The sequence below is a fragment of the Medicago truncatula genome, chromosome 6 (genome assembly GCF_003473485.1).
Source record: "Medicago truncatula cultivar Jemalong A17 chromosome 6, MtrunA17r5.0-ANR, whole genome shotgun sequence".
In the NCBI taxonomy this organism is placed as follows: domain Eukaryota; kingdom Viridiplantae; phylum Streptophyta; class Magnoliopsida; order Fabales; family Fabaceae; genus Medicago; species Medicago truncatula.
Genome location: NC_053047.1, coordinates 2,002,862 through 2,073,789, shown reverse-complemented (window position 1 = coordinate 2,073,789; position 70,928 = coordinate 2,002,862). Strand labels below are relative to the sequence as shown.

General features: G+C 30.8%; 7 protein-coding genes and 1 long non-coding RNA gene across 8 annotated transcripts; 1 reads left to right on the top strand and 7 right to left on the bottom strand.

The window, feature by feature from the left end:
- Positions 1-19,804: 19,804 nt before the first annotated feature.
- On the bottom strand, positions 19,805-22,398 carry LOC25495229 (gibberellin-regulated protein 14). The gene is made up of 4 exons (XM_013595416.3): positions 22,250-22,398; positions 22,021-22,053; positions 20,667-21,129; positions 19,805-20,222 (listed from the first exon to the last, which is right to left on the bottom strand). The coding sequence occupies exons 1-4, from the start codon at positions 22,313-22,315 to the stop codon at positions 20,038-20,040; spliced, it is 747 nt and encodes a 248-aa protein (XP_013450870.1). The 5' UTR covers positions 22,316-22,398; the 3' UTR covers positions 19,805-20,037.
- LOC120576143 (uncharacterized) lies at positions 20,730-21,454 on the top strand. Its single transcript, XR_005642240.1, has 3 exons — positions 20,730-20,852; positions 20,958-20,990; positions 21,033-21,454. It is a non-coding gene; the product is annotated as an uncharacterized lncRNA (long non-coding RNA).
- A 5,256-nt stretch (positions 22,399-27,654) lies between the features above and the next one.
- LOC25495228 (uncharacterized) lies at positions 27,655-32,194 on the bottom strand. Its single transcript, XM_013595415.3, has 4 exons — positions 31,795-32,194; positions 30,096-30,149; positions 29,369-29,428; positions 27,655-28,055 (listed from the first exon to the last, which is right to left on the bottom strand). The coding sequence occupies exons 1-4, from the start codon at positions 32,110-32,112 to the stop codon at positions 27,900-27,902; spliced, it is 588 nt and encodes a 195-aa protein (XP_013450869.1). The 5' UTR covers positions 32,113-32,194; the 3' UTR covers positions 27,655-27,899.
- A 5,849-nt stretch (positions 32,195-38,043) lies between these two features.
- Positions 38,044-41,194, bottom strand: LOC112422664 (uncharacterized protein Mb2253c-like). The gene is made up of 7 exons (XM_024785990.2): positions 40,973-41,194; positions 40,440-40,484; positions 39,671-39,763; positions 39,434-39,577; positions 39,036-39,143; positions 38,711-38,762; positions 38,044-38,367 (listed from the first exon to the last, which is right to left on the bottom strand). Exons 2-7 carry the CDS (start codon positions 40,482-40,484, stop codon positions 38,336-38,338), a joined length of 474 nt encoding a protein of 157 aa, XP_024641758.1. The 5' UTR covers positions 40,973-41,194; the 3' UTR covers positions 38,044-38,335.
- A 1,141-nt stretch (positions 41,195-42,335) lies between these two features.
- LOC112422515 (uncharacterized protein Mb2253c-like) lies at positions 42,336-44,606 on the bottom strand. Its single transcript, XM_039826786.1, has 6 exons — positions 44,470-44,606; positions 43,670-43,762; positions 43,492-43,635; positions 43,242-43,349; positions 42,862-42,913; positions 42,336-42,626 (listed from the first exon to the last, which is right to left on the bottom strand). The coding sequence occupies exons 1-6, from the start codon at positions 44,491-44,493 to the stop codon at positions 42,601-42,603; spliced, it is 447 nt and encodes a 148-aa protein (XP_039682720.1). The 5' UTR covers positions 44,494-44,606; the 3' UTR covers positions 42,336-42,600.
- Positions 44,607-46,229: 1,623 nt separating this feature from the next.
- LOC112422663 (uncharacterized protein Mb2253c-like) lies at positions 46,230-49,930 on the bottom strand. Its single transcript, XM_024785989.2, has 7 exons — positions 49,810-49,930; positions 49,497-49,538; positions 48,158-48,250; positions 47,923-48,066; positions 47,493-47,600; positions 46,868-46,919; positions 46,230-46,533 (listed from the first exon to the last, which is right to left on the bottom strand). Exons 2-7 carry the CDS (start codon positions 49,536-49,538, stop codon positions 46,502-46,504), a joined length of 471 nt encoding a protein of 156 aa, XP_024641757.2. The 5' UTR covers positions 49,810-49,930; the 3' UTR covers positions 46,230-46,501.
- Positions 49,931-56,559: 6,629 nt separating this feature from the next.
- Positions 56,560-59,901, bottom strand: LOC112422444 (uncharacterized protein Mb2253c). Its single transcript, XM_024785323.2, has 7 exons — positions 59,753-59,901; positions 59,395-59,445; positions 57,705-57,797; positions 57,477-57,620; positions 57,270-57,377; positions 57,041-57,092; positions 56,560-56,818 (listed from the first exon to the last, which is right to left on the bottom strand). The coding sequence occupies exons 2-7, from the start codon at positions 59,443-59,445 to the stop codon at positions 56,787-56,789; spliced, it is 480 nt and encodes a 159-aa protein (XP_024641091.1). The 5' UTR covers positions 59,753-59,901; the 3' UTR covers positions 56,560-56,786.
- Positions 59,902-61,417: 1,516 nt separating this feature from the next.
- LOC112422879 (uncharacterized) lies at positions 61,418-67,382 on the bottom strand. The gene is made up of 8 exons (XM_024786636.1): positions 67,172-67,382; positions 65,313-66,108; positions 64,911-65,104; positions 63,560-63,676; positions 63,328-63,471; positions 62,862-62,969; positions 62,365-62,416; positions 61,418-61,782 (listed from the first exon to the last, which is right to left on the bottom strand). Exons 2-8 carry the CDS (start codon positions 66,070-66,072, stop codon positions 61,751-61,753), a joined length of 1,407 nt encoding a protein of 468 aa, XP_024642404.1. The 5' UTR covers positions 66,073-66,108; positions 67,172-67,382; the 3' UTR covers positions 61,418-61,750.
- Positions 67,383-70,928: the final 3,546 nt, after the last annotated feature.

Sequence of the window (70,928 nt, the reverse complement as noted above, 5' to 3'; positions counted from 1 at the left end):
ATGTGACTATAGCTTGATGGATTTAACATATTATATGTTCTTATATTGTCTTTGTTTGTTAGCAAAGGTGAGGTAAATGTAGGAGTAAAATTTCTAAATGTAAAAAAGGAGTGAAGGTAGGTAAAATATCAATGTACATTCCATGTAGAGTAATGAAAAGAAATAATAATGTGTTGAAATAATGCAATCGAAGGTATGTAAATAACTCATTTTCCGTGTAGAGTTTAAAAATTGGTGATGTGATATATTTTCAAAGATGTGATATATGATTTGTTTATGTGAATGTATCAACCTCAATGAAATTGTAATAAATTTTTAAAAAGAACTTCATTTAAAACATATCATATCATCATATTTTAGCCTAAATATTTCATCGAGGGACCACATTTCTCAAAGAGGAGAATTTCGTAAAATAGTAAAAATAGAGAGACCAAAACTAAAATTAAACCTAATATTTAATCTATTATACAAAACAAAACTACTTATAATTTATGAAATAACTTTCCAGTATGGATGTTTTAAGGGGATCAAACAAAAATAGAAAGGCAAATTATGTACAGTGAAAAACACACTAGGTATAATTTTACGTAAAAAGTTCATGCAATTAAGATTTGGTTATCGTCCGATCAAGATCCAACACTTATAATTTAAGTAGGGTTTTTTAAAATTATTAATGAAAATTAAATATGTCGCTTTTAGACCATCCTATCAAGATTGGATGGCTGCAAACATTGCGATGGCATAGAATGGTCGATCAATTGGAATCCATTTACGTGAAAGACATACCACTATTTTGAGATCTTCATTATACGGAAAAACCTGCACATCAAGATATATTATATTAAAAATAAAGGTATTATAACACGTAGTTAAAAAATATTTGGTATGTTCAAGTGAAAATTAGAACAATAATTATACCTTAGTGGCCACCATAAGAAAAATGCCTAGAAGAAGAATGGATTTGGAAGCCATTTTTTGGAGCATGGACAAGAAAGTGTGAAAGAAGAGTCAAGAGCAATCTAGTGAATGTTACTTGAAGCAATTACTAGACCTTGTATTGTATTATATAGACGTTAAGGTTGAGGGAGAGAAGAAAAAAGGTTACCTACATTAAATTAACAAGAGTAAATTGTTTAGGTGTATGTATACAGCTTCTACCTACGTGCCTTTTAACATAGTTTCTCACGAGAGTATGTGTAGCCACAAATCTATATACTATATGCTATTAGAATTGGACCATACATTAGATCCATGTTAGAACTTTATGACCCATACGTCGTGTCCTTTGACAAAGACACCTAACTAATATGGCTCTATTTCGATCAAGGTATGAATGGCCTAGTTAAAGAGGTTGTGATCATCTAGTTCAATTTGGTTTAAGACAAAATATGCAAACCCTGATATGGTAGAAACCTATGCTTAAAACACTTATTTTGGCTTTATATAGTTTTGAGTTATTAGTGTTAACAATATAGTGTTTCAGAGAAAATAACAAAGGAAAGCGGCTAGGGTTTTCAATAATAACAATGGCATAACAAAAAGTTATTTGATGAGTATCAACAACTTATTTGATGATGTTATATGATTTTTTTTTTTTTTTTGTAAAGTTGAACTACATTAATTTTACCTTCAACTTATAGACACTACACATTGATTTTAGTGACTACATCCAGATACGACAATTTAAATTTTGTATATGATGCATGGATAAGCAGTGCTGTTATGATTCTTGAAAAAAAAAAAAGTAGTGTGGGGTGTGATAATACGCAATTTTTTGTTTTTTTTAAGTACGCAATATTTTTTTTAAATCAAATTGGATAAAGTTAAGATACGTTAATGAAAATTTTATTTTAGGGGTTATTTTTTTGAGGTAATGAATGAAGGTCAGGATTAATCAAGTAAATGATTCCTACAAATAATCAAAATTTTGTTTTTAATATACAAAATAAAATCATACTTTTTAGACCTTGTGACATTTTCTTTTAGCATTTTATAGACAAAAAATGTTTGATGGATATTTTTTACAAGGACTAAAAATGCTGATGGAAAGTTTTTCAAGGACTAAAAGTGGCGACGGAAAATTTCACATGGACTTTTTTTTCATGAGGGAAATCAGTTCCCTTAAAGACAAATCACCCAAGCCCTATGTTTAAATGTTGTATTTCAAAATCATTTTCACGGTGAATTATAAACTATTGTCACTGGAAAAAAAAAAAAGAAGGTGATAAACCAAAATAAGATAAGATCCAATTGGATCGGATACCGAGTTTTAAAAAAAAAAAAAAAAGATAACATCCAATATGAGTCCCATTAGCTTGTCTATTAGATTTTTTATTTTTGACTGGACGCTCATTACTAGTTCGTGTAGAAGGAATCAGGTTGTATATATACTTTAGAAAAAGAAGAAGGAATCTAGCTGAAATGATTTTGTACCTAGATACTTTGGTTCTATATGGAGGGGCGCATAAGTAATCTTTGTGACTGCACTTTAAAAACGATTTTTTTTGTTGTGTGGGGTCATGAAACAATTTTTGTTTTATACCTGCTATGGAAGGTCATTTAGAGAGGACCATTGACGAACCCTTAAAATTGGGGACGGGGTTCCCATTAAGATTTGGAAGAAATAAAGATGTGAAAATATTTCTTAAAAGTAAGGCTTATTCATATCCGCTTCGGTTTTATGTATCAATTTCGTTTTTAGATCTGGTTTGTCCTGTCTCCTGGCCTCTTCGTAATGCGCAATGGTTTCGTGGTGGTGCAAGTTCTAGTTTCATAGTGATAAGCATGTTGTTTGTGTTGATTCGAGCATAGTTCACGTGTCGGAGGATTCATATGTTTGGTTAGAAATGGATGTGTTGGCTTGTTGTCGTTGAAATCACAGTGAGTTGTTGATTGTGGATTTGTTATCGTGTTGACCATCAGGTTCATCGTCCACCATTTATGAAAAGGGTTGAGTTCGTATAAATTCATCCTTCTTGCTCATGTATGCTCCTACATCACTATTTTTTGCAATTTGACTTCGGATTTGTACGTGGGTTCATTACATTGTGTTGATGGTGTGTGTTTGTGCGCTTGTTGTTTTTTGTCCATATGCAGGTTCACCCTTTGAGTTGATTTTGTGTTTTATGTTTTTTGTGTTCACTTTGTCAGGTTTACATGCCCTAATCGATCGTACCTGTCTATTTAATCTAAGGTTAACATTTGGTCCTCCATTTACTCCCTTTTGTCTAATTTTTATTTTTTTAGAGGTGTAGTCGTGATGACTTTTCTCACCAAGTATAGACTCATACACGAATTTAGTAAGACTTTTCTCCTTTTATCTGTTTTCCCATTGCTATCTTTGTCTTATATTTGAGAAAGGCATATATGAAATGCTTTTCTTTTGATACAGTGCTGGATCAAAGTGTTGTCGCTGAAATTTTAATGTTACTATTATGGGAACCAAGGTTGTGTGGAACACTTCATCATAAAGATACTTTTGTAGGAGTCAAAATCTTCTCCATTTATTTCCCTCTCCATTTCCTCCATTTAGAGAGATAAAGACACATAAAAAGTAAAAAATAATTAATGATGGTGGAACCCACCTAATGATGGGACCCACCACTTATTTTTTGTGTCTATCTCTCTCCAAATTGCAACAAATGGAAAAATTTATAAATGGAGAGGATCTTAACCCCTTTTGTAGCTATATGTATAATTGAGAAGAAAAACTCATTCAATTTATATGTACTAAATGCCACTAGATTATTGGAAGAAGGTTGCTTCAAAAATTGGAGTAATTGTGATATATGAACTATACTCCCTCCGATCTCGAATGTAAGAAACAAAACAAAAAAATTGTTGGTCTCAAATGTAAGCAAAAGTATACAAAAGTCATCCTATTAAATGTTACTATTCCAATTTTAACCTCATTTACTTTATCCAATTTGTTTCACATTCCCATGTTTAATGCATTCCAAAGATTTTTCATTGGTGGAGTTCAAAAGTCATGTTTCCAAGACAAGGGCATAACAGGAAAAATGATATTTTTTACAATGACTCAATCCACTTTCTTAATATCTATCACTTCTTTTATAGTTTTTTTTTCTTTAGTGGTTACTCCCTCCGTCTCTTAATAAATGACACAGTTGACCCAATTACGTATACCAATGCGTAATTTTGAGTTTAAATATCTTGAATAATATATTGGAAAAAATTATGAAAATTTGATATTTTGAAAATACTCATCGAGACGAATCTAACGACATCTTATATGATATTATTTATCTTTGTATATTAGTAGAAAAATATGATCAAAGTAAGTTAGGTCAAAATTGTACATTTTCAAACAGGTCACTTATTAAGGGACGGACGGAGTATTTGTTATGAAGTACACGAAAAGGTTCGTATGGCTTACTCTCTTAAGTCGTTCATAATTCAAGTTTGATATTCTTTTTCTTTAATACACCAAAAGTCATCTAAGTGAAATTAGTAAGTCCTAATATATTGCATTACCTAGGTCAACATTTGAAAGAAAGAAAAAAGTGTTGTCCAACAATTGATTGAGTGAACTTTATTGAAGGCAAACTGATAAGAGTTATTCTTCCATGGTCACAAGATCATATCAATAACGTTTGGACACCCACATAAAAAGATTTTTCTCAAAATATTCAATCATCTATTTTTATCAATTTCCTCATTATTATTAAAACAATAATTCATTATGTGTGACCAAACACTTTTTCTTTGATCATATGACCATATTAGAATTTATCAAATCAGAATCAAATTTATCAATATTCATATTAATTATAGTCCTGAATTTCCAACAACAATATATATACTACTTCCATGTCAATGCCATTTAATTTCATTATAAATTTATAATTCTGGGATCATATTACATAGACAACACAAACTCGTGTGTCGAACTAGTAACAATTTATCAACATCATAGTATAAGTGTAACTTACATAATGTAATGCTGATCAATAATTTATTTAGTAAACCAGTAACTATAAACCTTATAAAAATTCAACACAATTAAACTTATAGGAACTACTTGATATATAACTCTGTGTGTATCTATGGACACTTGACTTTGTCATGGTGAGTTAGCATATCAGTATAGCATTTGCCACATTTATCCCTGTTACCATAAGTTTGATCAAGAGGGACACATTTGCAGCGATCACAACATGTCATGCATGCTGTTATACATACCATCTTCCTCAAATGTAGTTTGCACCTATAAATACATAGTGGAATGCAATCTGCCCACAAAATAATTATACAAAGTATCAGTTAATAATCATGTCTAAATTTGTTTTTCCAATAATCATTAATTTCATCACATCTGACGTACGAAACACATGACACGGACACCAAATACAACACAAATACATCGACATTGATAATAATTTGAGAAAATGACATAATTCAATGTAACTATACATATCAATATCGTGTTGGTGTCGGACATGATAGTGTTACATACCCAACACTAGGACTCTCATAATCCGAAGAGTGTTTCTGTTTCATAGCATCTCACTGGCATAATGAAAGAAAAAAAAAATTGAAAAGGTAAAATATTTTTAGTTCTTAAAACTTAATTACCCTTCCATGATTTGACTATTGGAGTTGGCTTGGTCTTTGAAGTTGGTGGTGGAGCTGGTGAAGAAGCTGGTGTTTTGGCTGGTTGAGAAGGTGGAACGGTTATTATTGGAATTACAACAGTAGGAGCTGAAGGTTTTACATAGTTCACCTGCACCAAATATTTTAATTTTTCAAACTTCTTTTTAACAAAATAATATGCTACCATCTAACATTATGTTAATGCTTAAATTGATAATGACTTTAGCAAAATCATTGTCATTTAGTAATTTTGTTAAAATTTAAGTATAATTTTTGCTCAAATTGTGGTGTAATTATATCAAATTCATGCAAATATAAGTCTACTTAATTTCCTTAAAAAAAAAAAAGTCTACTTAATTAGATCAAATTTACTTCGTGAAATCATTTTTTTTTTTTTTATATTCCACGCAGAGTAATAAAATCAAAATGAAAAATAACTAGAGATTTTGATTAAGTTATAAGAGACCTTTTTAAAATCTTCATCAAACGAGAAAACCTGCACACCAGAATATATTATATTAAAAATTTAATAAAGGCATTACATTCAGGCTAAATTAAACACTTAATCAAAAGGAATATTTTGTATGTTCAAGTGAAAAACACTTAATCAAGAAAGTGAAGAATAGAATAAAGATTATACATTGGTGGCCACCATAAGAAAAATGCATAGAAGAATGGATTTGGAGGCCATTTTCTTTTATATATATAGAGCAATCTGTGAGTGTTACTTGAAACAAATATTGGACCTTGTATATATAGAGGTCAAGTTGGGTAGGAGAAAAAAATGTTAGGTAAATTAAATCAATAATGTAATGTACAAAGTACAAGAATAAATTGTTTAGGCGTATACAAGTTACACCATTGTGCCTCTTAATATAGTGTCTGCCAAACTTGTATAGCTAGTTTCTCATAAGAGTATGTGTTGCCCTTAATCTATATACTATGCTATTAGAATTGGACCATACATTAGATCCATGATAGAACTCATGCAATGTCCTTTGACAAAAGCTCCTAACAATGGTTATATTTCAATCAAGGTATGGCTTAGTTAAAGAGGTTGTGACCCTCTAGTTCAATTTGGTTTTAATGTATTCAATGTTGATTTAACACATTTTGCCTTTATATATTTTCGAGTTATTAGGATTATGCAATAAGTACATTATTTTCTTCTATGATTTTTCAATTTTATACCGGATTCCTTTAACATAAGTAACCATTTTTTTGTTATATGTCAATGAATCCATGTAGAGAGATAAGTCTGAAACTTTTAGAAGGATTTTATGAAGAACTTGGACATGAATTTGCTGCGCAAGCAAGATTACATTTAATCAGAGCAAAAACATTCAATTCTCACTAATACATGGCTTTTTCGAGAGATTTTTATGCTTTGAATGGAAATAAGTTGGTTATGCTAAAATACCAGGATGAATCATTTGAAAAAACTTGAATTTGATTTCTTGTGAGAACCCTAATAACCGGAGAGCTAACATAAAAAATAGTTAATAGAATAATTTTATAAAATTGCTAAATTTATTCGTTAATAATAGTTTCAAGGCTTAATACATGTTTTGGTCCCTTAATTTATTTTTGGATTTTATTTTGGTCCCCTAACTATAAAGTGTCTCAATTTAGTCCCTTATGTCTTCTGTCGTTACCTCTTTTGGTCCTCTCTGTTAGTTTGTTTACAAAAATAGTTAACACTTATCCAAATGTGAGTAGTTGTACATGTTTCACTTTTAATTTGAATAAATCTCAACCATCTATTTAATTTATTGGTATTTTTCTCGTGGTCCACCGGTGAGGGACCTAATTGGACCCTCACCCTAGAATTCACCTTAATTATTATAATTATCAATGATAGAAAATAATTATTTTTTCTTCAAAAAACAATCCATTTAATTATTAATTTAATGTTTGGTGTACCTGTAAATTCAAAATGTTGGGTGTACCATGAAATTTGTTAGATATTATAGATACATTGTAAAAAATTACGAGTTTGTGCTCTTGATTTTCTCAATTTACACAAGTGATCAAAATCCCTAAGATATACATAGCCGTAAACCCTAATTCCATTCAGTTAAATAGGACAGAACTAGAACTAGGAGACATAAACGTAGTTGGCCGTACTTGTGAAAGATCACGATTTGTGTAAACTGGAAACCAGGTGTTCTATTATGCATGCATGATGACACTAATACGTTTTTTAAGTTAGAATAAATCAATCATCGCTTATTTGAAAACACACACATAGAAAAATTGGCAGGACTTTTTTTTTTTTTTTTTTATTGATTTATTCATTTCTTCTGCTCATTACAGTTTGGTCTCAGTCTCACCATGACGGCAGACAACGACACCAGAATCACAGAACTAGAAGCTGGATTGAATCGCATCACTGAAACAGTGGCAAAAAACCACTTAGAAGTCCTAGCCGAGATAGATCGACTTACGAAGGCCTTTGAGACACTTCAGCAAGGGAACACGCCGTTTCAAGAGTCATCCCATGCTACTGTGATCAACTCAACCAAACAGTCGGTGAGATATGTTAAACTTGATGATTTCTAAAATTTTATGAATTTGATTGATTTTTAGACGAGGCGATTTTACACAAGCATTGAATTTATAAGACATATTACAGTTCAAAATATAAGAGATGTTTCAAAAAGGAAAGAAAATACACAGTATCACACACAATGCCCCCAAAAAACTGCATTGTCCATTCTTTGTTATCAAATTTCTGGAAAACTATGACGACCAAATTGGTTATGTTCAATTTGATGTAATAGATAGATAGATGCATACATTAACAATTGCATTTGGATTTAGAGGGTTGTTCCTCCTTGTCCTTGGTTCCAAATGATGCAAACGTCCCACCCGTTTCATTCATGGCTTGATTTAACACGAGCCTTAGAGCGTGATTTTGGACCTTCTGTGTATGAGTGCCTTAGAGAAAGCTATGTTGTTTAAGCTTCACCAAAACTGGTTCTATTAGTGATCAATGATGCTGCGGGTAGTTTACGGCTCTATAAAATAAAATTGTTATTGCATTTACTATTAAATCAAGCTTTACATAGTGCATTGAATCATGGTTCAGCAAATGTAACACAACCCTGAGAATAACACTAATTAGGATTTTCGGTATTTTCTTCTATTAGTATAATTTTTGAGATAAGGCCAGGAATGCATAAATCCTAGAATTCAGGAGAGTTAGTCAGTATTCTGGTTCTATATAAAGATGCAGTCAGAAATAAGCTTTTTATACGTGTTACTGGACATATTGGCACAGCACAGTCGCCCTGAAAGTGCTAGCTAGTAGATGGTGGAAGCTCTTATAGCTTTCTACAGCCTAGAGGTTCTAAATTTCGTAAGTGATTATTGAACCAGCACCATGCTTCAATGTGCTTGTGGGAAATGGCCAAACTGTCTTCGGAATGTATGGTTCAGCAGTTGACAGTGCACATCCAGGCTCAAACCTTGGGACCTCACATTGCGGACTATTCTGACATTAAATTTTTTCTGTCTTTACAAGTTTATTAAATTACAAGGAGATAAATCTTATGTCTAGTTTTTTTTTTTTGAAAGGAAAACTTATGTCTAGTTAATACTTGGTTTTCTTCATTTTTCAAAATCTTTTGCATATATAGTTTATGCAATATAAAATTCTGGCAAATTGAAATCCTCTATAAAGTCTTAACAATCATATTTAACTCTAAAGTTTTACTATCGCAATATTTTTTATCTATGAGATAATACACTAAAAAAGTAATATTTGCAGCTTTCTTGTACCATTGCATTTCATGGTATATCAATAGGGATATCTGGACTAGCTGCTGGTGCAGGAGCTTTACTGCTATCTGAAGATGGGAGTCTGGTATCTACTTTATGCAACAATTCATTTGGATTTTATATTATTTAATTATTTATAAAATGTAGGCAATGCTTATGTTTCTTTGTAGTTCTATGGATTTCGCGAAGGATTGGGGAATCTAACACAAAAGGAGGCTGAGTATCGAGCATTGATTTTAGGTCTGAAACAAGCGATCATGAAAGGATTTAAGAACATTACGGTCAAAGGAGAATCCAAGTTTGTTACAAATCAGGTTTGTTTTATTACAGTGTTGATTGTTCTCTATTTTTTAGCATTGATATAGTTCCCTTATTTTCTATTTTTCCTTTCTTGAGAAATTCTCTCTTGTACATGAAATATGAATAAGCTCATTATGAAATATAAGTTGATCATTCAATATTATTTAAGTTGGTACGAAAACTCTTTGGTCTGGTCCCTTCGTCTATTTTGATTTTAGGGTCTCAGCAGCCGTAATTGGTGACCTATTGTTGTTTAAAACTCTGTTAGAGTACTCGTAAGTCCATCACCGCAGCCTCCGCAGGGGATACACATGCTCAGCCTTAGACATCGCCAATCTGCTTGCTGCCAAATTTTGGAGCCCATATCTTGTCATACGTGCCTCCACATGTGTGACACCTTTCCAGTGCGTAAGGCGCCATGCGCCACATACCCTTGGCCATTTTTTACGTACCTCCTTCTAGTGTGTTTGCCGACATCCCCATTTTCATTGATGATTTCTTGAGATGTTCTTGAATGACTTTATGATGGATCGTAATTATAATCACTCAACCTATCCTTGAATGCATTAAGTAATTATACAATTTCTACATTAACAGCTACCTAAAGAACCTATCCCCTTCCCAATAAAGATAGGCTCCTTTGGATTCATTTAGTTCATATTACCTTTTTATCTTTTATGCATTTTTCTTTTTTAAACAATTTAGGCGCATATGTTATTGCTTTGCAACAGTTTGGGGAGCCATGGCAAACGGCTGATGGGAATTTAAGGAAGTTATGTCTTGAGGCTATGAAGTTGAGGAATAACTTTGACTCATTCTCCATCCATTACATTCCTTCGGTACGTAATTGAATTGCAATTTGAGGATCATTTTGATCATACTTTTTCAAATGTTATCTTTAAATTTTCATGCTTGTCTGCACAGAAGTCATGTGATTCAATTGCTTGAATAATAGTATAATTTGAAGAAATAGTGGTTCCACCTTGAATTCGAATTCTGCCAAATCCATTTGAAACAGCACCATATTAGGCTGAACATGCCTTAACTTTTTGCTGCTTAATGAGAAAGTTATGGTTAACCATTTATGTAGATTAAGGCATAATTTGCTTGATAAGATTGTTTTCATTTTATTATTGTAAAAATAAATGGTGTAATAGATATTTGATATATTATAAACCATTATTTACAATTGAATAGAAGGCAAGCAGGTAACAAGCTGCGCCGCTAGACTTTTTCCAATTTGTGTTTCTAGGGATTCTGAGATATTATACCAACATTGCATTATTCAACTTCTGACAAAAAATGTAAACAATTTTTCCATGCATTCAGTAGACATATTATACAATCAAATATCACTAGCACCAATTTGGATTACAACTTATGTTTTTACCTCAACCTCTACAAATAACATGTATTTTTCTACTGTTTAAGGAACACAACAAAGGAGCTTCTGATATTGCAAACTACGCCATCCATCTCAATGGTTAGACCTCGAGACTTTCCTCAGTTCCCTATAGGTTTCAATTAATGTTTGATTATTTGATATTGTAGTAAATGAGAGTGATATTGACTTGTGACCAAAACTTCTTTAAAACCAAAATGTATATTTGGTTTGTGTTTCATTTTCTATTTCAATAGATATATATAATTAGATAATTTTTAAAGAAATTTTGTATAAAAACTTGTTATTTAATTTGCCTAAAATTTTATTTTCATATATGTATTTCGTAAAGGGAACATAAATTTTAATACATTTTTATCTTAACTTTTGTAGTTGGTCAAGTTGAAGAAGAGCGTTTAGATGATTAAGGATCATCTTCTCAAACTATTGGCATCTACACAACAATTTAGCATATTGGGGGCTAAAATGTTAAATGTTGCTTACAATTTTGTCAATTTAAATATGCCACTACTTGCAGACGACCACCATTTTGTCAATTCTGTTTTAAATATCAAATTGTCACAAAATTTGTGAGTACTATATTAGGTATGATAATTAAATCTTGGGTGGCCTCATTCAACATTAAGTGCTTTGGCAAAACACATTATTAGGAATAACCAGCTATGGTATCACAAGCCTAATTTCAATGGGCATTTTACTTGCAAGAGTTGGTTTCTACTCCAATTTCTTTCAATGGTATGACTAGCCTTATATACAACATATAGACACCAGTTGAATGATACCATATGAGCTCCATGCTTTCACTTTTATCTTCTAACATCCTCCTAGCATCAGGTATCTCCTTGAAACACACTAACCCAAACACCCTTAGATGCTTCACACTTGATTTTCTTCCACTCTATGCTTCCTCGGGTACCTTTAATTTTAGCTTCTCGGTAATACATTTGTTTAGAATATAAGCAGTTGCGGTGACGACTTTTCTCCAGAACTTTTGAGCCATATTTTTCTGATTTAACATGCTTCTGGCCGGATTGCACTTGAGTGATAGTGTCACATGACATTGGTCGATTCAAATGTGATACGTGAAGATACAATTTTTTAAACACAAAAATATGTAAAAGAGATAGAAAAAAAATAGTTGAATTGATTTATGTATCACAATTAGATTGACTAGTATCAGTATCAACATCATTCCATCTTAATGGTACACAAGTGGAGTCAATCAGGGACGGACCCACACTTATAGTAGTGTATAGGTCATGACCCTTGCTTTGATTTTAAATTTCTAAAGACCATTTCTCAAAAAAATTATTCGAGTTAGACCTTCTCCGATGGGAGAGTCCCTTGACTTTAAGACTTGGTGTCTGTTAGATACCCCTATTGGAGAAACATAATTTTGCACAAGGTCTCAAATAGGTACCATCTCTCTGTCTGCAGGTCCCACTTCTTTTAAAGATTAAAATATTAAAATGTAATGATATAGAGTTATTGATAGATAATTAATGGGTCTCGTTTAAAATATTTGTGTGAAATATTGAGTTGGAGGAATCGAGTGCTTATTATGTATTAATATTAAAAAATTATAGACCTCAATTTCCCTTACTATTTGTAAAGGTGTTTGATTTTATCAGAATTTTTTTCTTTTCATATATTATATTGTTCCTGATATAATTTTTCTTTAGGGAAAATTTGTAGAACGTCATGCAATAAAAATATATGAAACTTGATTTTTCAATTTTTCTAGCACCGAGTAATATATATAATTTTTCCAGTTCATTATAGTTTAACACTTTTTGTTGTTTGTAAATTTTAATTGTGTTTTTTTTTGTTTCTTTGTTTTTTTATATAAAAAAAGGCGTGTTTCGACCCTAAAATGTTACTAATTAATAGTAATTTTTAAAGTGTTCTTCCTCCCTGGTACCTTGGTTAAGGGCATTTCTTTGTTGGGGATTTTGTGCTCATAGCGAAGAGTGACTCTACTTGACAATGTGACTGAGAGACTCCTTCCATCCAAGGTTTCAATTTTCAATGTTGTACTTTCAGAGCTTCCACATGAGTTATCTTTTGTTCAATCAAAATATCATATTCATTCGTAGTATAAAGAGCATGTGGTTTCTCAGCAATCACAAATGTCTGTTGAATGCATGTCAGGCTTCTCATCACTCATCTCTGAGAAGCCTGACATAATTCCAGCAGACATTATATTTGTGATTGCTGAGAAACCACACACTCTTTATACTAGGAATTGAAATGATATTTTGATTGAACAAAAGATAACTCACATGGATGCTCTAAAAGGTACGATATTGAAATTCCAACCTTTAGGTGGAAGGAGTCTTCTGGTCACATTGTCAAGTAAAGTCACTCTTGGCTATGAGCACAAACTCCCCGGCGAAGGAATGCCCTTAATCAAGGTTTGAATTTTCAATATCGTACTTTCAGAGCTTCCGCATGAGTTATCTTTTGTTCAATCAAAATATCATTTTCATTCATAGTATAAAGAGCATGTGGTTTCTCAGCAATCACAAATACAATGTTTGCTCGAATTATGTCAGACTTCTCATCACTCATCTCTGAGAAGTAATCTTTGTCCCAACTTTCCAGTCAGGTTTTATGTCATCAATAGTAACAATCTCAATTTTCTCCTTGGTCTTACCATGTACACATAAAAGATTTTGTGTTTGAGAAACTTTTCAGATGAAACCTTTACCATAATCTTAAACAATTCATGATTTTTTTTTATTAAATTGGTAAGTTTCTTACATTTAGGTTTACAATTAACGACATCAACTTATTAGCTTCTTTATAATTACTCTCAAATAAAGCTTAGATTCAATTGGAGTTAGTTAGTTTATTATCTTCTTTCCATTTTTTTATTCTTTATGTTTGATTGCTTCTTCTTCGATTTGGTATGGATTGACTTGGTTTAATAGGGATCTTCTCTCGGTTGGTTCTCTCTATTTGATTGACTGATCGTTGCTTTTCTCTCAGATGGTTCATCATTCTGGCTACTACACCTCTCTGTTAATTTGTAACAAGCTTAAAGCTTAGTAAGCTTCAACTTGAAGGGTAATATTAGGAGTTTATATTATTGTGCAATGTTTTTCATATTTTGTTTGACAAACTCATAATGCTTCTTGTTAATAAATAATGACTTTGAGGATAGGTGTGTTAGATAATAAACCTATCGGACTTAAGCTATTGGACTTTTACGTTTTTAAGTTAGTAGTTCATTGAGTATTATTATATATTCTCTTGTAACATATTGACAAGTAATGCTATTGTTATCAACAAAAGGTCACCACTCACGACGATTGAAACATCAAAATCAAAATAGATGAAGGTACGAAACCAGAGAGCTCTGGTACCAACTTACATAATAAAGAATGATCAACTTAATATTTCACAATGAGGTTAAACATATTAATATACAAGAGAGAGTCTCACAAGAACGGAAAACTTGAAAATAAGGAAACTATATCAAGGCTAGTAATGGAAACTATATAGGGACTAATGTTGAAAATGTTGCTCCCTCTATATTATGTGCCGTGCTAAAAAATTTATGGGTTCTTAGAATTTAGGGATAAAGATCAAGAAATAGAGGTTTTTTTTAGAAGTAATTAGGTTGATGATTAAGAGTTTTTTATAAATCCATTTTTTGGGAATTATTTTTCTAGGTTTGTTTGATGGAGTTGATGAAGATAATGATGAAAGTGATGAAAAAGAGAAGGAAGAGAAGAGGAAGAAGATGAAGAAAAGATAAATAAATTAGGTGCTAGTGATTTACTATTAATTTCAATAGACCTTCAAAATCAAATGGTTTCATTTTTGACAAAAAAATCAAATGGTTAGAATTAGAAAGATTTATGAGATCTATGGTGAACCACCTATAAAGGTGGTTCACCTTAGATATTTAAGGTTAAATACTAAGGGAGAGGACCAAAATAGTAAGTGATACATTGAGCTAAAAAAAGTGGTGGTTAATTAATATAACATAATTCGTGCATCAAGTAGCCATCATTCGTGAGTAGTAAGTGATAATACCTTTAAGACTTCAACCAATGTAACTGAGCCAACCTTCATCAACCAATGTAACTGAGCCAACCTTCATCGGTTGATATTTGTATTTTTTCTTCTTCTTTAATATGGTTCATGAAGCAAATATTTTATGTTGGTTCTTTCATAAATATTTAAAGAGCATTGTTATTTATCTAGAGAGTTTTAATAAAAAATTTATCAAGAAAAAATCTCAACCAATTAAATTTGTTATTTGGCGGAAATCAAAGGAGGTGATTGTGTGTAATTAAGGAAAGGTGTTAGCAAATACACCGTTTTGAAATTTTCTTGATAAATTTTATGATTATATCTATCATTTCGCATATTTAAAATCAGTTTCAGTTTTGGTTTATTTTTTTGGGCAAGTTTCAGTTTTGGTTTTAACAAACCGATTTTTGCAATAAATATTTTATAGTTGTGTGAGACTCTACAAAAATTTGGTTCAGTAGGCTCATACGCAATGTCAAGTGGTACGGTTCAAGGATATCATTGTAAATATGCACTAGAGTAATGTTAGCAACAATATCTTTTGAAAGTTTTCGCCAATTTGTTGTTACAAATTCTTAAAAAAAATAAGAAAATAAACTAAGTGATTCAAATGCTAAGCAGTTTTGAATAGCTTCTCTTAAAATTAACTTTCTGTAACTAATAAATTACAAAAAGTGATTTTCATTTTGATAAACAAACACAAAACACAAAACAATGTCTGGTTGTTTTTAAAAATCTATAGAAATACATCTCTAAATTATTGATCATCAAGATTACTTTTTTTTAATACATAAAAACTTCCCTAGTACTCAATAATTTAAAGATTATTTGTAGAGGTTTATAAAAAAATAAAAAAAAATTGTTTTGTGTTTGTTTACCATAAAGAAAAACACTTTTTCAAAGATATTTTTCTAAAGCGCCTAATCAAATAATCAAAACAACTTCTCATATATGAGAAATCAGACATTATAGTTTGTTGTTTTTTCTATAAAATCTGTAGAGTAATTATTCTACTTTTAAAGAGTGAAACTTTCAAGAAAAAAGGTGTAACAAAGGAGTTATAATATGAAAAAGTGATAGAGTTTTGAAGTAATTTTTTCGTTTCAGTGCCTAGTAGAGAACTGGTGGGCGAGGGGTTTCCGCCATGGACACTGTCACGGATGTGCTGACCTCGGCTACGACCTTTTCGACGACCTCCTGATCTTCCCATGGAAGGAGGCTAGAGTGAAAATGGTGGTTGATCATAAATCAACCACCATTGTATCTATGATCTATGGCCTCATTGGTTTGTTGTGATGAAATGCTAGAAGTGGAAAGTTTTGTGTTTCTGCATGAAATTCATCTTACATAAGAGAATATATGCATGAAAAGGGAAATTCTGCCCATGCATATTAATACTTTGGTCCAAGAGACCATGCTTTGTAGATAAAGTAGTTACTCTTCTCTAAAAATTACCAAAGAATACCTTATACCTCTCTTTTATGAAAAGCAATTTTTTGTATTTTATTTGTTTATCAAATCTTCATCTTAATAATACTAATAATGTGTGTAAAATAAGGTGGTTTTGTAATTTTAATTTTTCTCTATGGAAAAAGATTATGTTATTATAAAGCGAATATAATCTCTCAACGCCCGATGGTAACTCTTTTCTTATATATGGATTAATATGACTGTAAATAAGTAAATAGAATGACTGATATGACAATATTAACGAAATATTTTAACATCATATATTATTTTGACTAACAGAATGCATAATCAATTACTATTATAGTTTTTCGATACATTGAAAAAATATTATGACTACTAGTTACACATTCAAATATAAAAATGATTATTTACCTTGTTATAAAACAATATTTTAAACAAATAATTAATTTAAGAGTGATACAGATTTTAGTTCTGCGAGACAAATTTAGTTCCAAAAATAAAATAAACCTAGGAAAAGAAGCCGGACAACATAGTCCATATATATATATATGAACTATTGACAATTATATCATTACAATAAGGTGACAATTTAGTCCATATATATATATATATATGAAACCTAGATGTGCATAATTAGATAATATTTATATCTTTTTCAGTCATAAATAACGTAAGATTACTTGTGTTCTCAATTGTGTAAAATTAAGCAAATTAATATCATTTAAAAGTTATATTTTTTTGAAGAAGGCATTTAAAAGTTATATTTTTGTTTTTCAAAATAAAAATGGTGTGTTTGTTTTGTAAAATGCTAGTGAAAACAACGGGGTTGGGTCTAGCATAATGAACTAGATTTTCACAACATAACGAATCATGATTTTAATTTTGATTAAAAGAGATGTTTACATTTAGTGTCCGACACTTTCAAATTAGATTGTTGCTTTGGAAAGAATCTAAGGCTACGTACATTGTCCGAAATTATAGTGCAAAAGTTAACAAATTTTTAGCAGAATGAGAACCAGATTAACAATATTATGAGTGCAACAAAATGTAAGGAAACAAATTGAAAGTGCCCTAAAGTACAATGTAGCCCTAGGGTTGTTAATGTATGTACCTATTTATCATTAAGATACATACATTAACAATACATTTGGATTTATCATTAGAGGGTTGTTCCTCCTTATCCTTGGTTCCAAATGATGCAAACGTCCCACCCGTTTCATTCATGGCTTGATTTAACACGAGCCTTAGAGCGTGATTTTGGACCTTCTTTGTATGAGTGCCCTAGAGAAAGCTATGTTGTTTAAGCTTCACCAAAACTGATTCTATTAGTGATCAAATTAGAATATGAGAAACATTTAAGCCAAAATGTAAATATTATGAGTGCAACAATCTAATTTGAAAGGCAACAATCTAAAGCTTAAACTGGTTCTCATTTTGTTTGCGAGGTTGAAATTAGAATATTATGAGCAGGGGAGGATCCCTTCAAGGTTGGGTGTGGCTATTGCCACACTAGCTCAGCCCAGTTATTATATATATATATATATATATAGGGTGTATCAAATTGAAATGTGAAGATGATATTTCACTTAATGTGGTGTATGACTACCTGATTGCCTTTCCTTCTTCGGGCTTGTTAGCATTTCTTCCTATGTGATTTTCTAACTTCCCTTCCTTCTCCGATCTTTCCTATTCCATTACTCTTCTTCCTGTTCTATTTTTCTATCATATTTGGAAGAAAAAAAAGTAATATAAGCAACTAAAAATTTGTATAATGGACAAATTTTATTTTGTTAATAGTCTTATAATTAGAGACAGAAGAAATATATAACACCGAAGTCACAATTAGTTAAGTATTTACTACGTATTTAATGATGTTTGTGTGTGTTGAACTACAATGATTTTATCTAACTTTCGGATAATATGATCTTATACTCTATGGACCTTCTCGTATGAAGTCAATTGGCTATATTGAAAAGGGATGAACAAAAAAAACCACAAATATTAGGGCTGGATGGAGATAATTTTGTTTGGAATAAATTCCATGCTTGTGATACTGGTTCAGCAAGGAGTAATTCGACAAAATTCTTGCACGTGTAAGTGGCTGTGGCTCATAGGAAAGTATTCATAATTTGTTTGTGGGGTGTGATTTATGCGGTCTATTAGGGTGTTGGTCCGGAAATAGATAGAGGTTCATTAAATGTAGGCATAAGAATGAGGTAAGATGAGGACGGATTTTATTTTCTCGGTTCCCCTATCCTACTATCATATACTTACATGTTACCTTACTCATATTCAACAGAGATGAGAAATCGAATCTTATCCCCGTCTCTGACGAATTTGGGTATCCCTGTCTCATCCCAATCTCCGCAGTGGATATTTTTTTTAATAAAAATAAAAGTATTTTTTAGTCGAGAGCGCAATGTTGTAACACATTATCTAGCAAAGAGATGATGGTCATCGGATGGCTTTTGTGAAGGAGAAAAGAGAGGCCAAGAGTGTGAGATATGGAAGGAGAAAAGAGAGAACTATGATAACTGAGTGTGATCTAAAATACCGAGACTTTAACTCTGTAAGTGAAATGATTTAAAGCTTGAGTTTCTATCTATATAAAAGGGGTAATAAACTTATTTTCTTCATTCGAGATGGATTTGGGTTATGGGTTCAGAATGCGTATCTATATTTATGTTAACCATCCCGTATCCGTGTCTAATAATTGAGGAAATCTAAACCAATACTTAAACTCATTCAAAATGGAAAAAACCTGTCAAATTAGACTTGGTTCGGACGAATACTCACATATATGAGTTTGATTGTCATGGCTAATTGACTGAGTGAGTCCTTTACTTTTAACCTATCATATTTTTCACTTTATTAATCTATTTTATCAATTTTGTCGCTCATTCAATCATGCAACATTGTCCAACTGATTTGTTCCTTTATGTAAAAATGAATATCAATATCTCTCAAAAATACATACTCCTAAACGTGTAGTAAAATGCACCAACTAGGTCCTATCTTTAGGACACCTTTAACCTTTAAGTAAAGATGTGAAAAACAACTTGTTTTCCAATTAATTGGGTGACTTTATTGAAGGCAACCTGACAAAGGTAGATGTCATAATTTATATAGGTGACCCCATGGATCAATCCATGCCATCATAAGGACAAAACAAGAATATAAAAAAGATGTTCCTACTTCCCAGAAATGAAAATCAAATTTATCAATGTCATGTTGATATCATAATAATTGTACTCCTAAATTTCCACTAGCAAAATATGCTTCCATAACAATACCATTTAATTTCAATATAAATTCAAAATTCTTGGACCACAAGGATCATATTACATAGACAACACAAAAAGTGTTGAACTTGTAATAATTGATTAACAACATATTAGTAACTTAAGCATGATTACTATTACACAAGCTTAGAAACCATTACATATAGGTGCATATGTATGTATCTATGGACACTTAGGTCTATTGCCATGAGTCACCATATCAGTGTAACACTTGCCACATTTTTCTCTATTACCATAAGTTCCTGGAGGAACACATTTGCACCGGTCACAACAAGTCATGCATGCTCTTATGCATGTGTTTTGCCTAGAATGTTTTTGGCACCTATAACCACATAGTGGAATGCAATCTGCCCACAAAATAAAAATAATTAATCACTAATTAACATAAAAAATCCAAGATTAATCACTACTTTTCACTAACATGTTACCACAATATATATGTGAATTTAAGATACTTGATATATAATAAATAAAATGTTCTTTCAAATAAAATAAAAATGTAAACTAAATTGGACATATGTACAAGTCTTAGAATTCAATTACTATGTACAAGTAGAGTTACTAAGTTAGGCATGTGGTCCTCTCTAGTACCAAAAAAATTGCAAATTTTTTTTATGCCAAACATCTAATCATATCTTTTTATATAAATATTTATACTAAAATTTTAGTGGTTAAGTATGGTTCTAAATTCTAAACTATTATATTGAGACCACAATTTAGAAACATGAACATAGTCTTATGTGTTATTAAAATGTTACATATTAAAGACATGTAAATGGAAATTGACTTACCCTTCCATGATTTGACTATTGGAGTAGGTGGTGGAGATGGAGCAACTGGTGGTTTAACTATTGGTGGTGATTGATAAGGAGGTGTTTTCACAATAGGTGGAGGAGTTGGTGGTGCCTTCACTATAGGTGGTGATTGATAAGGTGGTGTTTTCACCAAAGGAGGAGAAGGAGGTGATTTCACAATAGGTGGAGTTGGTTTCACTAGAGGGGGAGAAGGTGCCTTAACAATAGGTGGTGATTGATAAGGTGGTGATTTTACCAATGGTGGAGAAGGAGGTGATTTCACAATAGGTGGTGTTGGTTTCACTGGTGGTGATTGATATGGTGGTGTTTTCACCAATGGTGGAGAAGGTGCTTTCACAATAGGTGGTGATTTAACTAAAGGTGGTGTTGGTGGTGCCTTCACTGGAGAAGGTGGTGTTACTATAGGACTTGGTGGAGCTGTAGGATTTACATAGTTCACCTGCACCAAATATCACATTAGTAATTTTCTAGGTTTTCTTCACAAGAAAAATTCTAACTTCTTTCTCTCAAAAAAAATAAAAAATGCTAACTTCTAGACACTCATTGTATGTATAGAGTGAATTTGACAAAATCATGGTAACATTTCCATCCATCCTTCAAAAAAAAATGGTAACATTCCCATTATAATTAATCACACCCATAATTTTTTTTAGGTGAACATATAAAATGGTAACATTGTATTTTTAATGTCTCATCCATAGTACAATTGTGGTGTTATTGTAGATGCACTCATTTGTATATTTAATGTCTTAATTCAAAATCTAGAGTGTTACGTTGCAATAAATTTGACAAAATCATGGTAACACGATGAATCTACATATGCACTAAGTATTCACCCAATACAAAGTCATTGAAGTCCCACCCACCCCTAGTTTGATGGATTTAACTTATCTTTTTATATTTTCCTTGTTTGATACATGAGGTTAGGGAAATGTAGGAAAAACAACTACTATTTTTCTTTAAAAAAAAAAAAAAAAAGAGGTAGGAGTAAGGTAGGTATATATCAAGGTACATTCTATGTAGAGTAATAAAAATGTGCTATATTTTTAACAGTGTTAATTACTCTTTTTTTATCTCCCCATTATTCTTTTTAGTTTTAGATTTTAACCTAATTTATCTTAGAAAAACAGAGCTTTTGGTCTGCTTTTTTAATAATGGAAGTGTAATAAAGTTTTTCTTAGAAAATGAAATGCATAATAAGCTAGATTAGAACACTATTAATGTTTAATATTATTTATGAAAAAAAAAATCTAGATAGTGACAATACTATATAAGAAAGGACTTAATCAAACAAAAATAGAAAGGGAAATATTTTATAAGTTTGAAATACCACTATCTTGAGATCTTCATCATAAGAATAAACCTGCACATAAAGATATATTATATTAACATTAGTGTATTATATTCAAGTTAAATAAAACACTAAATCAAGAAAAATATTTGGTATGTTCAAATGAAAAACCTTTTAACTCTTAATCAAGAAAATAAAAAAATCCATCTTCTAAGTAGATATATATGTTCAAATGATGAGTAAGTGAAAAGTAGAATAAAGATTATACCTTAGTGGCCAGCACAAGAAAAATGCCTAGAAGAAAAATGGATTTTGAAACCATTTTTTGAAGCATGGACAAGAAAGTATGGAAGAAGTGTGAAGAGCTACTATGTAGTGAGTGTTACTTGAAGCAACTACTAGTCTTTCAATTATATAGAGGTCAAGGATGGGTCGAGAGAAAATAAAGGTTAGGTGCATTAAATTAATAATGTAATGTACAAAGTACAAGATGATATATTCATTAAAAAAATAAATAAAAAAAGTACGAGAAGAAATTGTTTAGGTGTATACAGGTTCTACCCACGTGCCTCTATAACATTGTGTCTACTAAACTAGTATATCTAGTTTCTCATAAGAGAATGTGATGCCACTAATCTATATATTATGCTATTGACATTAAATTGTGTTGAACGTAAGGTTTATCTTTTTGAGTTAGAATTGGACCGTACATTAGATGCATGTTAGATTTTAGAAACAATGAGATGTTTTTTTTGACTAAGGCACCTTGGTTTGACAAACTCACTAGTCAAGTCCAATTTGATTTTTACAAATATGCATCATTAAGTTCAACTTGGTTTAAGACATAGATTAGGCCTTCTTTCTTTGTAGCAAAATGTTTAACTAAGTTTGGTAGTGTATAAAGCTTACGGACAAGTCTTATATTGCATTTGATTTACTAAAAAAAATAAAGGATAAGACAAAACAATTGAAGTTATACAATGTTTGATTTGAAAAATTGTTTCTGGAACAAGATAAACTGGAGGTAAAAGACAGGACAAAAATATGTACGAAACTTAAGTTGTACGATGTTTGATTTATAAAACAGTTTTTTTGAACAGGACAAATTGAAGGTAAGAGACAGGACAAAAATATAATTTTTTGTCCGCTACTAAACCACAACACAACTTTTTGTCTCATCGATAAATTATCTAAAATTCAATAATAGCTTTTTTTCAACCAAAAATTATTCAATATAATAAAAGTTTATCATATGTTATTATGTCTTATATTGTGTTGTTCTGCCTAGTACATACCATTTAACAAATCAAACACAAATGTGGTTAGAGGAAGTATGATGATATAATCAATATACTAACTCGATCACGATGATGTTTGATATCACGATGAATTCATCAAAAACACGTTGAATAGTCGTGATTTTGACAAACATCGTCGTATCAAACATATACTATTAAATTTGAATCTAGTACACACTATAGTGGCAAGTTGCAAGTGTGTTCACAGCTCATAGCTAGCTGGTAAGTGGGAAATGGAAGTGACTAAAAATGGAGGAACAGGGGCCAAAACGAGGCTGTCATGTTACTGGTGAATTTACCATTTTAATTTGTCATATTTTTAAGTCAACTTTATGACGAGAAAACAGCATCAAATGGATTGCAGAGTTCGCAATTATCATTCATTCACACACACAATGGAGTCTTCTTGATCTTTGTGCATTGCATCTACATTACAACTTGTTGTTAGCTTGCGTAAGTTTCTTCCATATTTTGTACGTGGAGCATCTGTCAGCTAGAGACTAGTAATTGTATGATGACAAAAACAAAGTACAAACACATATTTCTCCCCACACATCATCACCATTTTTTTTTTTTTGAAAGGACATTAACATTACCACTTATTAAAAATTCAAATTTAAATTTTATGCTTTTAATGTATATTTTTTTTATATAAAATACTAATAGACTTGGGACCAATCTTAGAAATATTTAACATAAACAGAGACTATTTTAAGTTATTAATAAAGTCAATCATCAATTTGAGAATTAGGTACAAAAACAATGACCAATGTACTTATTTTTTTTATCACTCACTCATTATTGAATGAAATCCATATGAATTCGATCACAATATTTGGAACTCATTTTCAAAATGTAGAACTTATATTAACTTTATTCAATAAATAAATGAATGTTGGAGCGTGTTGAAAAGAAAGTGTTTGAAACACTCTTTATGTCAAATTGATTATACATCATCATTTTTTAGTATCATATATAAAGAAAAATGTTAACACAAATACCTTAGAATATTGTTTAAGGAATCAAAACAAGTAATTTTTACGTAAAAAATGATAAAATCATGACTTGAAAAGTATTTACCTTATATTATCAAAACAACATTTCTTTCATGCATTTTTTAAACGATATTCTTATTACACTCGTTAACATGATGAACTTTATATAAATATTTCTATAGATATCCTAGGTTATGTTTTATATAAGATAAAAATTACTATCATCTAAAACATAAAAAAAATCATTTTCCAATCGTTTAAAATGTCAAAGCTTATTGTTTTGGGTCATCCACGCATCAAGCTTAATAGTATTGGATGAGTATTTGAAAAAAAATTTAACTTTCACATTGAATAAAGATAAAATCTAATAAGAATCATTAAAGAGATGTAACTCTTATCTTACAAGTTGATTTTATAATCCCCTCAACAAAAAAAAAAGTTGATTTTATAAGGATGATTAGACCCAATATATAAACCTACCGGTAATTTAAAAAGATTTTTTTGACAACTGAGATTTTGGCATTGAAACAATATCATATATTTTAATTAATTATAATTAACTCTCTAGTTGATTTTATAAAGGTGATTCTACCATGTCATTCTTGAATCTTTTTTTATAAAATCATTTTTGATATCTAACATTTTCCATATAAAATATTGCTCGATAATACCATTATAGCATACAAATTTGAAACCTGAAGTAGAAGACATGTTAACTGTTAATTGCTCCATGCTCAAGAAAAACTTGGTAATTGTTCTTACATTTCTCAAATAAGGTATAGTTCATGTGATTTCATGTGCAATGTTCATAACTGAGCTGGAATAATTGAATGGTCCGCGGGCATGTCGTAGCAGTTAGATTTAGCGAAGACATTTTACGATAATTGTTTAGGATAACTCTTTCTCATACACTCTAGTCGTGTTTTTACTTTTGTATCAATATCTACAATTTTTATATATATCTTTAGTTGTCCTATAAATTTTTTTGAAAAGATTATTCAAATAACATACTTCAATCTCGTATCCTGTCAAAAAAACCTCAATCTCATATCTCTAACTAACCAGAGAAATGATTGTCAAAAAAAAAACTAACCAGAGAGTTAATTATATATAATTAGTTAAAATATATGATATTGTTTCAATAGCAAAATCTCAGTTGTGTACTGTTTAATATTATAACAACTTGCATTATAAAAAAAAGTTATAACAACTTGTCAAAATAAAACATTATTGCAACTTGATAGAAGCTCCACTAATAAACAGCTTAATAAGAAGCTGACAATATAGTACTATTTAACGTACAAGTTTAAAGAAGTTGGTAATACTACCAATTAATTAAGGTCCTCAAAGATAATTGAAACTTCCTTTTAGTTTCAACGATATAGTTTCCGAAAGAAAAAAAAAAAAAGACTCAAATAATTCGGAGTTCAAGTAAAATTTAATTAAAAATTGTGTCCGTCATGATTTAAAGTCGTGTTCTTTGATCAATTCGAAAATTTATTAACTATTGAATTCAATCAATTTGACTTAGCCTTGTAACAAAAGAAAAAGTGTTAAGATACTTCAATTTTTTATTCCCACTGGATATAGATAGGATAACAGACAAATATATGAGAGTAGAGTATGAAGACGAGGAATGTAAAACCCTTCCGCATTCCGCCACATTGCCATGCCTAATTATATTACTAGTCTTTGTATTAAACTCTTATTTTAATTCATTTTTTAATATCCAATTTCGTTTAACACCAATATTCAATAGGGGGGAATCGAAACACAAACACAGTTCATTTTATTTTCAATTTATTTGGTTGGCATAAGTTGTCTCCCAATCCCAATGGCCAATTTGATCTTTTCATTTTTTGATTCGAATCCTATGATGCCTAGTTGCAAACATTTATTTGGTATGCTGACAATGTTACCATAGGCATAGGATTCCCCCATACTTATGGGGGAGAAATTTTTTGTTCTTAATTGGGATTAGGTTGATCTATTTAGTAACATAGCACATGGAAATAAAATGAAGACATAACTTTTTCAGAAAAAAGGTTCTTCTTGAGCTGACCCATTGCCTATTGCCAGCAAGCAATATCACAAAAAGATAGGACAGTAGTGAAACTATAGTACTAATTGTTGACTTTTGTTTGGACTCTAGTTAGTAAGGATGACAACTGAAAATACATTTTATATCCCTAAAAATAATTTATAATAATACAAAATATATATCTATTTAATATCATCAATTTGTCACAAAAGTTTATTATATGATTCCAGGTGAATGTGTTTTGGTTCAAAATAGTTATGCTATTATTTTTTCCACCTTATGAATTTATGCGCGTATTATTCGGATTCTACAATCCGAAATATTTTAACGTGTTTTTGAAGATTTTTATGAAATGTTTATGTCTTTCGAATTCCATAATCCAAACTGCATAGAACATGCAAGAAACTCATACGACAGGAAAAAGAAGCAGTCAAATAGTTAAGTACTTAAATTATCCAAAAATATTTATATTTACTTCTATTCAGAGACAGTGGCTTAAAATCTCCTGATCCAAAATCTATCTCACTGGATCAAATCCTTGAGCTGAGTGTGCGTACTATAGTAGTAGATATGGTAATTAAATCTGAATTTTGTGGCCTCATTCAATAATAATTGGTATGGCAGTACAAAATATGAGGAACAATCAACTATGGTACCACTAGCCTAATTTAAAAATGATGGCCACATTACTTGCAAGAGTTGGTTGGTAATTAATTACAACTAGTTAAAGTTCCAGTCCATACATGAATAAAGTCTTCTAAAACATGTTTGGATTGATGAAATAGATTGTATTTATTTTACTCCAGTTTTGCTTTCCCCTAATTTGATTTAATTGTATATGTATTTTCCTTGTATGTTGCATTCTTCTTCACCTATTTTTACTTAATTACTCTTCTGCTCAATGTTTCCATATGTGTGATGTTTTTGACTTTTTGTATAAAGCGAGTCGCAATATATGAAATTGATGAAATTTTCGTAACCGGAACAATGATTATCGAAACCTCTCAACTTAAAGCATCCCTAGTCAAGTCCATAAGACCCAGTTCAACCAACGATGTTGATATTACTAGGTTTGAACATCTTCATCCGGATTTGAACCAGAAACTCAAGGTTATGTTTGACTTTATGGAAGCTAAGAATTGAAACTTCAAGTAGATGCGCGGTGCTACTATGTTTTTGTAGTTTTCCAAACATAGGATTAGAAAATTGAATAAGACTTTTATTAATGAATCTTCATAAGCCTAGGTACTGATTAAAAATTGAAAATACAACAATAATGAATAAAAAATCCATTAATCGTTGATGTTCTTGTATATGAAAATTTACTTCATCTGCAAGATGTGAAAATTGGCTAGTTGCTATAATGCCAATGGTGTCTTCTCATTTAAGATAAAGTTCTCAATAAGTGAAGGTTTTTATCATATTTCGAATTTTTCACGAAAAAGTAACAATAATGATAATAAGGGAAATGCTAACCCTTAATCAGGGTTAATTCATACCCTTAATCAGGCCTATACAAACAAAAGTTAGTGCATTAGGCTTTAATCAGGAAAATTTGAACAGGCTAGCTGCTGCAACATTAGTCTAGGCAAATGCTGCAACATCTTCATCATCAACTGCTGCAGCATCTTCATCATCAAAACTGAGATTTAATGTCTGTAATTTGAAGCCTAAACCTTGTATGATTTCTACCAGACTAGAAGCCACTCCTGTAGCTTGAATTGTTGTCTGCTTTTCCAACTAAACATAATAAGCACAAAAAGTCATTAACCAGAGTTAAGTAAAAATCAAACTCATTGCATAATGTTTAAGCTAATAAAATGTCACATCTTAAAATGTCTGCCAGAATATCAAGAGCACTTGACCCCTTATATAAAAAGCTTAGCTATAGCAAGATATTAAATTGTATGTGTATCATCACTTCAATTTCTAGAAAATGACAAGGATTAAAAGTTTAAAACTACTTTTAGTTCATATACTATATAGCTAATGTAGTAATGTACGAGCCACTTTTGATGGTTAATTTCTTATGATCGAGGGCCTAATAGGATCGGCTTATTTGAGCTCATCTATTGGCATAATCTACTAGCATAAGCACCTGTGAGACTATTCAAGTGAGCTTATAGAAACAATTTATGGCATGTCTATAAGCTGTTTTTAGCTTATTTCAATAAGCTCTCTAGGATAACTTATGAAAACAACTTATAGATTATATGAAAATAGTTTGACTTTGTTTTATCCTTTGTCATAGAAATAGCGTATAACAAACGCTTAATTAAGTTGTTTATCCAAGAGTCAGAGTCCCCTAAATCACTTTATTTTTCGTTGCTTTCTTTACTCAAGTTTTCTTGCTTAGAACTCTCGATTTCAACTCACCAATCAAAGCATAATAACTGACTCAAGATAAAAATGTAATCTCAAGTTTACTTTCTTCCTATGAAGCACGGACACTCCTCCGATTAGGCATGTCCGACACGACACGACACTTATAATTGCATTGAATTATGTGATTTTTTCAAATTATTAGAGGTGTCGGAGTGTCCGTATCGTGTCGTGTCCGTCTCCGTGCTTCATAGCTTTCTTCAAACACTAATATCAGATCCTACAAATTCCTTCAAAAATATCAAATTTCCACTAAATTATTATTTTAACTCTTAAGCTTTTGAAATTACCTTACATCTCAAATCATCATAAATACTCATTATTTGGATAGAAAATGAGAATTTGATGGTTTCGTTAAAAGAAAATTAATTGATGGTAGGATTGGATTTGCTAAATTTCAAACATAGAGGAACTTGATAGACTCAAAAAATTGATGACCGAAACTGCATATAGTTTAAATTAGAAGTATAAAAAAAGCAATTAAGTTGCATTACTAAGAATCACTCTTGAAGATTTCAATAACATAAGGATTGCAATAAAAAAAAAAAAAAAAATAGTGGAACTCCTGCTGAACAATCATCCAAAACCCATTTAGAGTTTCATTTTCATCATACTGACAACAATAAGACTTTCTGGTAATTGACTATTGTATTAGAGAAGTTAAAGTATACCTCTAGAGTTGCGAGTCCCTCAAATACATTGACCTTCAAATTTTTAACACCCTCTGTCTCCTACAAAAGAAAAATTATATATAATGGAGCATTGATAATATGCAAGTAATTGGATCACTAAGCCACACAATTTCCAAAGACATTAACAACATTGCAAAAAAGAAAAAGAAGAAAACAAAAAAAAATAACCAACAAATTATTTCATAGAATATAACTAGAATTAAAAGCCTTCACTTTCTAAATCTTTGAAACAACACATATATTAAAACAAAGGCGGTTAGATAGACAAATCAGTTATTGTTGTAATGGACAAAGAAAGATAGTCCTTCTCAGTTGAACTTCATTGAGAAAGCAGTATTTGGTACATAATTGATTCTAACTTCAAGCTAGATTGGAGCTTTTGCCTCTAGAATTGATTTTTTATCAACAAATAAACACAATATTCAACTCAATTTTAGCCAACATTAGTTTTTGTCACCACGGAACCAAGATGCACAAGATTGAGTCTGAATTCACAAACATTTGATATCTCACTCTTGCGCTCTGGCATTTTCACTGAATTGAAGGCAACTAGCCATGTTCATCAAAGAACTCAGAACAAAAATAACAATATGGGTGGAAATGTGAAGAAACAACGCCTAAAAAAGATATATTTACATCAAATTGATATTCACATTCATGTGACAGAACCAGGGTAAACAAGGATTAAGAAAGTTTAAAGATCAACCTCTAAAGCTTTTCTCAAAGGTGGAACAGCTGTTTCATTCAATGTTCCCTCTGCCTTCAAGCACAAGAAAATAGACAGTTAGATTAGTTTCAAGAAAAGTGATACAATTACACATTGTAAAGTCTACGTGAAGATCCAGTTGAACAATCATTTTAAAAATATGTAGTTCCGAGTATAAGAAACTCAGATCCCTTAAGCATGCATGAAATTTAAGGTTGATTCTTAAATTTAAGTGATTCGAGTGTATCGAGAATCTTAAAATTTGGGTTGAGTCTAATTGAACCCTACAAAACCGGCTTATAATGCGAAGGATGCCACCCACTTATATAAACACAATTACAGCTCCTATCTCATCCAATATGAGACTCTCAACACACACCTGTCACACCCAAAGACTGTACATCTAGAGTGTGAGTGTGACCCAAGTGGTTTGATGCTAGCTGAACCAAACAATCTTGAGTAGGCTCTAATACCATCTTAGAATTTTGGTTGAGCCTAACTCAACCCTACAACACCAACTTATAAGATGAGAGAATCCTCCAATCCACTTATAAACAATTTTTCAGATCATATCCTATCTAATGCCGGACTCTCAACAGGAAAAGACTCTTCCAGGAAGGATACTAGTGGGAGTGTACCATCTATTACCCCAAAAAAATGTCCATTTACTAAGTTACTGATCTACATTGGAACATGGACATGTGAAACAATGATTGGTGAGAATAACAGTGTAGGCCTTGTCCCAAAGGCTCATGATAGTAGAATATGAGGGTTAGTTTATTGAGTAAACGGTCAATTATGTGCCTGAAAGATATTTGAAAGACGAGAATTGTACATACAGGTCCTTAAATATGCATTTCATCGCTCAAATTACTCCTCAACATTATTCACTATACGGACAATTAGACCAATGAAATGGATCCTTAGAGATTTGTGTGTTAATTTTCACCTTCTAAGACGGTATGACTCTCATTGTGAGGTTAATTAGACTATGTTCCCTAATTTGTTTTTCTAAGTTCACTCTGCAATCCCAAACCCTACTACTCCGCAACCTGAACCATTAAGAGCTATGTAACACCGACAATTCATATTGAAGGTGTGTCTAGTGTCCGACATGTGTGAGTGGTGGAGACCAACACGACACCAATGTATGTCGTTACATTCAATCATTTTCATTTTTTGAAAATATTACCGATGTCTATGTGTCAGTGTCATGTCTAGTGTCTACACGGACGCTTCATAGATTATGAATAAAATATCACCGGTGCCTATGTGTTAGTGTCATGTCTAATGTCTACACCCACACTTCATAGATTAAGACTCTAGGAGTAGTAATTAAAATTGTGAACTGTAAAGGACCCTTAACCTTGATCAACTTAAAATCGTCACATCAACACAAAAATTCCACAATAACCACCACTATTTCGTCACTATTCTAATTTCATGTCATAATGACCCACATAACTTAGAACCCCCAATTTCCAAAAAAGACTTTAGCTTTAGTCTAAATATCAAACAAAGAACAAAAATTGGCAATTGAACGACATGAGCAATGTTAAAAATTACAAATTTTCACATTCAAAAAATCAAACTTTTTTCACATAGGCATTTCAAAATTTTCACATGGGCCATTTCAAAAAATAAAAAAAATTCACAAACATTGGAAAAAAGGTGCATACTAGAATCAATGGTGTTATACCTGAAAGAGCATGGTGAGAGTATCAGATGGAGAAATAGGAACAACAACAGATGGTTGCTCCGAGGTTACTGATGTTTGTTGTTGCTGTTGTTCAACATCAGTAACAACTTGTTCTTGTTCTTGTTGTGTTTCATCTTCCACTGCTTTGGTCACAGATAAACAACGGTTTTTATTCTTGATTGAGAGTGCCTTCATGCGAGGGTGGCATGGAAAATTGCAAAATTGAAGGGAATGAGAAGAAGTAGAAGATGAAGAAGGGATTGTAGAAGAAGAGAGACGAATTGAGTGAAGAGATGAAGATGAAAGTAGTGTGGCCATTTTTTATTGAGAAAATGTGGCAATTGGTTTGGTTTGGTAGGTTTTGAAGAATTTGTCACTTGATACCCTATCCAAAGTTTTATCAACTAAATAAATATGAAATTGTAATCTTACAAATTTGTACTCATGTGTAGTTGTTTGTTAATTCTAGGGTCTCCCAATAGATAACTTTTTTTTACCTCAATATTTTCTTTTTATTTTGTGTTAACTCTCCAATTTTAATTGAAGAAGAACTTTCATAAATTGAAGTTCAACCATCGATTGTAAATAAGGTTTGATAAAAAATTATTTTATTAATGAAGTGAACTCAATTTATTTTTGAATAATTTATCATTTGATAAAATTTAGTTTTAATTGCACTTTTGGTCCCTATTTTTTTTAAAATTGCGATTTTGGCCTCCTAATTAATTAAAATACAAAACAGCCCCCCTATGTATTGGATCTTTGGCCCCCAAGACCAATTTTGACTCGGTCAACGCACACGTGGACGCCACATGTATTTTTTTATTTTTTAATTATTTAAAAAATAATTTTTTATTTTTGTAATTAAAAAAATAATTTTTTATTTATTTTAAAAAGTATATTTTTTAATTAAAAAAATATATTTTATTTTAAAAAAAATTTAAAAAAATTATATTTTAATTATTTTTAAAAAATATATTTTATTTTCTTTTTTAATTAAATTTTTTTTAAATGATATGTATGCCGCCGCGTCAGCGAAGACCAAGTCAAAATTGATCTTGCGGGCCAAAATCCAATACATAGGGGGCTGTTTTGTATTTTAGTTAGTTATGGGGCCAAAATCGCAACTTTTGGAAAGATAGGGGCCAAAAGTGCAACTATGCCTAAAATTTATTAATCATTTAAAATTAATTTTCTTCTTATTTTCTTTTTTGCGATAACCAGGATTCGAATCTCAGACCTTGCAAATATTATTCATTATCCTGTCAAGGACAATCAAATGCTTTTTTCTTTTTTATTTAGAGATGTTTTTCCTTCAAAAAAAAAATTAAAGATGTTTTACCAACAATGAATTATTTTAAATGGTAAGGGATTTTGGTCTCTTAAACATGTGGTTAGAGATTCGATTCTTGACTCATACGTTTGAAAAAAATCTGGTTGAGAGGAGAGAATCCATCTTGTATGTCTCATAAGTTCTCCGACAAAGATTAGTCATTGTTATGTGATGGTGGAAACTTTGTACCCATATCATACAAAAAAAAATTAAAGATGTTTTTAAAACTACGTCTAAAGATTTAGTCTCAAAGGTGGAACAACCGTTTCATTCAATGTTATCTATGCCTTCATACATTTGAAAATAAACAGTTGGTTTAGTTTCAAAAAAAGTAATTTAATTATACATTCGAAAGTCTATGTGAAGAGCCAGTTGCAAAATCATTTCAAAAAGAAAATGAATCCATAATCAGTGACTCCAAGCATGTGATCTTAAGCTAGATTCTTAGATATAAAGACCTATTTAAATTTATCTATTGACATAAATACTTCTGAGATTGTTCAAAAGATCTCATAGAAACAACTTATGACATGTTCATAAGTTGTTTTCGGTTTATTTCTATAAGCACTCTAAGATAGTTTATGAAAACAACTTATAGTTTATATGAAACAATTTAACTTTATTTTATCTTTTTATTATAGAAATGACTTATATATGCACTTATATGATAAATTCATATGTTAGAAGCGCTTAATTAAAATGGTTGTCCAAACATAATTGAATGTATCAAAGATCTGAAGGTATGTGAAAAATGTAAACAATGAAATTGATTTGCAATTTAGAATCCTCAAAACTTCATTAAAATAGTTGCATTTCTATACTTGCATCACAAGCATACTGCATTACTTCATCTTTAGGTAGAATGTATTTCATTGTCTCTGGTTAGTTGTAACTTATTTATATCTTGCCAAGGACAAGGTCAATGCCTTTGGCTTAATGCATCCTTTCTCTGAACATGATGAACATAGGTTTGTTAGAGTTTCTGGCATTTACCCTCACGCATCGTTTTTTAACCATGATTGACTTCCTAATACGTGTATATTTGATCATGTCAATGTCAATCCAGCTCATCGCACTGCAGCCAGTCCTAATAATACCGACATTTATATGAATGTTTAAGGACTTAATTTATATTTTGATTCCCTATTTTATGACGCTTGTGGCAAAAAATCCGAGTCGGAGACCAAAATTGTAAGAAGAGTGATACTTGAGGAACCAAGCAATTTGATTTTAAAAAGGGAGACTATTTTCTTGAGCAAGATAAAGAAGGGTATAAAAGATGCAATCAAGCCAAACAATGGATTATGTGTAGAGAACTGGTGGGCGATGGGTTTCCGCCATGGACACTGTCTCTTGATCTTCCCATGGAGGGAGGGTAGAGTGAAAATGGTGGTTGATCACCTTGGAGAAACGGTGGTGGAGAGACAGCAAAGAAAGAGAAAATGGGGAGTTATGAGAGGTTGGTGAGAAACCATTGTATCTATGATATGATCTATGGTCTCATTGGTTTGTTGCTATGGAAAGCTAGAAGAGGAAACTTTTGTGTATCTGCATGAAATTCATCTTACACAAGAGAATATGCATGAAAAGGGAAATTCTGCTTACGTAATTCTGCTCATGCATATTAATACTTTGGTCCAAGAGACCATGCGTGTAAACCAAGTAAGTAGTTACTCTTCTCTAAAAATTACCAAAACAAAGAATACCTTATACCAAACTAAACACTTTTAGGAAGGATACCAGTTAGAGCATACTATCTATTACCCCAAATAATGTCAATTAGGAACATCAACATGTGAGACACTAATTAGTTGGAATAACAATATAGGCCTCAACCCATTTGTCTCATTTGAGAACAGTGGCTAAAGATTTGAGAGTCCTATTAACTATCAACGGTCAACACCAAAAGAGATGTTTAAAATCATAAAAATTTCAATGGAATATAGCTCAATAACTAAAATTAAAGGAATTTATACCAAAAAAAAAAAAAAACTAAAATTAAAGGAATGAAAAAGGAAGGGAAGATTTTCCGGATATATTCTGCGCATAGACTTCAATATAACTATAAGATCTCATTTAACGTGGTACTATTATCAGAATTGTAATAAGAAAGAAAATATATCCTATTTTCTGTTTTTAATGTAAAAACAAATGAAGAGACTTGTTGAACAAGACACTATGGTAACTTAACGTGGCAGTATTACTGGCTACAGTAAATCTTATCCTTTAATATGCTTTTTGAGAATTGCTGTTCCCATATTTGGTTTGGATACAGTTAACTGCCGAATTATGAAATCGGCTGCAGTTAACTGCTGAGGAAAACTTCGGCAGTAAACTACCGAGGAAAACTGAAAAATTCGGCAGTTAACTGCCGAGGAAACCTCAAATCTGTTTTTTTTTTTTTTTATTCTTTGAGAATATTCCGCGGTCTATATCATTTTTGATTGATTTTTCTTAATAATTCGTTTTTAATTTTATTGATTTGCCTTCCTTATTTATTTTAATTGTATTACTCCTTTAAATCTTTTTTTTTTGTTATAACTGCTTTGATCTTCAACAATAGTGAATATTTTATTTTCAAAGAACTTTCACGGAATTTTCTTCTTTTATTTCCTTTTTACGGAAATATTCACAATTATTTTAATTGTATTACTCATTTGATCTTCTTCTTTTTTTTGCCTATTTTATTTCCAAAGAACTTTCACGAAATTTTCTTCTTTTATTTCCTTTTTCTTTGTTTTAGGCTTAACATTTAAGTCCTCAAAAAACATTTCAATAAGTGTAAAAATTAAGTATTTGAATATTGTTTTGCAAATTACTTAAATAAAAAAAAATCTTTGTACACAATATTTTAATGTAGAAAATATAACAACATATTATACCTTAAAAAAAATCGTTGTGCACAATTATTTTAACGATTTTTTTATTGTTATTTGTATTTAAGTAATGTGCAAAACAATATTCAAATTCTTAATTTTTACACTGATTTAAATTTTATTCTTATTAAGATATATACACATAAGTATAATACTGCAATTGTTTAAAACGTAACAAAATAATGATTGAAACATTCAAAATCAATAAATATTATTAAAGACAATTTATGGTTTTTGTCAAAAAAAAAAAAAAGGTTTGTTATTAATGACAATTTATGGGTTTTGTCAAAAAAAAAAAAAAAACAGGTTTGAGGTTGCCTCGGCAGTTAACTGCCGAAGTTTTCAGTTTTCCTCGGTAGTTTACTGCCGAAGTTTTCCTCGGCAGTTACTGTAGAAGTTTTCCTCGGCAGTTAACTGCAGCCGTATTTCTAAAACTTCGGCAGTTAACTGCCGAGAGGTATTTGAGTAATTTACTCGTGTGGCACAGCCAAACAAAAAGTGGGAACAACAATTCTCATGCTTTTTTTATGTGAAAGAACTTGGTGAGACATTGTGTCATACGTCAAAATACTACAAAGGGCATTGTAGTTTTTATGTTACACTTTGTGATTGCGAATTTCAACTTTTGTTATTCGATCAAAGATGAAAAACATTCCGATGTTCATTCATCAAATGTTTTAGGTTCGTAAATTTTAACCATTTTTTCTTAAATGAAGACATTGTTGCGATTAATAAGATACTTTGGTTTTCCTCTTAAAAAAAAATGTGATACTTTGGTTTTATAATTTTTGGATTTGAGAGTTTATATTTAAATAAAAAGGGGGAAGACTAGGTGAAAGCATATAGATATATCTTACACGTTTGTGTAAGTTTTCTCAATATTAAAATGTCCCATGGTTTAATTCAATGGAACTTGTTAAAAAGATTAACTAATGAAAATATAATGTAATATAAAAGAACAATTTGAAAAAATAAAAATTTAAAGGACCAATTCCAAAAGAAAAAAAGTCACACTTAATGGAATGTAATCTTGCCTTGTTTCAAATGATAAATAATTTGGATCGAAAGTGGTCAGGTGGTTTAATTTCTTTTTTTTGAAGGATGGTGGTTTAATTTCTAGATCTTGCGTATGAAAACAATTTGATTATAATGAGAAAATTGGTTTTTTTTTTTGTCGGGGTTTGAACCTCGAACATTGCTTGCATATTTTATGCATTGTCCATACCAACTGAGTTAAGCTCACGAGAACAGAAAATTGGTTTTGTATGTACCATAAGTGCCCTAATTTTTTTTCTTTAAGCAAAACAAGTGCCCTCAGTTAAGATGCTAAAAATGGAAATAAGTGATTATTCAAGGTAAAAAGTCAATTTCTAGAGTGCAGAGGTATCAAATACACAATATGAAATACAAAGTTCCATGAAATATTTTAGTACGACGTATGCATGAAATACAAATTTGTGATAATATGAATTTTTTAATTGTATTTTCAATTATAAACTGATCAACCAAACCGAACCGAACCGATTTATTTGGTTCAGTTCCTTTTTAGAAAATGAGCAAGAACCAAACCAAACCAACGGAGATTTCATCGGTTCAGACATTTTTTTAATTCAAAATAGATACAAACCGAACCGCTACACCTCTATCTATAATTTTCAAAATCAATTTTTTATTTCATTTAAAAATAACTCACATTTTTAGACACACTTTCTAAACACACTTTCTTTTAAAAACAAACCTAATATTTACAAACAACAAAAACTGTTAAATAGTTCTTTAACCAAAGGTGGAGTTTGAAGTTCAATAATATATGAATGAACAGAAGAAGAACAAAAATACAAAGCCATCTGACAAACACTCTACAGTTGAAAGTTTTCAAAATCAAGTTTCCTAATACTTCTTTAGACAAATTGCATTGTATGTTCTACAAATCCCTTACATTTTTAGTAAAAATACTAGGAAGATTGAAGAATATAATGTATCAAAATGAAGCTTCTTTTTGGGGTCATAAATAACATCTATCACCTTCATTCATAGTGATTATCACACATCAAAGTGTTTTTCAGATGAACATAGAAAATAGAAATTTAGAAATGTGCATATATAAGATCCAAACAACATGCATGACAACATTTTTTAAGTCCCTAAACTGCTAATAGTGGGCATCTACACATTAGGCATGTTCAAATTTACAATATTACAAACAATATTTGACCTTTGACATGCCAGTTCACATGTGAAACCACCAATTTGCTAAACTGAAGTACTTGCTAGACATAAATGTAACATAGTTGCCAATAGTTTTTGACAGTGGCATGCCGTCGGATGATCGTTAATTCATGCAATCTTCTTGAACTTGACCGTCTACAAAAAAGTTTTAAGATCGATTAAATACATATGTAAGACAAGTTAATAGATTGTTCAAAAGAATTATCTAAATGGAAATTTATCTATTGAAGCAGAAAACCAAACAAAAAGCAAAGAGGCTTTTTGGTTTTAAAGAAACTTTGGCTGCAAGTCAGTGCAGAGTTCTGATATATTAGGAAATCAAATAATCAAACTAAAAGATTCATTTTTGGTTTCAAAGGATGCTTAAATGGTTTCAAAGCAGCTTTGGATGCAAGTCATTGCAGTTCTTGTTCATTAGGAAATCAAACAATTGAACATTTGTAACCTATAGGGACTAAGAAAAGTCTTAAGGTCTAACCTCCAAGAAAGATGGCCCGATTTGCTTGTGCATCAGCTTCAGCGTTATATTCCTTAAACATTTTCAAAAGAACAAACATGGTATTTGTTAACAGTTGAGGTAAAAGTATAAAGACTTGTAATCTATAATTGAAAAGATTGTTCAAGACTTGTAACCATTTGTATTTTGACAGTAAAAAATAATTAAACAGTCTTATTTAGCAGAAGATAAAGTATGATCAAAATGATCCCCAAATTCCAATCTAATTGTTTTCAACTTCACAAAGCAGTGCTCAATTGAGAAAGATGCAACTTAAACATAATAGAACAAATTGCTAAATATATACCCTAGGAATGTAAAAGATGCTGAACAAGTGAAAGTTATCCCTTAGCTCCAAAGCCTCATTGCATAAGTTCCTTAAATAAGCATTGTTGATGTTCCATAAACCTTTCAACTGTTGCAAAACAATAACATGTTGGTAAATTGTTTAGAAAAGAAAAATGTATAAAAAATGAAGAGTAGCAATGAGTAAATCTTAACAATATCTAACCAATTAGGAAAGGATATAAAACTAAATGAATTCAAAGGAGCCTTTTTTTTTTTTTTTAAGAAAGGGATAGTTCCATAGTTGTTTTTAACAAAGAAATCATGTCATCGCTTAGAATTATCAAATCACCATGTATCTTTTTTATGAACAATCAAATGCATACTCTATAAAGCTAAACAACATATAATAGAACAGACCTGATTGATAACAAGTTCGGAGTCTCCGTAGACAGTGATGTTCCTATATCCTTTCCTTAGAGCTTGTTTCAGTCCTAAAATCAGTGCACGATACTCAGCAACATTATTTGTTTGATAACCAAGTCCTTCGCGGAATCGATAGAGCTACAAAGAAACATATAAGAGTTAGCTTAGCTACATTTTATAAATAAATAGTATAATATAATGTCCAAATGAATTGTTGCACAAAGTAGATACCAGACTCCCATCTTCAGAACGCAGTATAGCTCCGGCACCAGCTGGTCCGGGATTCCCACTGGCTGCACCATCAAACTCAAGGATACAAGAAAGCTGCAAATAATATTTGGTTATTTTATTATCTCGTAGATAACTTACATTATGATATAAAACTTTAGAGTTAACTATGACTGTTAAAACTTTATAGTGGATTTCAATTTGGCAGGAAATATATTGCCTAAACTATATGTTTGGTATCATGGTTAATATGTCAGAATGACGATGATCCATTATGATTTTCTAAATCGTATGCATTGTAGTTTCTGCAAAATCATGGTGGATCGTCGTGATTCTGAGTTTGAACCTCGAACCTTACATATATTATGCATTGTTTTTACCAACCGAGCTAAACTCACGAGGACACTTTTTCATATGTTTGATATGTTTTATTACTCTCGAACATAATTGAACTTGCCTCCAAAAATTATTCTAATAAGGTCAAACTAGAAACTAAAGTCTTTATACTGAGATTGATTCTACATTCAAATTTATTGTTTAACTCACTTTACATGAAGTCATCGAATGATAAACCATTTTACCTTCGGACTTCAACTATATTCTATCAATTTAACATAAATACAATTAAACCAAAATTAATTTTTATCACAACATAATCAAACATTGACAAAGTATATGTGACATTTTGAGCATGAAGGATTTTTCATGCTATGCTATCCAAGATTTTTCAACAATTTATAGAAACAAAAAAATATAAAATAAACCGACTTACTGGATTATAATTCCTCTCTACGATTGCAATACCACAACCATGCATCTGGAAAAGTAAGTAAAACAGAGATAAATCAATTAATTAATTACATTCAAAGTAAAAAATCAAATTCAAAATCAAAATAAAACTTATTAACATTTTTTTAATGACAAATATTATTAGCTAGTTTTTGAATTAATTTTTTTTCTTTCATCTAGGTTTAAACTGAAACCTCCAACTAACTCAAATTAGTTGAGCTATTCAATGTGTTCAAATAAACAAGTAATTATCATTACCATATGTTAAGTGGTAAACCAAGTTGTTTGGACTTGGCAAGGAAGGACGTACCCGGGAAATACCGGGTTCGATTTCTAGGGGAAACAACGCTTGGCCAGTATGGCCTCTACGTACAAGTCGGATTAGTCGCTCACTTTTTATGGGTCGGAAACCGATGCGAAAGAAAAAAATGCTAAAAACGTATCATCAAGTATTGTCATAGTCACATTGTTCCGTAAAAAATAGCAGAAGAATATATAAAGAAGAAGAAAATTTACCTCTCTTTTTCCACTGCTCGTGATTTCTCTCTCTATGATTTTTCAACTCCAATTCCAGGTCTAATGTGTTTGTTAGAGTCCACAGTACTATACTATATAGTAAAATTGATCGGTTTGTTATAACAAATTCTGAAACCGGATTTCAAATTTTTTATTAACCAGAATAAATTCTTTACTACAACAACTATGGACAGTAATAAAAACTAACCAAGGTAAATGTAATAAAGAGCATGGCAGTAATAATGGCTATCCTATGTCACCAATGTACTATTCATTTTGAAACTTGGTGTTTTTTGACAGAATTTTGAAACTTGATGTTGTTGTGTACTATGATAGACCAGTAACGTGGCTGATGCATATTTTCATTCGGTTTATTTAATTTAGATGTTTGCTTTTTACCAAGTTGATTTAGGTTTTTTTTTTTTTTTGAAAGAGATTTAGGTATTTTGATATTGCAAATATTTCTTACCCTTAACAAATGTGTATAAACATTTTAGGTGGGTACATCCTTCATAAATATTTTAGTAAAGACATTCTCAACAATATGTTGGCCACAAATACTAAAATAAAATCTTCGTCAACATATGTTTTCACTGTGATGTCTTTGACCTTTGTATGTTTCACCATTTTAGATTTTGTGTTTTTTGTTTCTTGACCATTGTTTTTACAGCTTCTGTTCTACAGTGTAGACTTAAACGAGTCAAGATCCAATACCACATCCTTCTAATTGTATAAGTCATACATCATTACCTATTAAAGTATGCATTATTTTAAACCTCTCATTTATCTTGAGCATTACACTGACTAGAGTGTCCAAATATTATTGAGTAACTCTGCCACAAACTTTGGCCAAACGTAGAGCAATCATTTTATAAGGGTGCCACTTCTCGAGGACAAGACTTAAGTTACGAAGGTTTGGGACATAAGCTTCATCCAAAGTTTGGGACAAGCCTCGTTTTCTTATTGAACAATATTTTCAAAACTATCACATCCAAATTATTAGAAAAAATTTCTATTAAAAAAAGCCTAAAAAATATTTTCCAGTCCAACTTCACACTTTCTCGTGTTAAGAGAAAACACAAATCATAATTTACAAAAAACAATTGAATCAGTTAAAGCAACAATCTAACCAAAGATTCAAAGTGAGGTGGATAAGTTGAATGCGGTTTTTTGGGGAAGTTCAATGTTCATTTTTATATGAATTTCAAGCAATACAGGTAGAAAATTTGCAAATCAAGTACAGTACATTTAATGAAAAAAGGTTGTTTAAAAAGGGTCATGACATTAAACACCATCCAATCATGTTCGCCATGGCATAGCACAAGATATTATATAATGAAAAGAACCAAATGAAGACAGAAGATAAGAATTCAGAAACATTCACATGGCGTCTAAGCATAAAATCCAAACATCAAAACAACACCATTTTAAGCCTCTTAAGCAATGGTGGGATATACATACACATCATGGCATGTTCAAATTGACAAAATTGTAAACAACATTCGACCTTTGACATGGAGTGTCTCATGTACATCCCCCTAAATGCGAAACTAGTAGGCACAAACTAAATAAGAAAAGTAACATAGTTGCCAATAATTTTGACAGTGGCATGCTGTCACATGATCTTATCAGTAGTAATATTCAACTTCGCCGGCTGCAAAAAGAAAAAAAATATAGAATGCATTAAAACTTGTGTTCCCCTTCCAAATACAAATATGAAAATAAATTGTAAACAATATTTCTTAATGACAGTATATCCATTGCAACCAAACACAAGTGAAAGATGTTTTTTTAAAGCAACTTTGGCTGTAAGTCATTGCTATTTCATCTACTAGGAAATCAAAGAATTGAAACCAATAAGAACTCAGAAAAGTCTTGTGAAGTCTAACCTCCAAGATTTTTGCCACGATTTGCTTGAGCATCAGCTGCAGAGTTAGAACCCTTCAACAATAAAAAAACATGGGTTTGTCAAAATCACAAATCAGATCTTTTATTCAAGAGTAGAACTAGTACCTCATATTTCAAATTATACAAGTTTTGCCTATTAAAGCATATGGATCACATGAGAGAGAGGCATGCGAATTAAAAAGGCATTTGAAAAAATATGATCATACACAATTCTCAAATGTTGGTCTAATTGTTTTCAAGTTTCAACCTCGACCTTTTTAGTTTTCCAGAGCAAAACACAATCAAGAGAGGCAACAATTTGACAAACATTTTCTTCATTGTGTCAATAAACAAAATAGTCCAAATGAGACAAAGTGTATACCCTAGGAACATGTTCAACACGGACGGACTTGAAGTTACTCTTCAGCTCCACAGCCTCATTGCACAGGTTCCTTAAATTTGGATTGTTGACTTTCCAGGAACCCTCAAACTGTTGCAAACCCAATAAAAATATGATGGTAAATTCGGATTATCTTTTAATGTTATCATTATTCAATTCATTCAGATGCAATTTAAGTGATAAGTTATAATACATGAAGATAGGTTAATGCATACACAGTAAGGGAACTAACCTGCTTGCAGACAAGCTGAGAGTCACCTCGGACATGAACATGCTCATATCCTTGGTTGCTAGCTTCTTTCAGCCCCAAAATTAGACCATTATATTCAGCGGAATTATTTGTTTGAATGCCGAGTCCTTGGCTGACGCCATGGACCTATAAAGAGACATAAAGTGTTAGCTACATTCACCCGACTCCCATCTGCAGAACGAAGAACAGCTCCAGCACCAGACCTTCCAGGATTTCCACTGGATGCTCCATCAAATTCAAGGATGCAAGAACGCTGCAAGATTTTGTTTATGTTTACTTCATAGATAAAATAGAGTTATCATGATATAAACCTTAGGAGTTAAACATGATGGGCAACGCCTTATAGAGGATATCAATACATTAGGATGACATTTGAAGTGTAATGTAGTGTATAAATAATAAAAACAGAGTATTTATGTTTGTTCTTACAGCTATATGCTACTGTGTAGTATAATAATAACAGTGGTGTCCACTCATTTGGAAAAATAGCATTTCTTCTAATTTCAATCTTTACATTATATAATTTATTTATACCCCATACACATACATAAAGAGTAGAATATATGAGAAAATTCACATCTTAAGTCAAAATACTAAAGCTAAATTTAAATTGAAAATTCACAAGTAACTCAATTTTCTAAAAGCAGATAAATTTAATAACACTGGTTACACCACCAAAAACTTAAGACACATAAGATTCAAATCGGGTAAAAGTGTCACACCTAACATGTGTAGTGTCTAATAAATTAGTTCAACTAAAGCTACAAGGTTAAAATTGAGAATGAAAAATGATAAAGGTTATAAAAAAATCATATAAGCCTGTAAATATAAACTATAAGCTCGTGAAAACGTGAAAATTACAAAACAAAACTTTTTTAAAAGCTTATGAAACATAATCCAAATTTGCGGTTTGCCAAACAGATCCTAATCATTCATAAATGAAGAAGATGAACGATTCACCTCTCTGTTGTTTCCACGACTCATGATTTTTCTACTCTTTTTATGTTTTTGCTCAAATGCTTATGTGATTTTCGATCAGGGTAACTACTAGTACTATTTATAGGCAGATATTAGAATCGTTTTAGCAAGAAAATATGTCTTATTTTCCGTTTTTAATGCAAAAGTAAAATGAAGAGACTTATCGAAGAAGATTGAAAAGTAAACTGCCACGGTTACAGATTTATTACCACAAACTACAGATTTATTACAGTCTACAGTAAATCTTATCCGTTTAGATGCTTTTTTTAAGTAAAAGAAGTTGTGTGATAATGTGTGTCATTCATATAAGATACTACAAAGGTGACTGATGAGCATAGACTATGGTCAGTATACTGTTTACAACAGTCTACAACGTATCAGACATTATATTCTAAAGTATAGACCAATCCTTCTACACATGTGGCGGTAAACTCTTCCAAAAAAATTTAACGTTTATGTATTCTTAAAGTTACATTCGAACCGAGACATTCAATCATTGAAGACAACAATGATTGAATCGTTTGTATATTGTATGCTACAATTTCCAGCATATCAGACGTTCAATATTTTTGTATGTAAACCAAATATATATTTTTCGTGCATGCAACATGAAATACTAATTCATCGAGACTTAACGTCTAAACGGGCAATAAATTCTTCTTAAAAGTTTTAACTCTTTCGCATGCTCAAGTCTTGATTTGAACTTAGACAGTATCTCTTGTGTATGTAAGAGAGTGGAGAGAATATTGTAATATTCTTTTTTGGTAGATATATTGTAATATTCTTTAGGCTTAATTGCACTTTTGGACCCCTATCTTTTCAAAAGTTGTGGTTATGGACCCCTAACTAATTTAAATACAAAAAACCCCCTATGTTTTGATTCTTTGGCAGTTTTGGACCCCCAGTCCATTGTTGACTCGATCAACGCTGACGTGGCACCCTAAGTGAGGTGCCACGTGTCAATTTTTTTATTATTTTTTTTGTCTTGGGGGTCCAAAACTACCAAAGAATCAAAACATAGGGGACTGTTTTGTATTTAAATTAGTTAGGGATTCATAACCGCAACTTTTGGAAAGATAGAGGTCCAAAAGTGCAATTAAGCCTATTCTTTAATATAGTGGAATATTTTTCGGAGTTTGCCCCGTTTTTCGCTCATTATTAAAGGGTTTTCCACCTTAAATATTGATGTTCAATTTTATCATTATCGTTGTGCTGCAAAATTCAAATCTCTTATGAATTTTGGAATTTTAATTTACACTTGTGTTAAGCTCGTCGAGCCCAACATCAAATTAATATAATAAATTTGAGGGGGCATAGTTATAAGAAATTAGTGAGGCAATAATATTTTCTTTTAATATATGTTGCCTACAAAGAGTAATAAGTAATGATAAAAAAAAATAAAAAAAAACTTCTATAATTATCAAAATAAAATTCAAATGTTTATTTCATAGAAAAAAAACTCAAATTTTTATGTCCAAACACACTTTCGTTTAAAAACAAAACTAATATGTACAATCAACAAAAACTGTTAAACAATACTTTAAAGTTTAACCAAAGGTGGAGTTGGAGGTTTTCAAAATCAAGTTTCCTAATACTTCTTTAGACAAATTGTATTCTATGTTCTACTAATTCCCTAAAATTTTAGTAAAAATATTAGGAAGAATATAATGTATCAAAATGAAGCTTCTTTTTGGGGTCATAACATCTATCACCATTCATAGTGATTATCACACAGCAAAGAATTTTTCAGATGAACATAGAAAATAGAAATTGAAATGGGCACATAAGATCCAAACAACATGACAGAAATTTTAAGTCCCTAAACTGCTAATGGTGGGCATCTACACATTGGGCATGTTCAAATTTACAATATTACAAACAACATTTGACCTTTGACATGCCAGTTCACATGTGAAACCACCAATTTGCTAAACTGTAGTACTTACTAGTTGCTAGACAGAAATGTAACATAGTTGCCAATAGTTTTTGACAGTGGCATGCTGTCAGATGATCGTTAATTCATGCGATCTTCTTGAACTTGACCATCTACATAAAGTTTAAGATCAATTAAATACAGATTTAAGACAAGTTAATAGATTGTTCAAAATATTTCTCCCAAAAAATTATCTAAATGAAATTTTTTTCTACTGATGCAGAAAACTAAACACAAAGCAAAGATGATTTTTGGTTTTAAAGCAACTTTGGATGCAAGTCAGTGCAGAGTTCTGATATACTAGGAAATTAAATAATCAAACTAAAATATGCTTTTTGATTTCAAAGCAGCTTTGGCTCCAAGTCATTGCAATTCTTGTTTATTAAGAAATCAAAGAATCAAACAATTGAAACTTGTAGGGATCTAAGAAATTTCTTAAGGTCTAACCTCCGAGAAAGATGGCCCGATTTGCTTGAGCATCAGCTTCAGTGTTATGTTCCTTCAACATTTTCAAAAGAAAAAACACGGCATTTGTTAACGGTTAGGGTAAAAATATAAAGACTTGTAAGCTAGAATTGAAGAGATTGTTTAAGAAAAGTCTTAAACTATCTTATTAAGCAAATTACACCCTAAAGCTGCATACCATAACTTTCTTATTAAGCAGCAAAATGACAATCCAGTTCTTGCTAAAATTAAGTGCAACCATATAACACATATTGATTACTATAGTGAGTACATAAGAGACTAATGCATGATCATGAGCCTAATCTAGCAATATTGTTGAAAACATCCATTTCCTAAAATGATACCTATTCAAGGTGACACAAAACCTAAACAGTCTTTCCATGAATTTGGAAGATTTTCTTTTCAAGGTAGAACCGGTATTTCTAATTTCAAACTACTAGTTTAGTTATTCAAGCAATTAGATCACATGACTTCCTTTGTAGACAAGCCTGTGAAATAAAAAATCATAAGATAAAGTATGATCAAGGTGATTCCTAAATTCCAATCTAGATGTTTCCAACTTCACAAAGCAATGCTCAATTGAGAAAGGAGCAACTTAAATAAATACCCTAGGAATGTAAAAGATGCTGAACAAGTGAAAGTTATCCCTTAGCTCCAAGGCCTCATTGCATAAGTTCCTTAAATGAGCATTGTTGATGTTCCATAAACCTTTCAGCTGTTGCAAAACAATAACATATGTTGGTAAATTGTTTAGAAAAGAAAAATGTATAAACAATGAAGAGTAGTGGTGAGTAAATCTTAACAATATCTAACCAATTAGGAAGAATATGAAACTAAATGAATTCAGAGAAGCCTTTCTTTTTTCTAGGAAGGGGATAGTTCCATGGTTGTTTTAACAAAGAAATCGTGTCATCGCTCAGAATTATCGAATCACCATGTATCTTTTTTATGAACAATTGGATTATGTTTTCCATATCAACATTCAAATGTACTGTAATTTTAAGTTAAAGATAATAATGCATACTCTATGAACATACCTGATTGATAACAAGTTCGGAATCTCCGTAGACAGTGATGTTCCTATATCCTTTCCTTACAGCTTGTTTCAGTCCTAAAATCAATGCGCGATACTCAGCAACATTATTTGTTTGATAACCAAGTCCTTCGCGGAATCGATAGAGCTACAAAGAAACATAAGAGTTAGCTTAGCTACATTTTATAAATAAATAGTATAATATAATGTCTAAATGAATTGTTGCACCAAGTAGATACCAGACTCCCATCTTCAGAACGCAGTATAGCTCCGGCACCAGCTGGTCCGGGATTCCCGCTGGCTGCACCATCAAACTCAAGGATACAAGAAAGCTGCAAATAATATTTGATTATTGTATTATCTCGAACATAATTTACATTATGATATAAAACTTTAGGCTTAAACATGATTGTCAAAACTTACAGAGGATTTTAATTTGGCAGGAATTATATTGCCTAAACTATACATAAGATTTCATAAAGTTTAGTAATCAAGCAATTCATGCGGAGCTTGGACAATCACCAAAGAAACTATTCAGTTTTTTAATTTACAAAGTAATATTATGCAAGCTTCAAATAAGATTTCGCTACTGTATTATCTCATAGATAAATTAAATTATGATATAAAACTTTAGAGTTAACTATGATTGTTAAAACTTTATGGAGGATTTCAATTTGGCAGCAAATATATTGCCTAAACTATACATAAGTTTTCTTAAAATGAAGAAAACCAAGCAATTGATATGAAGCTTTGACAATAACCAACTATATATTGCACTAAATTATGTGTGTGTGAGAGAAAATATGTACTGGGTGTGTGTTAAAATCCATTACTCAATAGTCATAATTACAACTGTTACAATTATAAGTTTCTATAAGCAAATAAATAAATTGTTTTTGAGAAAGCATGTTTTAAGTTTTTAAATATGATATCTGAGATAAAAGCTTACCTACCTAGTCCTGAACCTCAAATATGGTAGTCATAATGGCTATTCTGTGAATCTTAATGTCACTGTACAATTATTGTTTCTGAAACTTGGTGTGTGAGTGTGTCCTTAAATGTGGCTGATGCAAATTTTCAATGGATTTCTTTAATAATAAAATGCTAACAATATAATTAGGACATTGCTTAAATAGTAAAAAATATTAGTTTTTACATAGAAAATTGTATAAGCTGATGTTTGGTATCACGATAATTATGTCAGAATCTTCTAAAACTAAATATTGTAGCTTTTGCAAAATCACTATGGATTATCGTGATTATGCCATATCCACTTTAATACCGAACATACTATAATTTTTACTTTTTAATATGTTAGACATGTTTAGTTACTTTCGAGCATAATTGATCTTCCTCCGAAAATCATTCTTAGGTCAAACTAGAGATTAAAGTTTTTATGTTGGGATTGATTTTAACACTCGAGTTTACCTTCAACTACATTCTATCAATTTTATATAAATACAATTAAATCAAAATTAGTTTTTAAACATTCATATAGTATAATGTGTTGAAGCTATGTTATCCAAGATTTTTCAACAATTTATACAAACACAAAACATATAGAACAAACCAACTTACTGGATTATTCCTCTGTGCGATTGCAATACCACAACGATGCATCTGGACAAGAAAGTAAAACAGTAAGAATGTAACACCGTATGTATAGAATATAAGACTATTCAACGTCATTGTGTTCAATCATTACTATATGTTAAGTGGTAACAAGAATGCTAAAAATGTATCATCAAGTGTTGCATTGCATTTTTAGAGACGACAACAACAATTAAGTTTTATCTCCCTAAGTAGAATCGGCTACAAATAATACATTGTTCTATAAATAAATAAAAAAATAGCAGAAGAATAAAGGAAGAAGAAGAAGAAGAAAATTCACCTCTCGCTCTCTATGATTTTTCAACTCCAAGTCTAGCTCTAATGTGTTTGTTAGAGTCCGCAGTAGTAGTAGTAGTATAAATAGTAAAACTGATCGGTTTGTTATAACAAATTCTGAAACCGGATTTCAAATTTTTTATTAACCAGAGTAAATTCTTTACTCTGAGTGAGTACAAACGCTGTAAATGGTAAGGTTAAATCTAACCAGGGTAACTCTGGTGTGTACTATGGTGGTAAAAAAATGAACCACGGTAACTGCAATGAGTATGGCTAGTAATAATGGTTACACTGTCAATCCTATGTCACTCACTGTCGTGTTATTATTCTTTGTTGAAACTTGGTGTTGATGTTGTCATTGTTGTGTCTTATTTGTGAGACTGATAATAACATGGCAGATTCAAATTTTTACTCGGTTTGTTCGAAAGAAAAGGTATCAATAGTGTACATATTTCTTTTAGATGAAATTAATTGATTAAATTGAAAACAAAAGTTTGGCAAACAAGTTCATTTGGGTTTCAACTTGAGATTTAAAAGTTTGCTCTTAAATTTTAGATTCGATTCTTCTTGATATTAGTTTAACTTTTTTTTTTAAAGATGATGATATTAGTTTAACTCTTCATAAAAAGTTTGTCAAACAAAAATTGAAAATAAATTATAGAAACTATTTTTTGAGAGAAAATTATAGAAACTATGTAAGTGAAAGAATGTGTATATAATATATACGGATCGAATTTGTGTATAGTAAGAGGATGTGACAATCACATTTGAACAGTTTCATCAAGATCGAACAACGTTATGAAAATTGTGCAACTTAAAAATATGTATAAACATTTTAGGTAGGACACATATCATTTATGTTTGTTTTTATCTTTGGTTGAGGTTTTATTTTTTGACAAAATCTTGGGTGTTTTTTTTTTTTTGTGGATTATTTATGTTAAAAAAAAAAAATCTCTACCAAATATCATATTCCTCTCCTTTTAGTCTTCATTAGTTTTGCCATCAAAGCAAACTCAAAGTTTACCCTCCATCATATGATTTGAAATTAGAAAAATAATGTTTCATCAAAACAAACTAGACCACAATCACTGTGTGTAAGGGACACTTCAAATTACCAATTCATTGGTTGAGCTTTTTTAAATAAAGTGAGAGTAATTTTGAAAACTGTTTACATAAACTTATATTTAACCATAAATATTACCTTTTTGATGAAAAAAGAGAGCTATAAACTTAAAATTGAGCATGCACTAACTAAATTCAGGAATAGTGCACATTTTTTAAGCTTTTGAAGAAGTTGCACTTGTTGAGTCAAAAAAAATTAATTGCTCTTGTTTTTTTTATGGACAGACATAAGCCCCTTTCTTATTCTTTTCGTCATCTTGTTTGATCTACTTTGATTTCAATTATCTGTTTGTCCGTAGTATGCGATCAAAGGTGTTTGAACGGTCAGGACCTATGTTGGACCATCCAGCTATTAGAGAGGATCTATATCCATTTTTTGACCCATAATTTCATTCATACAAAGACAAAAATGATACACCGCGTCATAGCATGATTTTGTGATCTCACAAAATGGGATGCGATTTTTTTTAGATTAACAATGTGCTTTCATCCTTTTAATTTGTTGTTGAGTTCATGCATGTGACTAGTTCGTTTGATTAACATATGTAGTGTATAATGTTTTTTAATGAATTTAACTGATTTAATTGAAAAAGCAATTATAAAATGTGTATAAACCTTTCTTCTCAAGGATGAATGTGTGTAAACCTAAAGTTATGTCTTTGCAACTATTTTCAAGCAGTGAAATAATAATAATAGGCATAAGATTTCTCTAAATATTGTAATTAATCCACACAAAACATTATACAAAGTAAACCTACACAATTAGACATCTCTAGTCAGAATGCATTCATAGCATAGTGCGTATGCAAATTTGTTGAATGGTGGATTGGTTTTATATTAACCAAAAAAAAAAAAAAAAAAAAAAGCATATTAGTAAATTGCTAAATGGTGGTGAAAACTTCCAACAATTAACACAATAACAAAAAGAAAAAACAAACACACAAATTCATATAGAATTGATCGCATTATTACTCACATAGAAACTTAAGGTTACAAAAGTGTGTGATCAACAAGGTTTCCTACCAGCTAGATCCGGTACATGTGTCTTTTGATTTTTCTTACTCATAAGAGTGAACAAAATTTTCTATGAAATTTGAAAAGAATAACTTACCATTTCTTTGAAAACAAGACACATTGATTCCAAAAAAAAAAAAAAACACATTCAAATTTTGTTTAATTTGTGAAAGTATTTACTATTTTCATTTGCTAAAATATGCATTTATTTTCTATTTTCATTTGCTAAAATGTGTATTCGTTTTTATTTGTTGTTCAAATTAGTATTAATTATTACTTTGTCAAAATCATCCATAACTACTTTTTTGACAATATCCATAACTATTTGTATCAGGTAGAGAGAGGGAAAAAAACTGAAGTGAGATAATATGGTCAAGGGTAATATATTTAAAAGACAAATAATTTTAAAATTTATTAGTGATTTTATGTGTAATTAACCTTAAAACAACAATTAAAAAAATGAATAGATATAGTATATTTTTTTATAAAAAAAATATATTTTATTTATTTTGTGTCAAATATCATTAATAACGATGCTCCATTACCAAAGATGTTTTTTTTTTCTTTTCAAAGATCCATTACCAAAGATGTTGCATACTGATCAAAGAGATGCTTACATTTTGGAAATTGAGTTTAACATTTCCCACCTACTGTTTGGTTGAGTCCAAAATACTATCATATGGAGACTATTTCCATTCCGCAAGTGTCTTCAATCGTTTCTCTTTGTTAGTGGTTCCAAGTGTTTTGAGGTTTTCTCCCTTGTTTCACTAAATTAATGAAACTTTTAAGAAAATCTCGACAAAACAATTGGAACCTCTAGAAAGAGTGCACCTCTTGTTTTGGAGAAGAAAGAAATAGCCGATACATGTAGAGTGAAATGAATAAATGTATGAAGTTGAATGAATAAATATAGGTTACATCATAAGTAAAAAAGACTATTATGCCCTTCATTAGATTAGGAATTGGTTAGGTAGCAAACGTGTGGGTTTAGTCAGAAATTATTTAGTTAAAACACTAAGTATAAATCTAGGTTAAGCCAATTTTTATGAAGAAATTGCTAAATTATGGCAGTTGAACCACTGAAACACTCTTCATGCAGTTTGAACCACTGTGTATTTATTTATAGTGAAAGATACATACACATTTATGACTTGCATGAAAATGGAAAAATAATGAGAAGGTAAAGATAAAAACTTGTTTGGTGCCATACAAATTAAAGAGAGGGTGCCACCCATATCAGTACTAGTATTACTACCAAACCTATACATGTTGATTTTCTATCTCATTTTTTTTAAATAAATTTTTTCTTTCATTTGTTTCTCTTTTCACTATTTTTATAATGTAAATGTAAATGAAAAAAAAAAGGTTTTGTGTATAAAAGTACAATATTTCATTATATTGTTTATCACCTCTTTAAATCAACAAGTTTCGTCATTCAGACTAACTTATGCATTAGATCTGGGGAGTGTGCTCCTGCTCAAGGTCTCAAATTTGATTTTCTCTGGTATTAATTTGAGGGGGTTAGTTTAACTTCATTAAAAAAAAATAAAAATGAACTTATGCATGATGTAATACTTATTTTATTTGTGCACTATTAATCGGAAAAAATAAGAGTAAATTACACTCTCATCCTTTCAAATATGTTTGAATTACACTCCCCTCCCCTCTTATATTAAAATATACACTTCCATCCCTTGAAAAGTAAAATTTATACTCCCCTCCCCTATAAGAAGCTTGAATTACAACTCTCTCTTAATAATTACGTATGGATTACACTTTAATCTATTTTAACATAAATAAATATTTTTATAATATATATTAATTTTGAATCACCATTTAAAAAATATAATTTTTCGTTTCTTAATAATCTAAATGTCAATGACAATTAAATTTAAATATTTTGTTATAATTTTTATAATTTAAAATATAAAATTCACTTTTAAATAACCATACTTAATCGACTTTAGTAATTTTTCACATATTTTAATTTTATTTTGGGTTGTTTAAAACTATATGTTAATGAAATTGTGAATAAAAAATAGAGAAATATATGTAGTCAAAATTTGATTATATTAAAATGAACTCGCAATGCTATTTTTCTTTGAAGTGTGTTAGATTATTTGTTTGCTAGATTATTAGAAATAAAAAAATATATTATTGAAGGACTAAAACATAGATTTTAACTTAAGAGGGGAGGGAAATGTAATTCAAGCTTCTCTCAAGGGAGGAGAGTGAAATATTTTCTAATATGTTTTGAATAAGAGGGAAGGTAAGTGTATATTTTAACATAAGAGGGGAGGGGAGTGTAATTCAGACATCTTTAAAGGATTACTGAAAAAATAATAATGATTATGATGACCAAATTAACTGACTTAATGAATGAATCTTCAATTTGATATTTTTCTTATTTGGGATGATAATCTCATTAAGTCACCCATCATTAACCAAGGATCCCTTCTTTCAATAAAAAAAAAGAAAGATCCCTAGAGAAACTCTTTAATTTTTTGTAAAAAAAAAAAAAGAGAAACTCTTTAATGGTCACAACATCAAATAAAAAAGATTTCGGCACATTCATATAAAATGGAAAAAATTAAAAGAGAATAAAATTCAATAATATTAATTGATGTGATTAAATTATTTTTATTTTATTTAGGGTTGTGACCATATAGTAGAGTTTCTCGGATCCCTTATGTCTTATGCTAGGTCACGCATCTTAATTCGATTATCACCTCTTTCATGTTCACGAGGACTAGCATAAACAGTAGTAAGAAGCCGAGGCTCCGAATCTTTGACTTGAACACAATTATGAAGAAAATGAAAGTCATCATAAATGAGTTGGATTTTAACTTCCATCTATATTCCATAACAACTAAATATCCTTCGAAAAAATTGTGTTGATGCTTTAGCTAATATTGGGTGTAGAATGGGGTATGAGATGATGTTTTATGAGTCTTGTCCGACTCAAATTAATCATTTGTTAGTCGTTGATTATGCATGGATTTTTTTCCCCCGCATTTAATTAAGATGTAATTTCTCTCTTTAGACTTCAACCCTCCGATAATCAAAACAAATACTACCTACGTCCCTAATTATAAGGTCCTTTTGAAAAAATAACGGGAATTAAGATAGTGGATATTTGTATTAAATATGTTTGTAATTACTATTGTTTTTACAATTTTATCCTTTAAGAAAGAGGGTTGGCTTATGTTTTCAACATTCTATTTATTGCTGATTGAAGAAAAAGATGTATAATAAATAGGGGTATGTATGTAAAGAAATAATTAATGTAGTTGGAAATAGAAAAGGGATCTTGTAAAAAGGGACAAAAAAAAATTCTCAAAAGGGTCTTATAATTAGGGACGGAGGTAGTAAAATAAAAAGGGAAATGATAAAAGGCACGACAAAATTTTTGTGCCTAATTGCACGAACTATTCCTCTTATTAATTAATATTGACAGACAGTAATGCTTTGGCATTTGGCACTTGATCTCATGATAATTTATGTTTAACTAAGCTGATTCACCAAATAAAACATGAATTTGGAGCATCTTAAGGGTTGTAATGCTTTTATCGGTGCAACATTGACAGGGAAGATGATGGTGCTACTACCGACAACAATTTTATATTATCTTAGTTTATTACATTATATTTTATATATTTTAGTTAATCTTTATCTTATAAATCCATAAACCAACTAGAAGAGGGTCATTCACCAAACAAAGTGTGTGTTTTGAGCATGTCGTACATGAGTCGTGCATTAAATCTCTCGTACCATATAGCAACGTTCAAATAAAAATATCCCCAGAAAAAAAAAAAACACAAGCATCCGTTAACAAAGAATTTTTGAAATCCAAACTCTTATCGCCTAGTTTTTTAATGATTAATTTTTTTATAATGGTTTACATTTTAATGCTTACTTTTTGTAAAAAAATACTAATTTTAATGCTTACTTTTTGTAAAAAAATACTAATTTTAATGCTTACTTGTATTACATTAGACTAATAATAGTAAAATAAAACATCAATCCCATTTACATAAAGATTTAAATTTCATAACTATTTCAATAAAGTTAAACTCAATAATTTGTTGGCCTCAAATACTAAAATCTTTCTCAACATTTTTTTATTTTTGATAGCTTGTGTTATTCTTTATTCTCGACAATCATGTTATTCCTTAACCACTTTGAAGAGACTCTTTATCTATGAAAAATATAGTAAAAACCGAGTTTTTCCTCCATATGTTTTTTCTATGGAGAAAACTCTATTTGATGTGTATCGGACATTAATTGTAAATATCTCTTTCAACAAAATTTTGATTCTCTTAGTTCGTCACACTATGAGAGTTCAGCCGCTTTTGATAGATCAAAACTTGATTTAAAAAATCGAGAGAGATCGATTTATGTAAATATAACATAAGTTACACAACTGTTATAAATAAGTCTTAAAGAAGAAAAAAAAATATCATGCCGTGAAGCAAACACTCCACAGTAGAAAGTTTTCAAAATCAAGTTTCCTAATCTTTTTATGATTGTTTGTTCAACATGTACCCTTATTTTTAGTCAAAATATTAGGAATAATACAATGTATCAAAAAGAAGTTTTGATTCAGTCATGGTGATCATCACATAGCAAAGAGTTTTTCAGATGAACATAGAAAAAAGTACTTAATTCAGAAATATTACAAACAATGTAGAGGCATGTTCAAATTTACAATATTACAAACAATATTTGACCTTTGACATGCATGGTCACATATAAAACCACTAATGTGCTAAATTGTTACTTGTTAGACAGAAAGATAACATAGTTGCCAATAGTTTTTGACAGTGGCATGCTGTCATATGAACATTAATTCATGCGATCTTCTTCAACTTGACCATCTACAAAAAGTTTAAGATCCATTAACTACATATATATGAGGCAAGGTAAACGAGAATATATCAACTGAAACAAATAATCTCATTTATTAGGAAATCAAATAATCTAACAAAAAGACGCTTTTGGGTTTCAAAGAAGATTTGGCTGCAAAGCTTGACTTTAGGAAATCAAAGAAACAAACAAATGAAACTTATACGGAGCTGAGAAAAGTCTTGAGGTCTCACCTCCGAGATAGACGGCCTGGTTTGCTTGAGCATCAGCTTCAGTGTTAAGTTCCTTAAACAATTACAAAGGAAAACATGTTATTTGTTTACAATGAGATAAATATATAAGGAGTTGTATTCTAAAATTGAAGAGATAAAAACAAGTCAGAACCGAATCTTATTCGTGTGAGTGAATGTCATTCGAGTGAGTGATCATGAACAATAAAGCGCTAAATCGCTAAATAAATACCCTGCGAATGTGTTGGATGGTGCATGAGTGAAAGTCACCCTTCAGCTCCAAAGCCTCGTTACATAAGCTCCTTAAATTTGCATTGTAGATGTTACATGAACCCTTAAACTGTTGCAAAACCAATAACATATCTTAGTATATTGTTTAGAAAAGAAAAATGAATCAGCTCCATAATATATAACCTCAGCAGCATATAATAGAACAAACCTGGTTGACAACTAGCTCAGAGTCCCCTTTGATAGCGATGTGATGATATCCTTTTCGGATGGCTTGTTTCATTCCTAAAATCAAAGCGCGATACTCAGCAACATTATTTGTTTGGTAGCCTAATCCTTCACGGAATCGATAGAGCTACAAAGAAACATAAGGGTTAGCTACATTTTATAAATAACATATAATATAAAGCTCAGATGAATTGTTGAGTAAAGTTGGTACCACATTCCCATTTTCAGAACGCAGTATAGCTCCTGCACCAGCTGGTCCGGGATTTCCACGCGATGCGCCATCAAACTCAACAATACAAGAACGCTGCAAAATAAGATTTTGTTACTGCATTATCTCATAGATAGAATAGATTATGTTACAAAACTTTACGTTTAATATATAAACTTCATACTGCGAAAACTATACAGATTTTCAAAAAGTTAACATAGGTAAGAATCTAACATCTAAGTATCTATAAGCAAACAGAATTTATACAATTGAGTTACATTTTTAAACTTTATAATATGATTTCTGGACCAAGTAATTAGCTTACTGACTTTTGTATATTTGCCAAAAGCTTAGTAACTATAATGTGAATCTTATGTCACTGTACTGTTATGCATGAGCCTCATACAAGGAGATAGCTCCAAAATCTTTCAAAAAAATTCATAGTTAAGATCTTTAAAAAAAAAAAAAACTTTCAAAACATTCACTTTTTTATTTAGAGTGTCCTTATTTGAACATGTAAAATTTGATAGTGTATTGGGAACTTCTAAGTTTAATCCTTGCTTAATTTTAATAGGTTTTTTAGTCCCTATAAAAAAGAATTACTTCTAAAGGTTCATTTACTAAAATTTAGAATTTTTTAACATGAGCCGAATTAAATATGAATTTTTTAAAACGATAAAAGTTAAAGATAAAATTAACAAAATCTGGACGTAGAAATCAAATTTTATGACAATTTTTTGCAGATGAACTTTTAGTAATGTTCTTAACATGTCTGTAAAAATTTGTTCAAAAACTAAGAGTTTAAGCATAAATTAAACAAATTTGAATTGAGGAAGGACTAATACTGAGTGCATAATTTTTTTTAGGGACTAAAAGAACTATTAAAATTAAGTAAGGACTAAACTTGAAAGGTCCCAATTTTATAGGGACCAAAAATATATTTAACCCTTATTTATAACCAATGATTTGACTTAAAGAGATCAGAAAAATTATTAAAAATTGAAATCATATCTACAATTTATGCATATACGGTGCCAACATAAAAATGGTGTGAAAATAGTCATACAAAGGGAAGTTTGGAAATTAAAAGTTTTTATTTCAACAAACTTGTGATTTGTAACCAATGTATCTTTGATTTATTCACGAACAATAGATATTACTCATTTTACACTTTAAAGAGAATCGTTCAACTTAAGAGGGCCGAATCCATGCAAAGCAAATGTTAATAATAATAAAGGTTTGTCTAACATGTGCAATATTGCACATGTTAGCAATATTGCACATGTTAAGGTAATTAAAAGTAGTAATTTTTCATTGAAATTATTAACGAGTGTCTCCGGAACACTCTTTAAGCATCCAAAGTGGTAATATTTTATGAAAGTTTGTGCAATTATTGCATTAGAAATTATAGTTTTTACTTTTTTTTTTTAAAGAATAATTTCTCCATTAGGAATGCTTAAAGAGTGTTCCGAGAACACTCGTTAACAAGACTCTAATAATAATAACAAAAATGACACTACTAGTTTTGTGTCATTCTGAGCAAGAAATTTTCATGTTATGATATCCAAGATTTTTCTAAATATACCGTAATAATTAATATAATTAATATTCCATCTGATTTAAAATACCGTATAAATAATTTTTTTATATATATTATGTATCTGATAGACAAAATAAATACAAACAAACTTACAGTATTACGACGAGGAGGAACAACTTCAATATATCCACTAAAATGCTCCATCTGGACAAGAAAGAAAAAGAAATCAGATAAATCAATCAAACAGTAAATAATAAATATATATACAATCAAACTTCAAGAATGTAACACCTTATATATATATATAGAATAACATTACTATAAAATCACTAGTTTTAAGCATTTTTATGCCAAAATCCCAAAAATGCCTCCAAAGAAATAAATTAGTAGTGTATATGTGTTTAAGATAACACAAAAATGCTAACTAAAAAAGTATCATCATGCATTCCATGCATTTTCAAAGAAATGAAGAATATAACATAAGAACTTATGAAGAAGATGAATCACTCACCTTGTCACTCTAATTTTTTTCTCTAAAATGTATTTTTGTAGAGTCACACTATACTATAGTGTGTGTATATATATCACAAAATGAAATCGGATTTTAAATTTTCATAAACTAGAATAAATTATTTGCTTCAGTTACGGATATATTCCAGTAAAAATGAATTTAATATTTGCTTCAATTTTTCAATTTAATGGAGTGGTACCTAGCTACACCTCAGTATAACAAACTCTGTCAAAAAATAACTATGGTGTGGTAAAATTAATTATATTGAGTACTATGGACAGTAATAAAAACCAACCATGGTAAATGTAATAATGAGCATGGCAGAAATAATAGCAATCCTATGTCACCAATGTACTATTCATTTTGAAACTTGGTGTTGCTGTGTCCTATATGAGAGACTAGTAAGTAGTAACGTGGCTGATGCAAAATTTCGTTCGATTTATTTAATTTAATTTAAGGTGTTTTCATTTTATTAGTACAATATATTTCTTATAGCGTTACTTTGTGTATATTGCATTAATACAATGTTATATGATGATTGTTAAGGGATATAGTGTTATTCATGAAAGGTGAACCGATTCAAGTGGTAGAAAAATTGCTCATTTACGCAAGTGGTCAGATTTTTTATCTCTATTTTTGTGTGCCTCAAATTCTCTGACGGAGGTTAACCATCGTTAAACAATGGTGAAAAAGTCTTCACTTCGTATAATATATTTAGTTGAAAAAATAAATTATGAAAATTATTTTTTGATAGATCAAATTATGTAACTTAAAAAATGTGTGTAAACAATTTAGATGGACACACCCTTTCATAAATATTTTAGTAAAGACACTCTCAACAATCTAATCTGCCCTTCGCCTTCACTGTAATCTCATACATGAATCACATAGCTATTGGTTAGTAGTTTTAGCAGTTCATGGTTCAGTAGTCAATGGAGTATAGAACATTAGAGATATTTTTCTACATTATTGCATGATATGCATTTTACGGTCTCACCAAATTATACCTGGAGCTGATACATATGTCACACGTAGGAATTAGTTCAACTATATGCTGTGAATAACAGCTCCGTGACAGTGGAGAGGAGGATTGAAGTTTGGTGAATGCAAAAGGTGGGATGGAATACTTTAGACTGGTCTTTGTATCCTAATTTTTTATATTTATTCAAAATAATAATAAAATTGCTGGTATGGTTTTTGTTCCAGCAAAACTATGCAAAGCACAAAGGGTAGCACAAGGTACAAATCATTGTACATCTGGATTTTAAAATCCTAATGTATGTGCTTGCTTTCACAGTAAGATACCCACCCACCACACATTATCCCAACACTGCAAATATGAGCTTCTTCATTTTCACCTTATATGAGCCTCTGGACGCGAGATTGTATAACAATGTCCAACCAAACATAGGCTAAATTAAGTATTCTATAGCAACGTCCAACCAAACATAGGCTAAATTAAGTATGTGGCTTATGATTTGGATTTAAAATCCGGATAAAACACGTCCAAAATTTAAAATTTGGAGAGGGGTAAATGAAGTACAGTAATATATGAATGAACTGAGACAAATATATCATGCAGTCAATCAAACACTCCACAGTAGAAAATTCGGAAAATCTAGTTTCCTAATCCTTTTTTAGTGTATGCTCCATAAGTACCATAAATTTTTATCAAAAGGAAGTTTCATTTGGGGGTCATGACATTAAACACATTTGGTTGATCATCACATAGCAGAGTTTTGAAGATGAAAGTAGAAAATAGAGATTCACAAAATATGAACATAACAATTTAATTTCCTAATCACATGACGGTCATCTATACATCATGGATGTTGAAACTTAGAAAATTGTAAGCAACATTTGACCTTGGACATGCAGTGTCATACCGTCATATGTAAAATCCTCAATATGCTAAATTGCTAGGCTCAGCTTAAAACAAGAAATGTAACACAGTTAGTTGTCAATAGTTTGTTATGGTGGCGCTGTCTCTGACGATGATTAATGCATATGATTTTCTTCAACTTGACCATCTACAAAAGTTAAACATAAAGATCAATTAAATTCTATGTTCCGCTACCAAATATGCTATCTCCGTCCCAAAACGTCTAACCTATTTGTAAAAATAAAAACATCGTCCCAAAATGACGGACTCGTTTCAATTTTCAGTACAACATTAACTATTTTTTTTCCTATTGTAACCTCTAATTAATATTGTTTGCATCACTCTCAATTCAATATTTTCTACTTTGCATTTTATCATGAAAGTGAATACACCAATACACGATAAGGGCACTTTAGTAAAAGTACTCTTCTCTCTTTTTTATTTATACAATTTTCTTAATTTGTGCACATTGGCCAACTGGGTCAGTTATTTTGGGACGGAATGAGTATATGTAAATATAATTTGAGGCAAGCTAACAGATTATTTTACTATATTTCTTTAAAAATTAAACATAAACTATATCAACTGAAATAAAAAACCACACGCAAACCAAAGATACTTCTTGGTTTCAAAGCTGCAAATCATTGGAATTCCCATTAATTGGGAAATCAAAGAATCAAACATTAATTGAAACCTATAAGGAACTGAGAAAAGTTTTATGAGGTCTAACCAGTGAGATTGATGGCCCGGTTTGCATTACGAACAGCTCCATAGTTACGTTCCTTAAACATTAAAAAAATACATGTTATTATTGATATAAAAATATAATTTGTAATCCAAAATTGAAGAGATAAAAATTAGTCCGAACTGAACGTAAATATTCATATAATTAGGAGTCTAATGTTATTGGTGCGAGTGATCTTGAACAATAAAGCTAGGGTGCCGATCTTCTATTCAAAGAGTTGAACCAGAATTTCTAAATTCATAGTATACTAGATTTAGTTATTCAAGCATTTGGATCACATGACTTTTTTTGTAGACAGGCATGCAAATTAAAAAAATCACAAGAAAAAGTATGATCAAAATGATTCTCAAATACCAATGTAATTGTTTTCAACTCCACAAAGCAATATCCAAATGCGTTGGATGCATTGGATGATTGAAATCTGTGCTCAAATGCTTTGGGAAACTTAAACATATAGACTGAATTACAAAAAAAAAAAATACCCTGGAAATGTGTTGGATGCGGAATGAGTGAAAGTTATCACTCAGCTCCAAAGCCTCAGCACATAATTTCTTTAAATGTTCGTCTTTGATTTTCCAGGGATCCAGAATCTGTTGCAAAACCAATAACATATGTCGGTATTTGTTCAAAGAATCAAGTATGAAAAATGAAAAGTAACAATGGGTAAATCTTTAACAATAATATCTAACCAATTAGGATGAATATGAACTAAATGAATCCAAAGAAACCTTTCTTTTTTTGGGAAGGGGATGGGTTCCTTAGGTTGCTCTTAATGTAGAAACCATATAATTACTTGGAATTTTCAAATAACCAAGTAATATTCTGTGAACAATTGGATTATGATTTCTTTTTATGAACATTCAAATGCAACTTTAAGTTTAAGTAATGAAAATTATACTATTAGATATAATAACGAATTAACGATGCATATTCTATAATAGAACAAACCTGATTGATAACAAGTTCCGAGTCTCCTTTGGCAGTAACATACTTAAATCCCTTCATACTCGCATGTTTCAATCCCAAGAGTAAAGCCCGATACTCAGCGGACTCTTTTGTTTGGTGACCCAGTCCTTGGCGAAACCCATAGAGCTACAAAGGAACATAAGAGTTGGCTACATTTTATAAGTAAATAATATACTACCCAATTGGATTGAATTGTTGCATATAAAGTATATACCAGACTCCCATCTTCAGCAAGCAGTAAAGCTCCTGCACCTGCTGGTCCACGATTAATGTTTAGATCACCAAACTCAACCCCCATGGATACACCACCAAACTCAAGGATACAAGAAAGCTGCAAATAATACTTTGATACTCTATTATCTCGTAGATAAAATAAATTTTGAAGCATAAACTATACAGTAGATTTCTAAACATAAAGAAAACCAAGCATAAACTTTAAAGCACGGTGCTGGTTCAATAAAAACTTTGAGGAACTGAGAAATTCCAGGGTGTAGAAAGCTTTCAGAGCTTCCACCATCGACTAGCCCTTGTTTTTCACATCGTCCACCAATTGTAGTACATTAAAATCAAATGTCTACTGGGTCATTTGTGGGAGAAGAACTTTTCATCACAAAAATAACACAGTCGGTAGGTTGGATTCTTCTGATTTGAATTTCAGAAGGGGAAACTCTATATATTTATGTTTTTCTGTTGGTTGGTAAAAGGTTTGGTGCTACTGCTAGGAGTTTGAAGTTAAGTTGGTAGGTTGGATTGGGTTGGCTATTTGTGTTTTTTTATTTGAAATGGTGTGTTTGTGGTATTGCGTTTGGGAAGGGTGGCTGGGAATTTTGGTTTGGTCGAAGTGATGTATTTTTCCTCATAATTTGGCTAGAGTGCCTTTTCAATGGTTTGGGGGGATAGTGCCATCACAAACAGAGCCGGAAACTCTCCAATTTGAAAGGCACAACTTCAACATATAGAAAAACAAAGGCCAATTCATTCTCAGAGCTTTTCTGTCCCAGGCAGTTCTATGCAGAAAAGCGTTGATGGTTGTCTTGTTGTTAAGACAAAGTTTAAACATGTACAATCCTCTACTCATCATCATTCAAGGCCAAAAACTTTGAAGGGAAATCAAATGAAGCAAAAACAAGCACTGAAGGTTGTAATAAGAGGATTATTTTTCCTCATTGCCTTTCTTTGTTATAGTTTCTTTGTTTGTTAAATTGTTTTCGATGTTCATAACAATATACCTATTCTATGTGCTAGTTTGGAAGGTCTACTTTAGTTGTTGCATTAACCAAGAGTCACACATCTGAGGCATCCATGTAAGTCCCAACCCATGTAAGCTTAAACAATCTAACTCCAGGGCCCTCTCATACACAGAAGGTCCAAAATCAAGCTCTAACGCTCGTGTAAAATCACGCTGTTAATGAAATGGGTGGGACATTTTGCATCATTTGGAACCAAGGAACAACCTCTAAATCCAAACATAATTGCTAATTATCTACATCAGATGTTGCATAATAATCAAAGACTTTAAAAATCCAATCTATAACATTTTGGAAATCAAGTTTAACATTTCTCACCTGTTGTTTGGTTGGTTTAACTTGCGATTGAGTGCCATGCGAATACCCTTGAAGTGTACCAAAGGCATCTGTGATTCGATTGATCTTGACATTCATCCACTCCATCTTTTCTAGCAGCTCTGAGTGGTACTTCTCCATTCTTTCACTTATTCGCTTTACTTCAGCTTCGAGTTCCATCATTCTTGTGTTGTTGTCTGCCATGGTGAGATGACACCACCAAAATTGTAATGAGCAGAATAAATGAATAACAAAAGAAAAAATAGTAAAAAAATTAAAATTGTAAATAATTACAATTGTAAGTATCTAACTTCTAAGAAACTAACATAGATAAGATGAAAGCATTTTGATTTTGATTTTGCTTCCTCATGTTACAAAAATAGCTTATCAAGACCATGCCATCACCTTCTTTTCCAATTGCATGTCGTTCCTTGTTAACATAATTTCCCATGTCTCGTTTGCAAAATGGTGTAATTTCATGCGCTCCTACATCTTTAACAAGAGGTTGAAAAGTCTTCTTGATCCTCACTCCTGGATCATCATTGCTTTGGATTGCTCTCTTTACACGCAAGTTCATTTTCCTGTTAGCCTTGAACAATCTTGCCTTTGTAGGGGTAGTCTCGTGAGAATGGCTAGATTCAAATCTTTTAATGTACCACAAACCATCGTCTTCCAACTTAATGCAAATCTTGGCTGGACAATTTTTTTCCTTAGATGGGAGAGTTTGTAACGAATTTTTTGACAGTCTAGATCCCTCTCTTGAGCAAGCAAGAATTACATAGCAGATCTCTCCATTATCTCCTTTTCTTGATGTTCTAATCTTCCACCTAAAACCCTTTTTCAAAGCATACTCTCCATAAAATGTTTTAACATCATCTATGCAAGAAAAACACATCCCTGTTTCAGGCTTCCAACGTGCTTCATCATCATTACAGTTATCAACTTCTATAACTTCATTATCATTAGAGTTATCAACTTCTATAACTTCATTATCATTAGAGTTATCAACTTCTATACCTTCATTATCGTTAGAGTTATCAACTTCCATACCTTCATTATCATTCGAGTTATCAACTTCTATACCTTCATTATCATTTGAGTTATCAACTTCTATACCTTCATCACGAATAGCATCACAATCTACCGAATTCTTTGAACTATCCATGAAGTTCCAATTGAGGGTGAAAGTGCCAATCCAAAACTGCATAAAAGAAGTCATTAAGATCTATAATAAGTTATGTTGCAAACATTGAGATTTTCAAGTTTATTCATAAATTATAGTTGTAAAATTAAAAGACAATAACACTACAACAAGTAAATAATTACATGGAAAAAGTTCTATTCAATCCAAGACAAATACATCAGACCCATGACACAAAGTTAACGCTAGGAACTGCTACACACCAAAATAAAACAACCAAATAAGAGAAAGTAGCAGCCCTATAACATTCCAATACCACACCATCAATGTGACTACACCAGACCCCTACTAATATAAACAACTAACAACCAAACCTTACCCCACTAAGTCGAGTCGGCTACATGGATTAAATTACGCTATAATGCTCTATCATAAATCATATTTCGGTCAAACTCATCCAGTGATCTGACCAGCCTCCATCTAATTTACTCTCCTTACTACATAATCTACAAATCTTCTCTCTACATACCTAAACCACTTAAGCCTATTTTCCACCATCTTTTCTACTATAGATGCTACCCAACTCCCTCTCTAATATTGTCATTTCTATATCATATCTCATTTAGTCTTACCAGTTACCACACATCCAACACAACATCATCATCTCCGCTACGCTTATTTTATTCTCGTGTTAGTTCTTCACCGTCCATCACTATGTTCCATACAACATCTCTGGTCTTATAAAACTTCCCCTTCAACTTGAGCAGTACTTCTTATAGAATGTGTGTCCAATGTCTGACACGACACGACACTGGCACTTGTAATTATATTCAATTATGTTTTTTTCTTCAAATTATTACTAATGTCAATGCCTCAGTGTCGTGTCCGGTGTCCGTGTCAGCATTTCATAGATAATTAACAATAAAGCTACATCTACCTAACTTGGCAACATAAACCAAGGCAGTCTTGACTCTCCCAACAAAATCTAACTAACTTACAAAATGATATCTACACAGAATCAAACTAAAAACCCTAAACAGAGATAAAAGTAGGAAAATAAGGATGAATGAGCTGAAATCATAAACCAACAAAAATGGAAAATAAACCCTAAATACCCTGATACCTTAATTATAATGAGGAATGAGTTGAAATTATAATGAGTGAAGGAGGAAGAAGGAAATTGTGCCAGAAGTTTATTCCAGATCAAAGCTTCGTATTTGAAGCAGTACCGAAAATCAAGTAGGATTCTGAAGAAGAAGAAGAAGAAGAAGAAGTCAAAATTGAAAGTATGTATGAACAACAAGTCATTACGGTGTCCGTGTACTCTTGTCAAATGTTTTGTAGTATGTAAGTTTTTATTTTATTTTAGACATAATAGTAGTTTTGGTCCCCTATGTTTATAGAAGTTGCGACTTTGGCCTCATAATTAAAATAATTTAATGTTGGCCCCTATGTTTTGCCCCCTTTGCATTTTTTGCTCCCTAGGTCAATTTTGACAAAGTCAATGCTGACGTGGTGCCACATGTGTAATTTTTTTATTTTTTATTTATATTTTTTTAATTAAAAAAATATATTTTTTTAATAATTAAAAAAAATTACACACGAGGCGCCAAGTCAGCATCGACTTGGTCAAAATTGCTATAAGGGGCCAAAAGTGCAAAGGGGTAAAACATAAGGGTCAAAATCGAATTATTTTAGTTAGGGGGTCAAAATCGCAACTTCTTGAAACATAGGGGCCAAAATTGTTTCTTTTAAGCCTATCATACAACCAAAATAATTCTATCACGCTATGTTGATACATTGATGTTTCTTTGATGCAGTAAAACTGTTTTTCAGTGGTATGCGTAACATATTGCAAAAAATTGTGCTTTCATATATTTTCTTAATAAAAAAAATAAAAAATTCTTACCATCTTACTGTTTGCAAATTGTAACGCCCTCTTTAATTATTTGATTATTTTAATGAGTTTAGAATATATTTATATGATTTGTATGATTTATATGATTTATTTTGATGAGTGGTATTTTGTTATGTTATATGTTGGTATTTATTAGTATAATATATATATGATTTGTTTTAGAAATATATATTTGTTATTGTTAATTGTTATAGAAATATTTTATAATATATATATATATATATATATATATATATATATATATATTAGAATAGAATATTAAGATTTGGATATAAGAGAAAAATAAGTAGGTTAAAGATTTTTATAAAAGGGGAGAGCTAGAATATTTTGCAACACAATCTGAAATATTTTGGTAGGCAATCTAATATATTTTAGTGCATGCTTTGAAATATATTTTGATACTTAATAATATATTTATGTACTGAATAATGTATTTTTGTACTTAATATAATATATTTTAGTACTCAATTGAGATATTTAAGTACTAAATCTAATAGGTGCATTACTTGTTTCCAAAGTTTCTCACTTTTTAGTTGTAAACTATCCCTATAAATAGAGAACTCTCACAGTGCATTCTACACACCGAAATTCACAGTTGATGCTTCCTGTGCTTTTCTTCTCTTCTCTCTCTTTTGACTTGTGTTGACGAGTCTTTCTTCTTTTTCTACTCCTTTCTGTCCCTTCGGAATTAAAAGTGTTCTTAAGACCATAATCCCTTTTCGGTTTAATATCCTTTTAGAGAAGAGAAAGCGGTAGAGTCCTTCGTCGATCAATCCAAGGTAAGGGTGGGACTAACATTCAATAATCTTAAGTCATTGATTCTGAAAATTGGATTTAATATGCTGTAAGTTTTAGTTTTGAGAATTTGGGAATTAGGGTTAAAATTGATTATTTGATGATTTTCTAAAATAATATTTTGGGTCAAGTTTTATATGATTTTGAGTCTCTTTTGATGTTGGGGGCTCATGCCCTGTATTGGTACCACATGCATATAAGAGGTCTAAGTTGCATAGTCGAGTTGGAGTCGCATTTGTCGAGTCAAAGTCGTTGTTGATGAATTATCATCCATGAGTTGTTAAGTTGTCGATGAATTATCATCTATGAGTTGTTGAGTTGTCTTCTACCCATGTGTTGTTAAAGAAGTACCTATGAAGATTGCATGATGTTTATGATGTGAATTTTATGATGTTGACTAAGATGTTGCTATGTTGTCTATGATATTGATTATGATATTGTTATGTTGTTATGATGTTGTTTATGATATTGATTATTATGTTATGTTATTATTAAGATAATGTTTATGTTGTATTGTATATAATTATTATTATTAAGTGATGATTATGTTGTATTAGATATGATTATTATTATTATTAAGTGAATATTATGTTATGTTGTTGTTATATTTTTATAAGATGATGAATATGTTGTTATTATAAGATGATGAATAGTTGTTGATATATTATTATAAGATGATGATTATATTGTGTGGTCTAAGTTATTATGAGATGATGATTATATTGTGTTGTTTAAGTTATTAGTGATGATGATTACATGATGTTATCTATGAGTTGTTAAATGTATTTGATGATGATTATGTTAAGTTGATAAGTTGTTTTTTATTCATGAATTGATAATGAGATGCTTGGTGGAGAAATGTTATTACGAATTAATGATGTTGTTATGTTGTATATGAATTATGAGTAAGATGTGGTTATGTTGTATATGAATTATGATTATGATGTGATGATCTATGTTGGTTATGATTTAGTTATTATGTGTTATATGATGATGTTTATAATGTGATGAATATGAGGTAAATGATAATTAGAAGTTGGTTGAGTTATTAAGAATTATTACATGAAGAATTATTATTATTAATAGAGGAAGTTATTTATGTTGTTAAATATAATTAATGAATTATATGCTTGATATTATTGTTTTGTGAAATCTCACCACTTCTGCTTGGAAATGTTGCTCTTCGTATGAGTAACTTGCAGGTAACCAAGAATAGTTGATGTCGTGTGAAGTTTCTCTCTCGTGTGTCTTAGGTGCTCTGATACGTAACGGGATGTGAACCTTGTTATTGCTTTTCTATTCCTTACGTATTGTTTTGAAGATTTATGACTATGTTTTTAGATTGAATTTTTATGGGACATTTATGAAGAGGCCTTCGTGTCAAAGACTGTCTTAGTTATTGAATAAATTCCGCTGCGAAGTATTAAATATTTTTGAATTTTAAAGATAAATAGTTATTTATTCAGTTTATGATTTTAAGAAAAGAATGTGACATTCCATTTACGTGGAAAACTCTGATTATTTTTATGAAATTTTTATGTTGAACGGGGTGTTACACAAATCACCTTTTCTAAAGAATGTATATTATCGTAAAGAGAAATGATATTTGAACATCCATTTAGTGACAGCTTTTGCAACAACTTTCTCTCTCATACTCACATTATTTTTTACTTTATCTCTCTATTGTTATAGTTTCCGTGCCAATACCACTTTTTTCTTTGTAAATTATGGTTGTCAAATAAGTTGTCACCAAATTGGTTGTTCAAATAACACTTCCCTTAAATAAATGGTTTAGATTCATTCGTCAATTGTTAAAAAACTAGTAACATCTTCGATGTCGGCGGTTGTATGCTTCCGCCGCTGTTGTTAAAATCGGCAACGGTTCTGTTGATTTTCTGGCGATGGTAACGAGTTTCTCCGGCGCTTCGGTGAGCACAGGGAGCATAATGTTCCAACCACTGTTTTGTGGTTTTGATTGGTTTCCCGTATTTAAAAGATATTTGATGCATTTTTTTTTTCCAACTCTTACAACTGTAATATTGATTATTTTTTTTAATTTATTTTTTGTTAAATATAGTTGGATCAGAATGGAGCCGAATTGAAGCGTCTTTGTGTTGTTGTGGAGGAAAAATCAAAATCAGAATCGAAGTATCAGACTCAAATTCTT

What these genes read in the sequence shown, in the direction of transcription:
- LOC25495229 (XM_013595416.3), bottom strand. Translation starts at nt 22,315, where the DNA reads ATGCTTCAAAAAATGGTTTCAAAATCCATTTTTCTTCTAGGCATTTTT. An exon ending in ATGAAGATCTCAAGATAGTG is followed by an intron (nt 21,130 to 22,020) that starts GTATTTCAAACT and finishes TATTTGGTGCAG; the next exon opens with GTGAACTATGTAAATCCTAC. An exon ending in AATAGTCAAATCATGGAAGG is followed by an intron (nt 20,223 to 20,666) that starts GTAAGTCAATTT and finishes TTTTGTGGGCAG; the next exon opens with ATTGCATTCCACTATGTGGT.
- LOC112422879 (XM_024786636.1), bottom strand. Translation starts at nt 66,072, where the DNA reads ATGGATAGTTCAAAGAATTCGGTAGATTGTGATGCTATTCGTGATGAA. An exon ending in TTGCTGAAGATGGGAGTCTG is followed by an intron (nt 63,472 to 63,559) that starts GTATATACTTTA and finishes GTTCCTTTGTAG; the next exon opens with CTCTATGGGTTTCGCCAAGG. An exon ending in CGGAACTTGTTATCAATCAG is followed by an intron (nt 62,970 to 63,327) that starts GTTTGTTCTATT and finishes GTTTTGCAACAG; the next exon opens with ATTCTGGATCCCTGGAAAAT.
- LOC112422663 (XM_024785989.2), bottom strand. Translation starts at nt 49,538, where the DNA reads ATGCATCGTTGTGGTATTGCAATCGCACAGAGGAATAATCCA. An exon ending in CCGAACTTGTTATCAATCAG is followed by an intron (nt 47,601 to 47,922) that starts GTATGTTCATAG and finishes GTTTTGCAACAG; the next exon opens with CTGAAAGGTTTATGGAACAT. An exon ending in GCATCTTTTACATTCCTAGG is followed by an intron (nt 46,920 to 47,492) that starts GTATTTATTTAA and finishes AAAATGTTGAAG; the next exon opens with GAACATAACACTGAAGCTGA.
- LOC112422664 (XM_024785990.2), bottom strand. Translation starts at nt 40,484, where the DNA reads ATGCATGGTTGTGGTATTGCAATCGTAGAGAGGAATTATAATCCA. An exon ending in TAGAGAGGAATTATAATCCA is followed by an intron (nt 39,764 to 40,439) that starts GTAAGTCGGTTT and finishes TATTATTTGCAG; the next exon opens with CTTTCTTGTATCCTTGAGTT. An exon ending in CCGAACTTGTTATCAATCAG is followed by an intron (nt 39,144 to 39,433) that starts GTCTGTTCTATT and finishes GTTTTGCAACAG; the next exon opens with TTGAAAGGTTTATGGAACAT.
- LOC112422444 (XM_024785323.2), bottom strand. Translation starts at nt 59,445, where the DNA reads ATGGAGCATTTTAGTGGATATATTGAAGTTGTTCCTCCTCGTCGTAAT. An exon ending in GTTCTGAAAATGGGAATGTG is followed by an intron (nt 57,621 to 57,704) that starts GTACCAACTTTA and finishes GTTTCTTTGTAG; the next exon opens with CTCTATCGATTCCGTGAAGG. An exon ending in CCAGGCCGTCTATCTCGGAG is followed by an intron (nt 56,819 to 57,040) that starts GTGAGACCTCAA and finishes AACTTTTTGTAG; the next exon opens with ATGGTCAAGTTGAAGAAGAT.
- LOC112422515 (XM_039826786.1), bottom strand. Translation starts at nt 44,493, where the DNA reads ATGAGTCGTGGAAACAACAGAGAG. An exon ending in GTGTTGAACATGTTCCTAGG is followed by an intron (nt 42,914 to 43,241) that starts GTATACACTTTG and finishes TTATTGTTGAAG; the next exon opens with GGTTCTAACTCTGCAGCTGA. An exon ending in TCGTGGCAAAAATCTTGGAG is followed by an intron (nt 42,627 to 42,861) that starts GTTAGACTTCAC and finishes TTCTTTTTGCAG; the next exon opens with CCGGCGAAGTTGAATATTAC.
- LOC25495228 (XM_013595415.3), bottom strand. Translation starts at nt 32,112, where the DNA reads ATGGCCACACTACTTTCATCTTCATCTCTTCACTCAATTCGTCTCTCT. An exon ending in CTCTCACCATGCTCTTTCAG is followed by an intron (nt 30,150 to 31,794) that starts GTATAACACCAT and finishes TTGTGCTTGAAG; the next exon opens with GCAGAGGGAACATTGAATGA. An exon ending in CTTTGAGAAAAGCTTTAGAG is followed by an intron (nt 29,429 to 30,095) that starts GTTGATCTTTAA and finishes TTTCTTTTGTAG; the next exon opens with GAGACAGAGGGTGTTAAAAA.